The sequence below is a fragment of the Neurospora tetrasperma genome (genome assembly GCF_000213175.1).
Source record: "Neurospora tetrasperma FGSC 2508 unplaced genomic scaffold NEUTE1scaffold_3, whole genome shotgun sequence".
Lineage (NCBI taxonomy): Eukaryota > Fungi > Ascomycota > Sordariomycetes > Sordariales > Sordariaceae > Neurospora > Neurospora tetrasperma.
In genome coordinates, this window is record NW_009799101.1 from 2,422,148 (window position 1) to 2,494,236 (window position 72,089).

Here is a 72,089-nt window from a genome sequence, read left to right on the forward strand (position 1 = left end):
AATACTATTCTATTATTAGTAAGAAAACTATTAAAAAATTGAAAATTTTAATAATCCCAATTCCTAGGAGATAAATTAGGGGCGCTTCTACTAAAATAGAAGGTATAGAAATTAAAAGTATCGTCTATTTTAAAGTAGATATCCATAGCTACGAATTAATTGTTTGGACTTATATAATTTCTAAATTAGAATTCCTTATAGTATTAGGAAAACCGTAATTAATTATTATAAAAGCCTATTCGATTTTATATAAGTATAAATTCTAGTACGGGGTAGCTGGGTATTAAATCCTGCATTTAAAATATATACCTAAGGAATCTTCCCTTCGTACTATAGAGATTAGAGAAGCCGTTTATTATTTAATTACGACTTTTATAACTATATTAAATAGGATTAAGAAGAAGAACGGTAGAAAGGTTGCGGAAGTAGCGATATTTACCGTTAACCTATGAAATATTAAGAAAATTCTTAAACCTAAGGTCGATATAACCGATAAGGAACTAAAGGAGAGAATCCCTATTAATATATACAATTTACTCTACGTATAGAAGTAGTCGAAGGTAAATAAAATTAACCTATATTATTCTAGTATTAATTATAAAGTAGAAATTAAAAAGGATGAGAATAGTAGGGAGATGCTGCTCCCTTATAGTCTACTCTATAATATATTTTAAAAAGAATTTCTAATATTAAAAAAGATGCTTAGAGACCTCTTTAATAAAGGGTTTATCCGTACTAATAATTTCCTAACTATAGTACCCGTCCTCTTTATTCGGAAATTAGGCGGTAGTTTATAATTTTATTATAATTATTAGGCTCTAAATACTATTATAAGAGCCGACTATTACCCTCTACCCTTAATAAAAAAGACCTTCCGTATTATAATTAAAGTAAAGTAATTTATTAAAATAGATATAGTATAAATATTCTATAAAATTTGTATAACCGAAGGCAAGGAAGGGAAAATAGCCTTCCGTATATAATATAGCCTTTTTAAATAATTTATAATACTATTTAAGTTATTAGGAGTTTTAACGACCTTTTAATAGTATATTAATAATATTCTTAGTAATTACCTTAATAATTTTACTTTAATTTATATAAATAATATACTAATCTTTTTATTTAGGTTAAAAAAAAAACTATTTAACGAAGGTTTATAAGGTAGTAGAGCGGTTAATTATAATTAAACTCTATTTAGACCTTAAAAAATACAAATTTATTATTAAGAGCGTAAAATACTTCGGTTTTATTATTATTATAAATGTAAATATTTAAGCGGACCTCGAAAGAATTAAAGCGATTATAGATTAGAAAGCCCTAATATTATAAAAAGGGGTAAGGAATTTCCCTAATTTTACTAATTACTATTATATATTTATTAAGGATTTTTCCTCCGTAGTAGGACTATTAATTATATTTATAGGAAAGAGGGTCCTTTTCGAATAAATTACTAAATATAATTCGGCGTTCTAGTAATTGAAAACGCTTTTTATAGAAGCCCCTATCCTAATACAATAAAATTCCGACCTACCTATATTCCTAGAGGCTAATTATAGTAATTATAAGTTCGGCGGTATCCTTATATAGGAGAGGGATAATAAAAAAACTATAATTATATACTATTCCTAAAGATTTACCCCCGTAGAATGTAATTACCATATATATAATAAGGAGATACTAGCAATCGTACAATATTTAGAAGAATAATTAATAGAATTTAAAAATTATAAGAAGTTCGTTATTATTACTAATTACCGGAACCTTAAATACTTTATAGAGAGGTAGAAGCTCTTTAAGTACTAAATATATTAGGCTAAACTTTTCTTAAAATTTAATCTTAAAATCCAATACTGCCCGGGTAAATTTACTATAATATTTAATACCCTATTCTAACGGGATTAAAATAAGCCTAACGAAGAAAATATAGAAGTAAAAGAAATATAATTAATTCTTTAAGAAGCTCTTAAGAATTATATTTATATAGTAACCTCCTTAATAACTATAAGGGAGGGTATAAAAGTATTTAAAAAATCCGGATTTATAGTAGCTCTATAAAAAAATAATTTAATAGGATATAATTTACTAGAACATCCTTTAAACAATTACCAATAGTAATTAAAGCCTTCCTACTATAACCTAAGGCCTAAAAATATAATTAGAAGAATATTTAACCAATAATTTAAAAAGGTTATATTATTAAGGCCGTATTTAAATCCCTAGAGCCCCAACTATTATAGAAGGAGCCGCACTCTATATATCTTTAAAGGATTTAAAAAAGAATACTCTACGTACGCGCATTATTTTAAGGATATACAATTTAATTACCCTCGACTACCCTAGGAAAAAAGGAATAATATATTTTATTAATAGAAATTTTTATTGGCTACTAATAAATATTTACATTCGCCGGTTTATAGGAAACTACGATACTTATAGGAGGGTTAAATATTAGAAAGAATAAAAGAGAGGACTATTCAAGCTACTACTAATCCCGGATTAATTCTTTAGAAATATTTAAATAAATTTTATTATTAACCTCCTACCCTTAGAGGGTTGCGTAAACCTCCTAATTATTAAAGACCGGCTTAGTAAAATAGTAATTTTAGAGCCTATACCTACTATAAAAGTAAGAGCGGTTGCTAAAATTTTCCTATAATATTTTATATACTATTATAATTAGCCCCGGTCTATTGTTAGTAATGGAAGTCCTAATTAGACTAATAGCTTCTAGAAATACCTCTATAACCTCCTTAGAGTGGAATAGCAATTAAATACAGCCTTCTATCTCTAAACCGATGGTAAGTTAAAGTATATAAATTAAAAAGTATAAACATTCTTAAAAATCTTTATAAATTACGTATAGAATAATTGGGACCGCTAGTACCCCGCTATATAATTAGTAATTAATAATAAACCTAGTACTATAATTAGGATAGTTCTATTTTTTACTACTTACAGTTACTATAAGGGATCTACGCGGTATACACACAAGTAGGCTTTAAAAAGAGTTTGAAATAATTAATAAAGAGGAAGAGGGAAGTCTATACTAGTAAGGCACAGAGCTTTCAACTAAATATATAAAATATAATAGGTGTTGAAGGTACTAGAAATGCCAAGGCTAGAAATGTAGCCCGTGCGGCTCCCGAGGGATGTACCTAATAGAACGTAGTACATCCGGCGCTAAGACGGCTACCTATAGCCGATTAGCTAATATACTTAATTGAAAGGTATACCTAGTTTATACGAGTGCTAGCCAAGTAAATACCCTTAGGCGCCAGCCCTATAATATTACTTCCTACCTCTCCCTTTAAAGAATAGCTAAAAATATTATATATAAGAAAGAATTTAGTAAGCTAGAATGTGACGAACGGCAGTCTAATCTGCCTAAGTAAGATAGTTGAAGGTATAAAGACTATTAGTACTATTCGGTAAAGCTAAAAGGTTTATAATAAGTAGGCGTACGTAATACTAGTCTCGGTAATAATGATTTATTAATTACTATCGAACTATCTAATAATTTGAATTCTCTAATCGTCTCTTTATACTATTATACCGGTCCTAGCTTTCTTTATTATTAAATATTTATAGTAGTAATAGTTTACTAATAGTATTAGCTTACTATAAGCCCTACTTACTATAAGCCCTACTTATTATAAACTTCTATATTAGTAAATACTTATTTATTATAAGTCTATACTCTAGTAAGTACCCAGTATACGCCCTTCTAATTCCTAAAGGTTATACTAATTATTTTGGGCAGGGCTATCGGGTCCCAACGGTTTAAGCAACCCTAGTATCGCTTAAATTTATAATATAATACTTCCCTTCCTTAATTATTATTTTTAACGGTTTACTAATTTTCCTAATATTCCTACTTTATCCTTATTTCTTCTACTATCCTTATTCTAAATATAGTAAATTCTTCTTCCTTTATTATCTATTATTATATTTAATTGTATTTCTAAGTATTTTACTTCATTATTTATCTAGCGAAATACTTTACTAATTTATTTCGAAACTTTTAATTCTATAATTATACTTTACTAATAATATTCTAAATATTATTTATAAGAAGCTATTTAATTACCCTAAATATAGTAAGTACGTTTGTAATACCCGTCCTTACGAAGAGATTAATTATAATTTAGCGTATTGGTTACTTTTGCGTTCGTCTTGCCTAGGCTTCTTACTAATTTATTGCTTAGTAATTGAAATATCCGCGGAGAATAAGAAATTGAAATAAGAATATATAATATTCCTAAAAGAAGTATAGAAGTATATTTTTCCCTTCTTATAAATAATATAAGTACGGATTCTTTATTTAATTATAATTTAGTATCGTTAAAAAAATTAATTACAAAAATTTATAAAGTAGTTCGAATTATAGCGGCCGAATTAGAGATTTAGGAATAGGAAGAGGGGGTTATTAGGAGGGAATTTAAACCTTTATTAGTAAGGCCCTCGGCGGAAATTTCTACTTCTATTACTTCTATACCTACGGATTGGGTATCCTTCGACGTTTCGTCCCTCCTTATTTCTTAGTTAAATAATCCTATACTCCTAATTAATTCGGGTTTCTCTAATAAAATTCCTCTAATTTTTTAAAATAATTTAAATTCTTAACGGATTCTTAAATATTATCTTCGGGACTAAACCCTTTTTATTTAATAAGGTATTCTAATTCTCCTTTTTCTATTCTTAAACTTAAAATTTATTTTATATCTTATTCTTCTTCCTTATTTTTAATATTAATTCGTATATTAATTCGTACGTTTTTAAATATTAATTTTAGTAATACAATATAGAATAAATATAATCTTAGTTTTATAATATTAGGAATATCCAATTAGTATATTATATTAGAAATCTTCTTTCTAATTTTAAAGAGTCCTACTCGTCGGTCGTTAAATTTTTTATTAGGTCGTTTAATTCTAAAATTCTTTATTAATAAAAAGACTTTATCCCCTTCCTTAAAATAAGGTCCCTCGAGCCTTTTTAGATTAAAAACCAACTTATTTTTTATTAAACGAATTCTAATTTTTCCTTAAGCTTCTTATATAATATATATAATTTCCCAACTTTAATTAAAGCCCTAGGGACGTTCGTATTTAGTTCTTCTAAGAATTTTAATTTATACCTATAATTTATAAAGAAAAGTAAAACTTTTATAGTTTCTATAAGGGAGGTATTATATATTAATTATATTATTAATAGTAATTTTACTTAATTACTTTATTCGAAATTAATATAATTCCTCAAATATTATTCTACAATTTAATTAATCCTTTCCATTTATTTATTTATTTACAAGTAATATATTATTAATATTTTACTCTTAGTACCGAGTTTAGTTATTAATAGTTACTAAAATTTAAATATAAATTTAATATCTTTATCCGTAATTTATTCCTTCGGCTAACCATATACTAAAGTAACGTTCTAATAAATTATATTTATAAATTGCTCTATTAATTACATTTCTTTATATAGTAAAAAGTAATTCTATTTAATTAATTTATTTACTACTACTAGGATATTATTATAAGTAATTCTTATTATAATATTTATAGATAGTAGTAATTTAGTAATAAAATTTATAATTACTAAATTCTATAACCTTTCTATAACTTCTAAAGATTCGAGGAATTTATATAGCTTATATCTTATAACCTTAGTTTTATTATAATATTTATAGGCTTATAATATTCGAACTATTTTAGTTATTATTCCTAAAAAAATCGTAGTACTACTATATCCGTACTATAGTTTTAGCGATACTTATATACCCTCCTATTTTGGACGTATATATCCCTATAATAAGCGCTTCGCGCTATTCGGGCTAAATATAAGCCTTATTATAATACTATAGTTTATTATATTAGAAGACGATTCCTTCTTTTATACTATCCTCCTATTTCTATTACTCTTCTAAGGTTATAATAATAGTTTAATAATTAGAGTCCTACAATTTAACCCTATAAATAATATAATATTTTACCTATTCCTATAAAGGGTAGGTAAATATTCTATTTAATTATTCCTAAAATAATAGTATAAAGGCTTCTACTATATCTTTTATATAATTTGCCCAACGGTTTAAAGCGTTTATTTGGGCGTTCTCTAAATCCTTTTTATAATTAATTTTAAAATTAAATTTTAATAAGAAATCGGCCTAACGTATTTAATAATTATTAAATACCTTTATAATTGTAAAGTATTAGAGATTATTATAATTAGTATAGATTTATACTTTATACATAGTTCTACTAAAATATAGCTTCTATTCTTGAAATGTTTTAATAATAATTAAGAATTCTTTATTATAAATAGGATAATTATAACGGGGTCCTTCTAACTTCTTAGAAAAGAAAATTATAGGGTATAATTTCCTATATTTATTATATTATTTTAATTATCCTCCGATAGCATAGTCCAATATATCAATTTTAATTTTAAAAGGTTTACTTAGGTTAAAAAGTTTTAATATAAGATTTATAATATTTATATTATAAATAGCCCTAAAAGTTTTTTCTTCCTCCTTTCCTTATATAAAAATAGCCTCCTTCCTAGTAAGTTCGTATAATAGTCTAGCAATCTTCCTATAGTCCCGTATAAATATATAATAAAAATTAATAAACCCTAGGAATCCGTAGACTTTAATTATATTCCTAAATATAGGCCAATTCCGTACGGCTTCTATTTTACTTAGTTCTATTTTAACTTCGTTCTTTGAAATTAGGTATTTAAGAAATATAATTTCCCTTATATAGAATTCGCTTTTCTCTATATTAATAGAGAGTTTATATTCATATAGTACGTCCAATACTTTTCTTATATATTCCTTATACTTTATAAAAGTTTAGAAGTAAATAAAAATATTATTTAGATAGTAAATAATAAATTTATTAAAGTAGGGTTAAATTATATAATCGATAACGGATTAGAATATTATAAGTATATTAATTAACCCGAAGGGTATAATAAAATATTCGTAATGTCCGTAGGGTATACGAAATATTATTTTCTATTCATTTCCTTCCTTAATTCGGATATAGGTATAAATAATAGGTAGATTAAAGCGTATAAAATATTATATTCCTCCTAATTAACTTCGGATATATAAAATTAAGAGTAAGGAATAATTATTTTTTATAATCTCTTAATTTAATTATTTATAATTAATATAAAAGCGTAATTTTCTATTCTTTTTTAGTACGAAGAGGATAGGGTACCCTATTAGTAATATAAATTCCCGAATATATCCTCGTTTTAAATTTTCGTCTAAGCATTTCCTTAATTCCGTATTCTATTTTTCGTTAGTATAATATATTTTAAAGAATTTAAATTTAGCTCCTTCTTTAAATTTAATTTTATAGTCCTATAGTCCTCGTAGTAGTAGTCCTTTAAGGTACTTACTAACGAAAGCCGGGTATTTTTAATATTCTATTAAAATTACTATTTTTAGTTTTTCCGTTTATTAATTCTAATAATAGTTAAATTTATATTAAATATTAATTACTAATACCTCTACTAACGTTATTAACCCTTCTTCTATAATTTTATTACTTTTATTAATAATATAAATTATAATTTTCTATACTATTTATGGTAGGACTGTAAGATTATTACCTTCTTAGCTTACTTCCTCCCGTACTCTAATTTTCCTATTAGTAATTAAGTACGTCCTAGGACGTAAACGGCTACCTTCTTTCTAACTAATATTTAGGTTATATACAATATACTATAAATACCCTAGGATTATATCCTTAAATAGCCCTATTTTAATAATATTAAAATTAATTTTAATTATTTTACTTTTTATTATAATAAGGAATAGTAATATTTTCCGTCTTACGATTTATATTTCGAAAAGTCCTTTTACTATAAAGGGAACTTTTTTCCTTTTTTAAGGAAATTTTAATTAAGTAACGAACTTTAATAAAATAAAATTTAATTAAGTTTTAAAATTTATTAATATAAGAGTTTAATAATTTTTCTAATAGGCTACAACTTTAAATCGCTAATCCTTTTTCCCTTCTTTTATAGCGGCGATTTCTATAAATACCATAGGATTTCGGATTTTATCTTTCCGACGGTTATATTATTGGATAATTCGTTTAACAAATTATATTCCTATAATTATACTATATATACAGCTTCTTCTTTATCCTTACGTTCGATTATTCTAACTTTCTAAATATAATTATTAAATTCCTTCTCAATATTTTATACTTTCTATCTTATATAAGTAAAATAATTAAATATCAAATACTATTACTAATAATAATCGACTACTCCCTATCCTATATAAATATAGATATTGTAGGGGTAAATAATAAATTTTTTAAATAATAGCCAATTGTCGACCCTTACGAAAAGTTGCAAATTAAATACGAATTATTCGTCGATAATAAGGGTAATTTATAAATCGCCTTGGTTAAAAGTGCGTATAACCGGTCTAGATTATCCTTACCGGTCGAATCTTCGAATAGGCTAGAAATAATTGTCCCGCTTTTTCCTATAGTATTTATAGTAATTGTCGGTAATATATTAGAATTACAATATTTAGTAGTAGGCGTAGTAAAGGGGATATATTCAGGCTATATCCCCTTTAATTAGCTAATATACTCTCGAAGTTTCTAGGAGTCCTTCCTAGGTAGCTTAGAGCTCCCCTTCGATAATAACTACGCGCTTCTTCTAAAAGTCGTCCTACAATTCATCCTTCCCGCTCTTATCTAAATAGTATTATAGTAGATCTATTGAAGATAGGTTAGGCGTTCCTAAGCCTTACGAGTTTTATCCTTTTCTCCAAAAATTTAAGAGAGGGCCTGGGTAAATTCCTTATAGGAATTTAAGATTTTTTTAGTAAAATCCAAGGCCTAATCTCTATTCTTATAGTAATTTCTAAGGATAGGCTCGTACTAAGTAAGGGCTTTATCTATAAATCGAGTGCCCGCATAGGCTACCTTCTCAAATTCAGAAGTAAACTAATCTCTATAGAAATAAAGGTAAGTATATATCTAAATTAAAAATCCTATAAGGGCGGCTTATTAGCTATTGAACTCCTTAAGTACGGATAATTTAATCCATAGTTTATTAATAGGGGTAATTCCCTCCCCTACCTTCGCTTCGGGGGTACCGGGTTCAACCTTAAATTAAGCTTTAAATTAGAGAATATATTCTTATATAGTTTTAAACTACTATTAGAGGGTAATGAAATTTAAAGGCTTACTCGAAATATTATTATTATTATTTCCGGCGATAGATATAGTAAAGCGAAAAAATACTTTCAATTACTATCCGGGATAGGCTAAAGGAAGTAATTAATATATAACGAACGGTAATTTAATTTACTTAAATAAAATAATTAAAAGTATAAAGACTATTAATACTATTCTATAAAGCTAAAAGGTTTATAATAAGTAAGCGTATATAATATTAACTTTAGTAATAATAGTTTATTAATTATTATCGAATTATTTAATAATCTAAATTCTCTAATCGTCCCTTGATATTATTATACTAATCCTAACTTTCCCTATTATTAAGTATTTATAGTAGTAATAGCTTACTAATAGTATTAGCTTACTATAAGCCCTACTTACTATAAGCCCTACTTACTATAAGCCTCTACATTAGTAAGCACTTGCTCACCGTAGGTCTATACTCTGGTGAGCACCCGGTATACGCCCTTCTAGTTCCTAAAGGTTATACTAATTATTTTAGGCGGGGCTATCGGGTCCCGACGGTTTGGGCGACCCTGGTATCGCTTAAGTTCGTAACATAGAGGCGCTCTAGTAACCCTAGTGCTCTCAAATACTCCTAACTCCTTACTACCCGGGTTTTTATAAGAAAAAACAATTAAATAAACAATTAACAGTCTAAATTACTCGAGTATATCTTCCCAAGAAAGTTCTATTAATTACTTTAATACCTATTATTTATATATACGCTAATACTAGTTATACACCCAAATTATATAGTAATTACCGTACCGGGCCGGGTATCTCTAAACCCTAACCCTATAGCGTCTAATTCTATCCAACTATAAAAATTATTACCCTACTTTAACCTATATATTATAATTTCCGTAGCTACTCTATAGTAATATTTAATATATATATTTTTAGTAAGATTTACTACTACCTAACGTATAAGTAAGGTATATACGGCCTTCCCAGGCCGGGAATTTCTAAAGCCTAATAGTAATTTTTATTAGGAGCCCCAACGCTCTTTAGGTCTTACTAGGCCAATATCTATATCTTAGTATTTATTACTATTATTATTAATTTTATTATTTTCCTCTAAGCCCCTTTCCAATTCTAAAATAATCCGGATATACCGGATTTAAACTTTCTTATAATCCTTAGCCTAATAGGAGGGTAAACTGTAGGCTAGGTAGGTACCCTTCTTCTTCTACCTTTTCTGTTATATTTCTATTAGATTATTATTATAATTATTAGAATTTCTTATTAAGGTAGGCCGAATTCGGGTAATAGTAATATTTATTAGTTCCCTTCTATCGATATAGATAGTAGTAGTAGAATTTAAATTCCTAGAGTACCCTATATTATTCCCCTTAAGAAAGTTATTACCGTTTAATTGCTGAAGGAAATTATAGAGCTCCGGGTAATTAAGGACTATACGAAAGAAAATAGGGTCCGACGAATAGCTAGTAAAAGGCTAGAGTAAAGGTAATAGAATTAGGTTTCTAAATTACCGATTATACGGCTATTGATATAAAGTTTAGCTTCGGCCGTATAAATCTACAAATTTAATTCCTTTTTATTATTAGTATACTTATTAAGGTATAGTAGAACGGATTTCGGCTGGCCGGAGCCTTCGGCGGTATTAGAGCTCTCAGTAGAAGATTTTAGTATAGTTAGCTCGTTTATAAGTATTTGGATAGCGGCGGCAAATTATTATTAGTGCTTACTAGCATTCTAAGCCTAAGGAATCGAAGCTATAGCAATATAGTAAGGTAAAAAAAAGGTTAGCGGTTAGAGAATTCTTTGGGCAATTGAAGGTTCAGTAACCGAAACGGTAGCGAGTATGTTGGAGACCGCTTGAGGGAGTTGGAAGGTAATTAAAAAGAGGGTCGATTATAATATAAGGGATCTACGAAGTATATATATAAGTAGGCCTTAAAAAGAGTTTAAAATAATTAATAAAGAGGAAGAGGGAAGTTTATACTAATAAAGTATAGAGCTTCTAATTAAATATACGAAATATAGTAGGTATTGAAGGTGCTAGAAATACTAAGGCTAGAAATATAGTCCGTGCGGCTCCCGAGGGATGTACCTAATAGAACGTAATACATCCGGCGCCAAGACGGCTGCCTACAACTAATTAGCCAGTGCACTCAACTAAAAGGCATACCTAACTTATACGAATGCCAGCCAGGCAAACACCCCTAGGCGCCAGCCCCATAACAGTTACTACCCGTAGTCCCCTATAACTATTATAATTTAATTAACAGAAATTAAATTTTCCGAGTTATAAAAGAGAATTAAAGGCTTCGTTATATAACTATAGTAAATTATAAATCTTTACTAAATAATAATAACCGTCTTAGTATAGGATTAAGAATACTTTACAAATTATAAGAGGCAATTAGCCAAAGTTTTTAAAGAGAGGAATAAAATATAACCAAACTTTAAAAAGTTTAGAACCGAGCGTTCTAAAAAGAAGTTAGATTAGGTTTATATTAAATATATAATCTTAAGAATTTTTAACCTATACGTTATAGAATTTACTGATCTTACTATTAGGGTCTTTAATAAATTCTATATAGACCTCTTATAATATATTTAAAACGATCCCCTACTAGGGTAAATTGTTACTAACCTCCAACCCCTAATTATTATAGTCAACAGCGAGAAAAAATACTTCGTAAAGGAAATCCTATACTACTAAATAAAAAAAAAGTATAGAGAAGCGTTAGTAAAGTAAGTAGGATAGGCAAGATAAATATAGGAACCTTTATAAATAATAGCCAATATTATAGTATTAAACTGCTTTAAAACTAAATATAACCTAACTATTACTAACGACGGTCCGGCTAAATATTTTATTATTGAATATAAGAAATAATAGTATCGGTTGCAAAAAGGAAGGAAGGGAGCGATATTAATTCTAAGTTTTTCTACTTCTTCTAAATCTTTCTTTTATAATTATCTCCTACTTCTACCGTATTTATCCTTACTTCTAAAACCGCTATCCAATCCTAAATTACTTTTAATTCGTAGGGAGGAAGCGCTGCCGACGGAGGGGAGGGGGGGAAGGGGGACGCCGCTTCAGTATAATATAAATATTCGTAGTTAGTAAAATAAAAAAAAAGAGAAATTAATACCGAAGTTCTAAAGTAGGTAGAAAGATAGAAAGAAAGGGGTAGGAGTAATATACTAATTAATAAATCCCTTCTTATATAATTCAATAACATTCTTTTAAATATTTATATATTAGTTAAAATTCTCCTTTATTACTACTTTAACTATAGTGCTAATTGCTACCTTCTAAATAGTAGTCGTACGTAGGGTTATAAGCAATACCCGGTTATACTACTTACTATTATTATAATAGTTGATATATATAATACGACTAAGTACTATAAAATAAGCCTGTTTTATATTTAAATAAATAATGTAAAGTATAGTAGATTCTTCGTACTTCGACTATAGTAAAAAGGTTAGTAATAAAATAACGTCGGAGGAGTATTATAGGGCGAGAGGGCACCGTTGGGGGTAAGGTAGGATATACGTTATTATACGAGGGAGGAGAAGGGAAAGTGTGCGTGGAGGACTAGCTATATAGGCGAGAGCCTAGACTAGGCTAGTCCGTGCGCGTGCACACACGTGGGACTGCACGTAACTAGAGCCGTTAATAGCTCTATAATGAAGGCGTATAGTATAATTATATTATAGGCTAGCCTTATGATACTATTCCCCCTCAAAAGAAGCTTATAGAATTAAAAAATTTATATATATATATAATAATAGATCCCCGATTAAAAATAATTATAATTTACTAATTACGTTAGGAGTAGCTTCCCGGACTATATATTTATTAACTATTATATAAATTTATTAAATGTTAAATATAATTTATCTTCTATATTTTTATTTACTATTGTATCGATTAGCTCCGTTATTACTGTGTTTGGGAGTGGCCTCGTATTGGTTATAGAGGTTGTTTCTCATTAGAGGTGCGCGGAATAGTAATGCGGAGGTTCCGGTATAGGAGTAGCTAAGGATTCTAAAGAATTGGGGGCGGTTGGGGAACTAGAAGTAAAGCGTTAGAGGAGTCTCTAGACCCCCGGTGGTATTAGTTTATTTAGGTTTTTGTAATAGAATTATTAAAAATAGTATTTGTAATTAATAATATTAATAATAAATTCTTAAGTAGGATCCCTAATCTTTTATTTAATATAATAGTACTAATATATATTATTACTTAATTGGGCGTAATTAATAAATTTTTTGAAAGTCTACTCCTTATATTCCTTTTAGTTATTTATTCGTATTATTATACGCCCCTTATTCGCCCTTATATTTATTATAGTATTTTACTAAAATAATCTTTTACCCAATTAAGGTTGTACTATTCAAATGTAAAAGATTAGTATATACTTTATATTAGTAGGTAGGGAGAAATAGATTGTATACGAATTAGTATAGACGATTTGGAAGGGGCCTTCCTAGCGGGGGGAGAATTTCGTATACGGCCGGCTGTTAGTAAGATTTGTTATATTTAATAAAATTATATTATTAATATGGTATTTAGGGGAGTCGATACGTTTCTTATTAGTATTATCCTTATAGCGCTCCTAAGTACAGCGGGTTTACTAAATAACAAAGTCCTATATCCTCTAGAAATAGTCTACTAATTTATTAATTTTATAGTATTCTTTGAATTAGGTTAGCGAGAAATTCAATAGTAGTGGAGTATGGGGTTCTATATTTATACGAAGGTAATAATTATAATTAGCAAAGAATAGTAATATTCCTATTAAAGAGGATATAACGTTATTGCTAGCGAATTCGGCGAATAGTAACTATTTAGTTTAGTCCGTCTATATCTAATTAATATATATCCTTAAAAATTACTCTATTTCTGTATTAATATATTTAATTTAAGCGTTAATTTAAGTATAAAAGGTAGAAATTAGCTTTCTAATAATAAATAATCTTTTATAAAGGGTAGATTAGAAATATAATATAGATTGGGTACTTCTATTGGATAGAATACTATTTAGTAGACTATAGATAGAGTAAATACAGTCGATAAACCGATTAGTTAATTCTTCGGCCTCTAGGGTTTGCATTGGGATATAATATTGTATCTTTATAAAGCGGTCAATAATAATTACAATGTACTTAAAGGTTTGACTGAAATAGGTACTTTCTAGTAATAGAGTAATGTAATTAACTGAGATTGTAATTTAGGGTACTAGGGAGACAATTATAGGTTTAAGATAGCCGGTAGAGCTACGTTTAAGTAATTTAATTTTAGTATAAGGGAGGTAGCTTCTATAAAAAAGTCTTATATTATTATATATCCCTTCCTAATAAAAATTGCGTTGTAAGAGTTCGAACGTAGCGTTATAATTAAGGTAGCTAGCGCCGGGGGTATTATATTAACAACTAATTAATTAGAATTAGAAGCCCTTATTATAAGGGTTAATAATAACCCTATCCCTCCACTTTATAATACTATTAATAATATAGTATTCCAAAAAGGCCCTATAAAATACCTTCCTAATAGTCAATAGCTATTACCATTATAATATATTTATTAAATAAAATATTAACTCTTAAGGAAGACTGAAGTTTTGTAGCTCGTACGGATTAAATTATTAGTAAATTTAGTATCGAGGTCTTTGAAGCCTAGTAGGTATAAAAAGAAATTAGTAGCGGGGTCCTCGAAATAATTGTCTTTAAACTATAAGGGATTGAATAGAAGTCTTTTGCGGGCGATGAAACAACCGTTTTCCTCACTATTAGGACGGTCGCTAGCTTTGCGGCTTAGGGTATTAGGGTGTAAATTCTTAGAGCCTGGGGTATATTTTATTAAAAAGTTAAACCGGGATAAGAATTAAGATTAATATATATACTTCTAAGTAAATTGCTTATTAATTGTAAAGGTCTATAGATTTTTATAATCGGTTAAAATATCGAATGGCTATTAAATTCCTTTAAACTCTAGCCTCTACTTCTCTAGAGTTTTAATAATAGCGAGCAACTCTTTGTTATAAATATTATAATTATATTCCTATAAAGTGTATTTGGTTAAGAAGTAAACTATAGGGTAAAGAATACTATTATTACCGGACTATAAAAGAGTGTTGCTAATTGCCTAATTGGAAGTATCCGTTTTAATAATAGTCTTCCTAGTCTAATTGTAGATCTTTAGGACGGGGCCTTTAGTAAAAGCCTTCTTAAGGGATTCGAATATTTTCTAATAAGTATTATTCTAAATCTAAACTGTATCCTTTTTCGTAAATTTATAAAGTAGGGTTACTATAATTAAAAAATCTTTAATAAATCGCCGGTAGAAATTTATAAAACCTAGAAAAGATTATAAGGACTTCTTTAATTCTAAGGCTTACTATTTTATAATCGCTTTAACCTTCTCTAAATCTATTTTAATACTACCTAGGGTAATAATTAATCTTAAGTACTTTGTACGTATTGTATAGAATTCGTATTTATTTATATTAATACTAAGTCCTACCTTGGCTAGCCGATCGAAGACGTTATTAATATACTACTTATAGTTTTTTATATTATCCAAATAAATTAGAATGTTATTAAAATATATAATTATATAAATATTAAGGATATTTTATAGGATATTATTAATATAATTCTAGAAAGCGCCGGGGGCTCCCTATAGACCGAAGGGGACGATAAGGGATTTAAAGAGGCCGAAATGTATTATAAACGCAATTAATTATTTATAGCCCTATTTTATTCGGATTCTATTAAATGCTATAATTATATTGAATTTTATAAAAACTTTTATGTAGTAAATTGCGTTTAAAGTCTTCTTAATAAACGGGAGTAAGTAGTGAGATTTAAAGGTAATGTTATTAATTCCTCTATAATTAATATAAATACGTACACTGCTTCCTAGTTTCTTTACGAATAATATTAGGGCTAAGGCTTCTAATTAGGAAGGCCGGATGAACTTTTTCTTAAAATCATTATTAATTTATTTCTTAATTATATTAAATTCGTCCGGGTTGAAGGCGCGGCCCTAAATAGCGGGTAGCGAAGCTTTTAAGCGGAATTCGAATTTAAAATTGTAAGAATAGTTAGGGGGAAGGACTTCCGCGCCCTCTTACTTAAAAGTATTAGTATAATGCTAGTACTATCTAGGGAGTTTAGTTTAGATTTCGGCGTTAGTCTTTAAAGGTTTATCCGCTTTTTTATAGAATTTAGTAACGTCCTTAAATATAATTTTATTAATATTAATACTATTAGCGGTAAAGTATTTATTAATAGTTTCTTTATAATATAGAAAATTATTATTAGTACTATTAATTTAGATAGAGTTAACAATTTATACTATGTATAAAGTAATTGTATTTCCCTTTCCTACTAAGGTATCGATTTATTGATGAAAATTTCTACCGAATAGCCTCTTATACTTTTAATTATAGCCTATTAAGACTTTTTTAATTATTTCCTTAATTAAGTTATTATTTACGCTCCTAGGATTTAGGACGCTTCCTTCTTCCTACGCTTAATCCTCCCTTATTTTCCTAATATCCTCCTCTATTTCTACTTTAATAGTCCGGATAATTTAGAATTTTAATATTTCTATTAGTTAATTGAAATTCGCTACGGAAAGCTCTTTAATATCGTTAGGGTTGATAGGACCGTTAGGAATACTATAGAGGCGGACGGGAACCCGGTAATTTATAAACTTTTAACGATTCGGTAGGGGACCGGGCGGAGGGTTCGGGGCTCCGTTAGGAGGGTTGCTAATATAAGGGTTTGGCCGGGATTAGCCGGGGTTTTACCGAGCGGGGTAGTACCTAATTAATTCGTTATTCAGTTTTTAAACCGGTTAAACCTTTAATAGGTAGTTCGTCTTATAATTATAGAAATAAATAGGCGGCGAGTAGTTTCTATCTATAGTAGTTCTAATTTCTTTTTATTAAGTATTTCCTTATAAAAAGGTTTCCTATATACTGGGCGTATACTAGGTGTATTGGGACGGGGAGCGGAAAGATAGTATATTATTAGAGGAGTATAACGGCTACTAGCTCTATAAGGGAGGTAGCTGCGTAGCTTATAGGCGGGGTTAAAACGAAGGGAATTGTTAGGCTAATTAATATTTAGGGCGTAGTAAACTAACTAAGGGTAGCCGAGGATAATAGAATTATTTTTAGCGAGGTTATAAATAAGTAGGTCAATAACTTCGTAATAAACGCCTACTTATATTATTAATTTAAAGAAGTAAGTAATATTACCTTTTATTTAACTATTAATAAAGTATAATAGTTTAAGGATTAATAGTTTGAAGAAGGGTAATTAGTACTAAAAAATAAAGCGCTAATTAATAAAATTAAGAGCGGTATAACTACTATCGATAAGGGTAGAATAGTATAATTTATATAATTTATAAGATAGGTGGATAGAGAAATTTAATAAATTAGAGTATTTGTAATAGCTATCTACTAAAAATCTATGTATTTTAATAATATTTAATTGTATAGGGATAATCCCCTACGGTCCTCTTTCCTATCCTACGGACGGGTACTTCTAAGTACGATTTAAATTAGAAGTTATATATTTCCCTATCCTTAAACCGAACCGGCCTTATTATTTATAAAGGGATCGACGAAACCGGGCTAGTAAGTAGGAATTAAGTAATAGTAACCGCTGGGGCTGGGGGTACTGGGAGCTAGGGCGGCCGCCGGGAAGCCTGTAGGGTAATTAATACCTATAGTATTAATTTAGTAACTATTACTATAATTAGGGCGCTACTAACTATAATTATATTAATTATAGGTTGGCTATTACTATTATTAACTACTATTACCAGTAGCGTTATTATTACTATTATTACTGCTATTATTCTTATTCTTATTACGGTTTCTATTTCTATCTTTACAGGGCTTAACTTCCTTCTTAAAATTAATATAGAAGTAGTACTCCGCCGAATAGTAGCCCTTTCTATTATAGTAGGTATATATATTATTCTTTATATTGTATTTAAAAACCTTATTATTAATTATACGCGAGATTTAAATATTGGAGGTAGATATTGTATTAAAATTTATAGTAGAGCTACCTTAATTAATAGTAGCTTCTCTGGTAACTATAGAAGCGCTAGGGGTATTGGCGGTAGTAGTATTAGAATTAGTCTTATAGTAAAGATTAAAGCTCTTATTGCGCTAATCTTTATCCTCTAAATTCTTTACGAAATTACGGGCGAGAATTAACTATTTGTTATACTTATTATTAGCAGGCTAGGGATTCTAGTAAATAATAATAATATAAATGCAATTTGAGATTTTCTAGCGTAAGTAGTAGATTTTTATACTATTATCGAAATTATAATAATTAATTAGGCGAGTAAAATTATCTTCGAATTCCTACTACTTTATACCTTTAATTATCTTTAATTCTTTTAATTCGTAGTAAGAGTAAATAATAATATTAATGTTATTGTACTTTATAATTAATTCCGCTAGGAGGGCTTCTACTATAAACTATTTAGTAGGGAGTTCGACTAGGATTTTAATAAATTCGAATTCAATAATTTTGAAAGGGGCGCCTTCGATAGAACAAGTAATAAGCGAAAACTTCTTACGCTTAGTATTAAAAAGTTAAGGGTCGTCCGACTAAATAAATTGAATATAGAGATGCCAGGCGCGAAATTTAGTAGAGCGCTTAATAATAGTACTTTTATTATTAAACGTAAGTAATACGGTAATACGTAATACCAATTTATAGCTACTACTATCGTTCGTAGTAGCTATAATATTAGGCTCTTCATTATTAGGGTCGTTGTTTGGAAGGGTAATATTAGAGGTTCGAATAGTAATAAAGCGTTAATATAAATTATTAATTATTTTCTAATATTTTTCCTTCTACTTTTAGTAAGTAGCTTTAGAATTAGTTTTTAAGGTAGAAAATTCTAATTTTAAGGTAATAATATTTATTCGAAGTAAACCGACCTCGGTAGAATAAATATTATAGATAATCTTAATTATAGCCTTATAACTCTTAGTAGCCTCTTATACTTAGAGGAGGGCTTTTACTTAGACTATAGTAATATTATTATTAAATTATTTAATTTCTTACTAGGCCGAAGTTAATTAGGACTTAGAAATTTCGAATAACTCCTCTACCTCGCATACCTCTATTCTAGCTCCAATAATATTTTTATAAATTAATTAATTAAGAATTATAAATATAGTACGGAAAATAGGGAGGACGGTAAAGCCAAAAGTATCGTTAACTAGGATATTATTAGTAATAACTACTTAATTATTAAAAGTCTCGAACGCTTATAAAATATTTAAATAGTAATTACAATTAATTAAGTTGGCCGCTGCAAGGGCACCGATCGCTATAATTATTAAAAAATTATTAATTATTAGGGGGGTAGATATTAATTGCTAAATTAATACGCTAATAGATATAAGGGAAAGAGAGAAAAAGAGAAAGAGCGAACTATTTAATTACAATACTCAATTTAGTAGTTACTTAATTCGAAGTTTAGGATCGCAACGGAGGTTTTAATCATACGGATACGAGTCTTATTTGACTAATTAATATAATTATAATTAATCTTCCTCTTTATTGAATAATAAGCGTATATAGCGTAATAATTTAATATAATAAACTATTACGGAGCGAAAGGGCACCGTTAAGGGTAAGGTAGGATATGCGTTATTGTACGAGGGAGGAGAAGGGAAAGTATATATAGAGGATTAGCTATATAGGCGAGAGTTTAAACTAGGCTAGTCTGTACGCGTACACATACATAGAACTATATATAACTAGAGCCGTTAATAGCTCTGGAATGAAGGCGTGTAGTGTAACTACATTATAGGCTAGCCCTATAATAAGGGGAGACTTTAAGAGAGCAGAATATAAAAAAAAAAAAAAAAAAAAATTTACTTCGACTTAGTATTTTTTTATTAGGTATAAACTTAAGGGAGTTGTAGTAGTAATAACTACTAAGTAGCGGGGGTTAAGGGTAGTAGCCGGAGGAGAGGGGTACGCTAAGGTTTATAGAGGGGGAGTTAGGGGGGCCGGTACTAGTAGAGAAGAATTTTAAAGGGGAGGGCCGGGGGGTAAAATACTAGGGCGGGCGGAGGCGGGGGTTAGTAAGTTACTTTTAATAGTATAAAAGGTTTAGGGGTTGGAGCCCGGGGGCGAAGCCGAATTAGCGGGGGGGAATAGTATATAGTAGGGTATTTAAAAATATTAGAGGAATTGGAGGAAATAAGCTAGTATTAAGTAAAGAAGGGAATAATATTATTTACTTTAGGGGATTAAACCGCTACTGGAAAAAAGAAGAGAAGAGGGAGAAATTTAAGAGGCGAGGGGGAGGGGATTATATATACAAATTTAGAGAGTACGAGCGTTGACTATTACCTACTACCTATTATTATTTACTGCTAACTGCTATTTAGTATTATAATTACTATACTAAATAAAAAGTACGAGTACGTTAATTAATAGTATAGGAAATAAATTTACAATTGAAATAGAAATTGCAAATACGTTAGGGACTAATTATAAGGGTAGGTAAGAGAGGGGTAAAGAAGGGGGGGGAGGAGGGGGGTAATATTATAGAGCTAGCGCCCGGGTTATAAATTCTAGTCTCTAAAATTAGAATTATTATTAATTATAGTAGCGTAGAGCGTACAGCCCTAATAAAAACCTCTTAGCGCTGGTAGATCCGTATTTTAAATAGACTTTTCCTCCTTTATAGAACATTAATTAAATTATACGACCAGCACTTGTATTAACCGTGCTGTTCCTATTATAAAAGGAAGTGTATTGAGTAAGGGGGTAAGAGGAAGAGGGTAATATAATTCCTTCTACACTGCTCGTAAAAAATAATAATATAGTAACTGCTATAGTTATTTAATATTAAAACTCTCCTCTCCTTTTTATTAATAGGACGAGAATGCTCCTATTACGCGAAGATGTGCTTTATAAGTGATGATAATAGAGAATAATAGAGTGAGCAATTGGTTATTGGATAGAGTAATAGTATATAACGATTGACAATAGTTTTATTAAAGGAAGTTGAAGATAAGAGTTGTTGCGAGCCTTAATTTGGGATTTTATATATGATTTTATTGAGTATGAGTAAGATAGATATTAAGTTAGTATAATATTAATTAATAATCCGTTAATTTTAATAGAGGTTCATAGGACGAGTATTCTTATATAATAAATTATATACTCTAGTGAGTAGTTATTATAATAAAATAGAGTATTTAGGTATTTATTAAGAATGCCCTATAATATTTCCCCCTTAATAAAAGGAGAAGAGTACTCGCTATTTACGTAATATTATTAAATTTAACTATATATATAAAAGATCCTATTATTTATTAGAACTTTTATCTAGTAATTTATATCCAAATTAACTGTTAAATATATAAAGCGTACGACCCTCTAAATAGAGTACCTAGTTCGATAATTTAGTCATAATCCTTTAATAACTATAATTATAATACGCTGAACGTTTGTTAAACTCCTCGTTATCTATTTTCTTATTCTTATTTATATAATATATATTTTAATAAGAATACTTACGTCCTAGTAGAGAATCCTCCTACTCTTAAGTATTAGGGAGGTAACCGCGGTGAGGGGAGTGGGTAATAGGTAAAGAATTGAAGTAAGAGTTTGAATAGGCTGTTATAGAGTAGAATTTATTAAATAAACTAGTTAAGCCGGGTATATACGGTAGCGAAAGATTGCTAGAACGAACGCTACGAGGATGTAAGGGGATAGTAGAGTAATACGCGGGTGCTGGCTACTATATATATATTAAGGTTCTATAAAGAAAGAAAGAAGAAAACGCTACCCTTTAGGTGGGTTGAGTGCTAGAGCTTAAATAGCCGTGCGCTTAGTGCCTTATAGCCTAAGGTAGTAAGAGAATACTCTAGAAGCCCGGGGCGCTGTAGTGCCGTAGTCCGAATCGATTAGGGTAGTTTTAATACGGACTACCGTCTTAGTACTCGAATCTAGCCAGTTAGAACTAAATACCTTATTAGGCGCCAGTCCTATAATATTAGCCTCCCCCTTTTCCTTCTAGCTATAGTCGCGTACTATAATTATTATTTATATTACCCCTATTTTACCCCTCTATAACTCTTACTCTTTCTCTTACTCCTTCAATAAATAATTGTAATTATATTATATATATACCTTTAATTCTGCCTTAGAATACCATTAAATAACTATTATTAACCTCTATTCTTAGTACTAATTTTAAATAAAATCCTTTCAAGCTCCGGCCTACTATTTTAATTCATTATTGCCCGGCTATAGCGCCCGTAGTTGCACCTATAATTACTTTTATATTTACGCCCGTACTTATACTTATTACTATTATTATTCTAATAGCTACTTTAGTCCCTATTTCTATACTTATTCTTATTCCTACTTCTACCGCGCCGAACTCTCTAGCGCTTAGGACCCTAGGCGGTAACGGCGGCAGTAGAAACTATAAATTTATTAAAATACCTATTAAAAGTATTATATCTATTTAATACTCCCGATATATAATACTAGGGGATTATAGCGCTTATATACTTAATAAGGGTAAAGACTACTATATATTTTATGTACGTTTAAAGAATTCGGGTATTTATTAATAGTAGCTTTCTACTATTTAAAAGTAGTACTCTACTTAATTAGCAGAGGGCTACCTAGGTAATAAAGCTCCGTTTTATTAATCTTTTCGTTTAATAGTAATTTCAGCTCGTAATTTCGAATAATTAATAATTAAAGACTATATAGCTCCGTAAATATCCTTTAAATACTTGTATTCTATTTAACTACTAATTTAAATTTAAGGATACTACCTACTTCGTACTTAATTACCCCGTTAATAAAGCGCCGCTAGCCCCCCTTTCTACTACTATAATATTTCTAACTATAATTCCGGATATTCCTATATTTTTAGCCCTAACTTCGGTCGTAGTACCTAAAAGATTAGCGGTTCTAAAAAAGGAACTTTAAACCCTTCGTACGAATTAAGGTAATTTAGTAGCTTTATAATTATTATTATTTGCCGAATTGTTTCGGATTAGCCGGAATTTAATTACCTTAGTAAATACTACTATAGAGTCTACCCGGGTTATTAAATATATTACTACTATTATTATTATTTACTTAAATACTTTCGTAGCTGGATTCGATACCCGGATAATTAAAATAGTTTAAACCTTTTAGAATAAAGTAGTAATTATAGCGGCGGAGACTCTTTTTAGAGAGGTAGTTATAAAGCTAGAGATTTATATTAGGAAGTTGGAGGAATAGCGGGAGGTAATAGAGGGGAATAGAGTATTATTAAATAAGAAGGATTTATAGGCTTGTTTTAAATTACTATTAAGTAAGGAGGATTTATTAGTACTAGTAGAAGAGGGGGTAATAGAGGACGGGTTAGAGGGTACTAAGGTACTAAAAGAGGAGGAGGAGGAGGTAATAAAAGTAATAGAAATAATATAGTAGGAAGGGGATATATTAGAGGAGAAGATAAAGTTAAAGAAGATAATTCGGTTTTTAAATTTAATAGAGGAAATTACTTTTCCTCTAAAAAAGAAGAGAAAGGTATAGATTTTCCGCGATAGTACTACTATAGTATTATCGTCCTTAAATATTATAATCGGATTGGGTACTAGGGCGGTATTAAATATTAGAAATTCTAAATAGGATGAGCTAATAGAAGAAGCGCTTTAGTTTTAAGTAGGCGGCCGCGTTTTTTACCTCCGGGTATTAATTTTACTTACCTTTTTTATTCTATTAATATATTCCCTTTCGTAAATTAATTTATAAATCTATCGTTAATTCGAATATCCCCGTATTATCTTTCAAAGAGTTCGAACGCTTCAATATTTTTAAAGTCTTTAAATTAATACTATAAGGGTTTATAATTACCCTTCCACTTTACGAAAACTATTTAATTAATCGGGTTACCTCTAATATATAAAATCTTTTTTATATAATATTCCTTCTCCCCTTCTACTATTACTAATAATAATTATTTATCAGCTAGAACTTAACCCAATAGGGGGTTTCTAATAGCCCGCTAGAGGAGGTCAATATAAAAAATATTATAAATATTATTTAAGAGGCCCGAAAGTTCTATAATTAGCAGTAAGAATACTTTTAAGACAGTATACTTAGTATATAACTAATCTAGCTTTTTCTTAAGTCTTAATAAAATATAATTTTTAAAGTTAAATTATACTTTATTACCTATTTAAAACCTCTCTATAAACTAGCAGAAGCGGTTAATATACTTCTCTTACTCCTAAACTACTATAATTATTATAATTTAATATAAATCTATAATTTATAATAACTTTTTAATAAATTATTAGGCTTAAATATTAGTAGAAATATAGGAGTCTCTAACGGCCTCGGGGACTACTGGGACTACCGACTCCGGGTCGAATCTATAAATAATAAAAAAGGGAAATATATTAATTAAAGTATTAATATAACTATTAATAATTAATTATATTAAAGAATACTATTTGTACTAATCATTTTATACTTAATTAATATACGCCCTTAAAAAGGCTTATACTTCCTAATTTATCCGTTCTAGGCCCCTATCGGTCTAAGGGTAGTAAATAGTACTAAGAAACTACTTAATCCTAAATAATTTGTAAAGTCTACTTTAGAACCGCCTAATCTAATTAGAGCCCCAGTTACTAATTATAGACTATAATTAACCGTAGTACTATATAAAGCAGCTTATAAATCTTTTAGTATAAACTTTAGTATTTATCGACAGTATAAACTCTAATATAATATTCTTACTAAAGCGGTCCTTAATAATAAATAGATATATATTCCCTCTAATTAACGGAAAGTCTGTAATAAAGTCTATTTATACCTCCCGGAAAAATTAGTCCAATACTAGTATTAATTAGAGCAACCCTTTTCTCTAAATTTTCTAATACTTAACAAAACTATATATATAGTAAATATATAAGAATTACTTTATATAAATCCTTAATAACGGTTAATAAAAATATTAGACTAAAACTATAATAGTATTCTTACTACCGGAGTACCCGAATACTTAGGAATTGTATATAATTTAAATAAATAAATATAAAATATATTAAACTCCTAATTAAAATCAAATAGTTTTATAGCTTCTACTTTAATAATTACTAGGTACCCGGGGATCTATAACCTCCCTTAGTATTTTAAACGCCTAAGGTCGTTAATAAAATAGTCGGTAATTTAAACTTTAAATTTAAAAGAAGGGGGTAAATCTCTTATATTATCTTTTACTACCTTAATAACTTATTAGTATATAGCGTCCTTCCTTATAATAGAATTTTAGAACTATTATAAATCCGGATCTTCGAAGACCTTTATACTCTTCCCCTAAACTATTCGAAAGTCCCGAAGATTTATTATTTAAATACGAATGTAATTATATAAAATAAATTCGGGAATAAACTAAAAGTCCCAAACTTCTCTATTATCTTCTATAGACTAATTTTAATTTTACCGAAATAATATATCTAGTACTCCTACTTCTTTATTTAATTAGTATTAGAGTTTAAAGGTAAACTAGGAAAGAAATTTAACCTAGCGAACCTATTACTTAAATAAATACTACTATATTATAAAGTATTTTAAATTATAATAGTCCGTTAGAATTGTAAAGTTATTATAGCTATATAGTTCGGCCTACTACTCCTACAAATAATCGATAATCGCCAACATTTTTTTATTATAAATAGAATAATTATATTCGGCTAATTTTAATTTCCTTAAATAGAACGCTATAATACGTCTCTATCTACCTACCTCCTAAATTAGATAACCCCCTAATATAAAACCGTTATAGTCGGTTTTAAGGAAGGTTGGGCGCTCGGAGTTCTATTTAATTAATATAAGTATTCGAATAAATAATATTTTCAAAAATTAGAAGGCCTCTTTATAAACTATAAATTATTTAAACGAAACTCTTTTACCAGTAAATACTATAAATAGTACTACTACTATAGTAAATTCTAATATAAATATCCAATAATAATTTATAAACCCTAGGAAGCTCTAGACTCCCTTCTAAGATATCGGTACTACCTACTCTAAAATAGCCTTAATTTTCTTAGGATTAGTTTAAATACTAATACTAGCGTAGATAATAAAACCAAAATATTTAACCTTTTTAATAGCAAATTTGTACTTATTAGAATCTAAGTAGAATCTAGCGTTCTAAAAGTATTTGAATACTATATAGACTTTCTATATATAATCTTCCTAAAACCTATCTATAAAAATTAGAACGTTATTTATATACGTTGAGAAAAAGTCGTTGAGGAATTTCTATAATACTTAATTAATATACTGCTAAAAGGCAATTAGAATTCTATACAATCCGAAGGGGACTATAAACTATTTAAAAAAACCGTAGTAAGTCCGGAACACTATCTTATACTCCTCTCCTTCCGCTATTTATATTTTATAGAACGCTTATACTATATATACTTTTAAGAATTATTTTATACCCTTAAATATTTGGAATATTTCCTAAATAAATAGAAAGGGGTACCGGTCCGCTCAAATAATAATATTAAATATTCGGTAATTATAATAGAAATAGAAACCTTTATCTAACTTCTATATAAATAGGACGGGAGCTTTAGTAGCGGAATTACTAGCCCGAATAAATCCCTTATCTATTAAATTCCAAAGTATCTTCTTAAATACTAGGAATTCTTCTTAAAATATATTATATAGTAGGCCGAAAAGGAAAAGTAAACTTTTATTATCTAATCCCCTTTTTAATTTAATTTTTAAATCGATTTTTAATTTATAATTATTAAAGTAGTCTACTTCTTACTTTTTAAATAAGGGAATAAGGTCCTAAAAATCCTTAGAGATAATTTATTAGAATTCTTCATTAGTCTGGACTCTTTTAGGGGTTAGAGCTTTCTTAATATCTTCGAACCGTATAATAAATATAAAGGCTTTTATAACAGTCTGGCCTTTGAACTTCGTAATCTAACGTACGTAATTAATAAAGGTAGTAGCAAAAATATATATAATTCTCTTAAATTCTTTAAGGAATAGGGTCTTAGCCTTAGATTTATTAATATAATTTATTTAGGATTATGTAATATTATACTAGAGTCTTTTCTTATAAGGGATCGAATATACTTAGTTGGTTGTTAATTATAGCTTCCCGAGGATAATAAGGTATTCGAACTCCAATATTATATATATATAAATTAATAAAATATAACCTTAGAATTCCATAAAGAAATAGGTAATACTTTAAATAGAAGCGCCCTCTATAATTATTATAGTACCCCGGATTTATCGGGCCGGAATCGGAATAATAGGGATTTGGAAATTCCGAATAATATTTTTATTAATAATAGTATAGTACTAATAACCTTTATTAATAAGGGTATAGAATAGACTAGTAGAATTAATAATAATTAATATTAGGGTTAATTGTATTTTTATTTAGATTTTGAACTCTTCTACTTTACTTAGTACTTTAGGGGTAGGCTCTAGTACCTAATTTCGTATTAGAACTATTCTTTTCCCTAATCCGATTTAGAACTAGAGATTTTAATTATTTAAAACTCTTCGTCGAATAGTAAGGCTACCTAAATAGCCTAAATATATACTCCTTTACTTTAAGAGTTTATAATAGGAAAGTAAAAATATTTAATAATAATATAATTAGTAGTACTATAATAGATATACCGCCCTTTGGTACAATATTTATCCCTCTCTTTTTATAATACCTATTTAACTTATCCCTTTTATTAGGAAGAAGAACCTCGGCCGCAAATATTACGAATATTAATTATATTTATAAAGATTTTACTATTAGTATTATATCAAATCTTAGGGGATAGGGTAGAGGGGGAATTATAAATTTAATACTAAGAATTAGAACGGCCTACGCCGGGAGTAATAAAAAGGTATATTCTAAACTATTAATTATTCCGGTTACCGTTCCGGAGGTAATTTTAGTAGAAGGTTTAGAGTTCTACGGTCTTTTTATATTTATAAATAATATTCTAGAACTATTCTACGTAAATAAAATAATTATTAGAGAATTTAATACTAAAGAAATAATTACTAAACTTCTTATTAATAGTATAATGAAGGAATTCTAGTTTAGTATAGTTATTTTAATTATAATTGCTAATTTTTAGGAGTTTATTATCGAAGTTAATAAAGAATTCAGAGAATAGTTCGCTATCCTTCTACTTTATTTTAGTAAGGTTATCGAGGGTATAGTTTTAAATATAATAGGTACCGAAGATTTAGTGAATCTATTTGAGTAATTCGGTCGGATTTTTATTATCAGAGAGGGTATAAGCAATTTAGTAACCCTCTAGCCGCTACTATTTATCGATCGGTAGGGTATTAAGGATTTCGATTTAAGTAGTATTAAAATCGGTTTGTAGACCGGCTTTAAAGTCTATATTATACGTTTTAATTAATTTATAATAATAGAAGAGAAAGGTAATAGGTTTATTGTCCTACTAAGGGAATTTAAGCAGCTTCTATTAGTATAATTTATTAGAATTACTATTGGACTCCGTATTATTATTATTAGACTTAGTGTTACGAATTTAAGCAACTACGCGGGCCAACCAGGCTGTTGGGACGTAATAGCCCCGCTTACAATAAGATAGTATAACCTCAGACCAGGGCAGAAAATAAGGGAGTACCAAAAGGGCGCTCACTAGGACAAGTGCTTACGGTAAGTAGTACTTACAATAAATAATATTTACAATGAGCATTACTTACAACGAATAACGCTCATAGTAAGTAGCGCTTACGATAAGTAGAATACTATTGTAAGTATACGCCCAGGATTAAGGCCTTAGGACGAAGTATAGAATATAAAAGAACGATTAGAGAATTTAGATTATTAGGTAGTTCGATAATAGTTAATTGATCATCATCACCGAAATTAGTATTATAATATATACTTATTATAAACTTTCTAACTTTATTGAATAATATTAATAATCTTTATTTTTAATTATCCTATGTAAGTAAATTAAATTACCGTTCGTTATATATTAATTACTCCCTTTAACTTATTTCGAATAATAATTAAAAATACCCCCTTTACTTCGCTATATCTTCTTATACCGAACCGACCGGTATAGAGGGCAATACTGCAAATATCGACCCGACTGTACGCCTCTTCTAAGAATTATAGGACTGGATTTTATAATTTGAAGAATAATTTAAAGCGTAAACCGGGCCTAACGGTAGAAGCCCCAAGGACGGTACTCCGGCGGACCTTCTAGTTACAAAACCTATACTCCCGAAGAAGAATATTAAAATCAAAACTCCTAATAAATTTGGAGGATAGTAAAACTACTTATAAGGATTCCTCTTATAAATTTATACTTACTTTAATTACTATTTAGAGAGCTTCCCTATAAAAACTAATAAAATTATTTTTACCAGGACTTATCTTAAAGATTAAATATTCACTTAGTATAAACCTATTCTCTAGGATTAATATAGCCGTAGAAACTAAGTTAAAAATAGTATTAAGCTTCTTATAATAAACCTATAAAATTTTATAAATACTTTAACCGGAATTTTTAGCGAGTATAACGAAGATTTAAGGGTTTAGGAAAAACTTCTCTACCTTCGCTAAATTATATCCGCCTCAATTTATACTACTTTTTTTAAATAGTATACTATTAAAAGTAAATTCAATAACGAAAGCCTTATATAAATATTTTATTAGGGATTAAAGAACTTTATTAAGAATAAATTGTATAAGGAAGATAAACCCGCTAACTTCGACGACTTTATAGTATATACTATCCGTATTAATAACCGTCTTTAATAATATAGCTAAGAGTAATGGAACCTACCGCTATAATATTAGTAAGCCCCGCGCTAGGCCTATACTAAATTAAAATATAATTAGGGACGAAGCAACTCTTAAGAAGATAAGGGAGACCCTATAAATATTAGTACCGTTTAACCTAATAAAGGACGCTATAATATATTACAAATTAAATATTTTAATTATAGTAAAAAGGGGTATATAAAGTGCAATTATTATATAATTAAATAATTAAAGTAAAAAAAAGCGGAAATAATAATAGTAGAAGGAATTAGAGTAATCGAGATCGCCAATGCTAAATACGGATAAAATAATTTAGAGGACGCTATAAATAAAATTATAAATTATAATCCCGAGGAATACTAGTATTAAATTAATAGGCCGGATAATGAGGACTGTTAGTAGGAAGTAATACCCTAGGAATAATTAACTTAAGAATTAGCTCCTCGGCCGCCAACCTAGGAGGAATTTAGTTATATCGCTACTATCGATTATATACTCCTTACCGTTGCATACATTATAAGTACCTCCCTACTACTAATATTACTTTCTACGTCCGAAATCCCTATCGGTAATATACAAAACTTTATTAATCCTTACTTATATAAACCCCCTAATAATTCTGCTACCGGACATTAGACGGACCCCTTAGAATATTACCGCTAAAAGAATTAAAAAAAAGAAAAATAGGACGATTTTTAGAAGAAGCGGGCAATTATTATCGAAGGTAGGCTTAAAGTATTATAGGGCAATACCCTAAATTTAGTAAGAGTTTATAGACCTATTAAAATGAATATTACTTAAATATACCCCCTTTACTACACCTACTACTAAATACCGTAATTCCAATATATTATAAATAATTATTATAAGTACTATAAAAAGAAATAGGACAACCATTTCTAACCGACCGAGGACGGATATATAAGAATAGCCTAAGCTAATTACCTGTACCTTTAATAGAAGGGATTCTTAAACTACCCTTATTATAGACGAATAATTCGTATTTAAATTATACCCCCTTACGAGACCTAGCGAATAGCTAGCGCTACGGAAACCTCTAATATATTTATATAATATTTATACTTATATAAAATAGGGAACTATTAACTTCTATTAGTAATAATACCCAACGTTGGACTATCCTATTTATATAAGGCAAAAAGCTTAAATTTATAAAATAGAAATTAAATACTATATACAATAAGTTTGTAAAGCCGAAGCTACTAAGGAAAAAGAAGCTATATATTTAGTATAATTATAGGAATAGGGTTTATTAAACGAATTTATACCTAAAGAAGAGGATATTCTTAATAACTACTATTAGGAATTAGGAAACGGCTTAGGGCCTTTAAGGAGGCCTAACGAAAATTAAATCCTTAGACGAAGAGGATTATCCGACGATATAACCGCCGGAAAAGCAAAATCTTAAACCCTATAATATTTATAAAAATCGTAATTACCGAAGAAGGGAAAGCGGATTAACGATTTAAAATTATAACCTATTAAAAAAATTATTAAGCTTTTACGCTAATAGACTCCGGAACTTAATTAAACCTTATTTCGCTAAAGTTTATTACTTAATTAAAAATTCCCTAAAAGAAAAAAAAAGCCCCCTTTATAATAAAAGGACCCTTCGAAATATAAATTATAAAGAGGGAAATATTACTACTACCTATTATAATAAAAGGAAAAACAATCAAAATCAGCTTCGATATCGTCGATATAGGACTATTTAAGGATATAATCCTAAAATACTTATAGTATATTATATATAACTTAAATATTAATTGGAAGGAAAGTAACTACTTATATTTAAAAACGTACCCAACTATTAATAAGAAACTAGGAATATAGAAGGAAATCGGCTATAACAATATAATTCCTACGGCCTTACTATAAATAATATAAGAAATTATAATTTATACTATTAATAAAAGTAATAAGGTTATAGAAGAAGGATTAGTAATATTAATAGAAATATCGGTAATTAATATTCAATATAAATTTAATTATTACTAAAACTAATAAATAAAAAAGCCGAAGGTAGTAATTTTAATTAAATATTAGGGATACCCGGCTTTTATTAGTAAGTACTTTAAAGGACTATTACTATAAGGACTATAGGACTATAAAATTAAATTTAGGGAAAGAGCTAAACTTAAATTCTTTAAAGTATACTATACTAATAAAAAGTAGAATATAGAATTAAAGAAGTATTTAAATAAAAATTTAAAACGAGGATATATTCGGGAATCTATATCGCTAGTAGAGTACCCTATCCTTTTCGTACCAAAAAAGGATAAAAAACTACACCTTTATATTAATTACAAACAACTAAATTAAGAGACCGTAAAAAATAATTATCCCCTACCCCTAATTTTACGCATCCGAAATTAATTAGGAAGAGTATAATATTTTATACGTTTTAATTTACTTATTATTTATACTTACATCCGAATTAAAGAAAAAAACGAATAGAAAATAATATTTTGTATACTCTACGGATATTATAAATATTTTATTATACCCTTCGGATTAATTAATATATTTATAATATTCTAATCTGTTATTAATTATATAATTCGACCCTACTTTAATAAATTCACTATTTACTACCTAAATAACATTCTTATTTATTCTAAGACTCTCGTAGAGTATAAAGAATATATAAAGAAAATATTAAATATATTATACGAGTATAAACTCTCCGTTAATATAGAAAAGAGTAAATTCTATATAAAGGAAACTATATTTTTTAAATATCTAATCTTAGAAAATAAGGTTAAAATAGAACTAAGCAAAGTAGAAGCCGTATAGAACTAACTTATATTTAGGAATGCGATTAAAGTCTATAAATTCCTAAAGTTTATTAATTTCTACCGGATATTTATATAGGACTATAGGAAGATTGCTAGGCCGTTGTACGAATTTACTAGGAAAGAAGTTACTTTTATATAAAGAAGGGAAGAAAAAAAAGCTTTTAAAGCTATTTACAATACTATTACTATAGACCCTATATTAAAATTTCCTAATTTATACAAACCCTTTAAAATAGAAATTAATATATTAAATTATACTATTAGAAATTAATTAGGGTAGCGCAATGACTAAAGGAAATTATATTTTATAACTTTCTTCTTAAAGAAGCTAGAAGGACCCTATTGCAATTACTCTATCTATAATAAAGAACTCCTAACTATTATTAAAGCTTTTCAAGAATAGAGACCATACTTCAATAAAACTATATATAAAATACAAATCTATACCGACTATAATAATCTTCGGTACTCTACAATTACAAAGGTACTTAATAACTACTAAATACAATAAGCCGAATTCTTATTAGAATTCAATTTCAAAATCAATTATAAAAAAGGTTTAAAAAATGCCCGAACTAACGCTTTAAACCGTCGGGTAAATTATATAAAAAACGCAATAGAAGCCTCTATACCCTTATTCTAGGAATAACTAAATAAATTATTCGTATACCCCCTATAGGAATAAGTAAAATATTATACCGTCTATTAGATTAAATTGTAAAACCCTAATTATTAAACTACTATTACTATTCAAAAAGAATAGTAAAAGTAGGAAAATAATTTGGAAGAAAGAATTATTCTCTAGAACAATAAATTATAGTACTATAATAAAGCCTATATATAGTTAAAACAATATAAAATTCTTATTATAGGAATATATATATTTAAAATAGGAGGATATATAGGTATTACAAAAACTATCGTACGAATATAGTAATACTACAACTTCCCCGGACTAAAATCCGAAGTAGCTTAAACATTATAAATTTATAAATACTATAATAGGATTAAAATTACAAAATATAAACTATACAAATTCTTTGAACCCTTAAAAATCGTAGAAAGGCTATAGAGTTCGGTAATTATAAACTTTATTACTAAATTACTACTATTTATAAATATTATTATAGAAATTATATATAATAGTATATTAGTAATAGTAAATAAATTAATTAAATAAAATTACTTCCTACTATATAAAGAAATATAATTAGTAGAATAATTTATAAATATAATCTATTAGAACATTACTTTAATATATAATTAACCGAAGGAATAAATTACAAATAAAAATACCAAATTCGTATCCAAATTCTAATAAGTATTAATAACTAAATTCGGTACTAAAAATAAAATATTAATAATATATTACCTGTAAATGGACGGACAAACGGAAAAGATTAACTAAATTATAGAATAATATTTAAAGAATTATATTAACTTCGAATAAAGTAATTAAATAGAATTATTACTTACAATACAATTAATATACAATACCTCCCCTATAGAAACTATAAAGGTTTTACTTTTCTTTGCAAATTATAAGTATAAATTAAAACTCTTAGAAAGATTAAATACGAACGTTTCTAAAGCCTCGGTCAAAGCTAAAAAACTATATATATTATATAAAAAACTCAAGGAAAAACTAAAATATATTTAATACAAAATAAGCTAATATTTTAATTTTAAAAGGTTCGAAGGGCCTCGCTTTAAAGAGGGGGATAAAATCCTTTTATTAATTAAGAACCTTAGGATAAAAAGACTTAGTAAAAAATTTAATAACCGACGGGTAGGACTATTTAAAATCAAAAAAAAAATCTCCAATATAGTATATTAATTAAATATTCCTAATACTATAAAATTAAAATTATATTCATTCTACATTATACTACTAAAACTAATACTTAAAAACGTACAAATCAATATATATACTAGTATTAAGAATAAGGAAGAAAAATAAAATATAAAATAAATTTTAAATTCAAGAGTAGAAAAAGGAGAATTATAATACTTTATTAAATAGGAAGGATTTAATCCCGAAGATAATATATAGGAACCTATTAAGAATTTAAATTACCTTAAAAAGTTGGAGGAATTCTATTAGAGGAACCCAGATTAGCCCGGGACAGAAAACTACCTAACTAAGAGGCAAAGTAAGCCGTAAAATCCAAGGACGCCCAATTTATAAGCATAAGGGTCGAAAAAGTAGTAATTACAATAAACCGCTCTTTATCAAATAAAGGCTTAAATTCCCACTTAATAGCCCTATCCTCCTTATCCTATACTTCTAATTCTATTAACGCTAATAACAATATTTCCCTACCCTCTTTAACTAACCGATCCTTCCTCTATTTTAAATAAATTAATTAAAGCTTCTTCTCTTTAAATTCGAAAAACTTCTTCTAAAGTTCGAAAGATTTTTTATTAACCTTTCGAATCGAAGCTTCAATATTTTAAAATACGTATTAGTATTCAATAAGGATACGTACGACTATCGAATTAGTAATTAAGCGTACTAAAACGCTAAAGGAATTTATATTCCGTATTATAGTCCACCTCTATATAAGGACGCGCGACCCGAACGTACTCCCTATATTTCGTTTTACTAAGAAGCTTCTTATAAATAAACTTTTAGTCGGAATAATATTAATAAAGTATTACTATAAACCCAAAACGTTCGATAGAAATTAATAATATACACTAACGAATTATTAAATTAAATATAGGTTTAGAAATATAGTTAAATATTTTAGTAAAGGATAAAGAAGGGAAAAGGTTTATTATATTTAGATTAAGAGCAAAAGAATTATAGAGAATAAAAATAGATAAATATTTCTAGGAAATTAATAAAGCCGTCGAAAACGTCGGTTAGGGAAGGGAGGTATTATATTACGAATTTAAGTAATTACGTAGGCTAACTAAGCTATTAGGATGTAATAGCCCTATTTACAATAAAATAATATAACCTCAAACTAGGGTAAAAAATAGGGGAGTATTAGAAAGGCGCTTACTAGAATAGGCGCTTACAATAAATAATACTTATAATAAGCAATACTTATAATAAATAATATTTACAACGAATAATATTTATAGTAAGTAGCGCTTACAATAAGTAAAATACTATCGTAAGCATACGCCTAGGATTAAGGCCTCAGGACGAAGCATAGAGTATAAAAGGACGATTAGAAAACTCAGATTGTTAGGTAGTTCGATAGTAGTCAATTAATCATTATTACCGAGACCAATATTACAATATATACTTATCGTAAACTTTCTAACTTCACCGAACAGCACTAATAGTCTTTACCTTCAACTATCCCACGTAGGCAGATCAGACTGCCGTTCGTCACACTTAGACTTTCCTTTATTTTTATTACTATTAGGGGAATCCTATTTAGTAGGGTATATAAATTTAAACTTCAAAGTAGGTTAGGAGTAAATAGAAAAGGGAATTATAGATTTAACTTTCCCCTTCAACTCTAGGCTAGCCTATAGAGTTCGGAGTAAATTATTAAATAGGCCAGTAGTATCGGGGGGTATTTTAACGCTCCCTATCATTAGAGAATCATAGGAAGTTTCTATATTAGTATTAGTATCATTATTATTATTTAATATAGAAAAGGAAACTATTCTAATACTAATATATATTGTACTATAGCTATAGGCAGTCCTTCCTTCTAATAATTAATTAATAAATAGGTAAAACCTAATATAAGGAGATAGTAGAGCGATACGCGGGTGTTGGCTACTATATATATATTAAAGTTCTATAAAGAAAGAAAGAAGAAAATACTACCCTTTGGGTAGGTTGAGTACTAGAGCTTAAATGGCTGTACGCTTAGTGCCTTGTAGCCTGAGGTAGTAAGAGAATTCTCTAGAAGCCCGGGGCGCCGTAGTGCCGCGGTCCGAGTCGACTGGGGTAGTTTTAATACGAGCTGCCGTCTTAGCACTCGAGTCTGGCCAGTCAGAGCTAGATGCCTTATCGGGCGCTAGTCCTATAATAGAGGAGTAGTAATACTAGGGATAGTATTGAGTATACGGTTCCTACTAATAGACGAGGTCGGGGGGAAACGTTTAATATAAAGCTCCTACGTTTTTCTAAATTTAGTACGGAGAGTTATTAATTCTATTTATATCTTTTGTATGACCTAATTCTAATATTTATTTGACGTCTATAGTACTATAAATTGTATATTAGAGGTACGCTTTAGTATATTTTTAATTATTTTGTGAAGTGCTGAATTGTTTATTATTATACTATTATTATTAGTTTTAATTAATAGGTTGGAAGTATTGAAATTAATATTAAAGCGGATTAATTACGAATTATTAGTAGGATAAGTATTTTGGTAAAAAGTTAAATACGTTAAAGAGGCGGAGATTTTTAAAATAGTAGGAGGAAGGTAATTACTGTTATTTAATATTATTAGAGGTATTCTTTATTAATAGATTTAATATTCCTACTATTCGGCTTCTTTTTTATTAACCGGAACTTAATTTGTTAAGCCTTTGGGATTTATTTATATAATTTAACCGAATACTTGATAATCAATAGTTAGAAGCAGTATATAATTACAAAAATAAGCAGAAAGTTAATTAATATTATTAAATAGGGGTTATCGGTTAGCGCGGTTAATCCAAAGATTTTTTATTTAACTAATTAAACTAGCGGTATTATGAGGGTCTTTAGCGCTAATTATAACTATCTCGCTAGTAGGACTAATAAGACTACTAGAGTGCTAATTATAATTAATTATAGGATTTTTGTAAGGTTGAAAAGTAATACGTTTTATAGCGGTAGGGGCTGGGAGATTGAAACCGGGCTTTATATTATTTTGAGTTAAGCGTATAGCGTTTTATATAGGTTGCGCGAAATAAAGTAGAGGATTTGGGGATTTACTTCCGGGCTTCGTATTATATTAAATAAAACGTATAGTATTTTGGTTCTAATTAATAAAATAGGCCGGGAAATTATTAGCGAGGATAGTTCCCGGATATTACTTTACCTACTCCTATTACTATTTCTACGTAAAATATAGGAGAGTTTTAATTTATATAAATTTTTTGAAATATTTAATAATAGGATTAGTAACTAATTATTAGGCAATGCTTATAGTAATTTCAATAATTAAATTTACTTGCAAAACTATTAACTTAGTAGGTAAAAAGGGTCGTTAAATTGGATTTAATTAAGTATACTATTTAATAAGAATAGGCGGTAAGGAAGGTAATATAGGAATTTATACTGGGTTAATATAATTTAATACGTTAATTATCTTAATTATATTTAAGAAGTTGGCTAGTAAAGAGTGAACGCTAGTAATTACTAAAGCGGCGGTACTACCGGTACTAGGGGGAATTAATATTTAAGTAGTAGTATTGACGATTATATTATTCTCCTTAATTCAGGCTATAAATTATTTTTAATTCTTTTTCTAGAGTTATAATAATACGCCTTCTTTAGTAAAAAACGGCTAAGTTTAACGTATTAAAAGTAGGTAATTAGTAACTAATTAGCAATATTTACGTAAGACCTATTGAATTTTATAATCTACTGTATTTAAATTAATAATCTATCCCTTATTATAAATATCATTATTAGTATTAGCGACCTAATTAGGTTCGATTTTAATAAAACCTATTTCTTTATTTAAGCGCAATTAGGCGGCTTTAATAAGCAATTTGGTAGCTAATTACGAGAATCTTTACTTATAGTAAAACTACGGTTCGAATATAGTAAATTTAATAATTTAATATATTTTGCGTATTAGATTTTCGTTTTAGAGTTAGAAAACTATCCGGGGATTTACCTAATTAATCTTTAATATTATTTAGTTTAGCTTTTAGATTTAATTAAATAATAATAAAGTAGTAAAAAAGGGGGACTTTAAGGAATAAATATATAAATATTTGGTTTAAAAGGGTAAAAGTTGAATAATGGTTAATAAGTTTAATAAATCGTTGTTAGACCTAATATATCTCCCCCCTTGACGAAAGGAAGAGACGATAGAAATAATAAGGTCGGTTTGAAATTGAATTATAGGTACTACTTGTTATACGAAAATATGCTTTATAAGTAATAATAATAGAGAATAATAGAATAAGTAATTCGTTGCTAGATAGAGTAATAGTACGTAATGATTGACGATAGTTTTGTTAAAGGAAGTTAAAAATAAGAGTTGTTGTAAGCTTTAACTTGGGACTTTATATACGACTTTACTGAGTGTAAGTAAAATAAACGTTAGGTTAGTATAATATTGATTAATAATCTATTAACCTTGATAGAGGTTAACGGAACGAATACTCTTATATAATGAACTATACGCTCTAGTAAGCAGCTATTATAATAAGATAGAGCATCTAAGTATCTACCAAGAATGCCCTATAATAGCTCCTTCTAGTATTTAAACTAGTCTAATATATATTGGTTATCTATATAACCTCGTAGAGAGGCGGTAATAATTGTCCTATCTTTAAGGGAATTATTAATATATTTGTATATAATATTAATGCTAGGGAGTAAGACGAAGGGGGGTATAGTCCGACCAAATGTAGAAACGGCCTCAAGGATAGTAATAAGAACTCTCTAATTAGGATTAATTAATTAGACTTTAATTATTTCATTGTAAGTCTATATATAATAGGCTTTATCTAATATACTAACTCTAAAACTAAACTTATTACTATTCTAAATATTGTCTAGCTTAACGTTGTGCTTCGTAATAGTATTATTAAATAGATAAAAGACTTCTTCAACGTTTGCTCTAGTTTGTAATGCCTTTCGAACCTATACTATAGATTTAGTACGTATACTATAGAATACACCTCTTTACAAGTAACGCCGTACCTATACGGTTGAGGCACGTGGTATAAAGGTATTACTACCGTCGTTACAATTTAATCTTATTAAAGCAATTATAACTAAAATTAACTACTAGGGATTTATTTCGATCCCTATAAAGCATAGTTAGCTTAATTCACAATAGTAGAATTAACTATTAACTGACGGATATTTATATATTAATCTAAATATATATAGCAAGATCCTCCTCCCTAATTAATAGCGTATAATTACCCCCATTCTCTAACTTTAGCTATACACCCTTGTAGCGGCTTACGATTTATCTATATAGAACTCGAAATACCTTCGCTATATCTACTATAGTCTTAAATCTATTATTCTAAAATAACTTTACGGCCGCTTAAACTCTACCCTCTACAAGTGGCATCTCCTACACATTACCAACGATATCCCAAGTATTAGTAGTTAAGTCAATAAACGTCGGGTTAGACTATAGGGAGCCGTTAGTAGATTTATAGGGTTAATGAAGCATAGCGTAATAAATAGGGAATATAGTAGTAAAAGGGCAGTCTAATAGCAAAATAGCGAGAGGTAATATAATAAGGAAATAGAGGGGTTGAATAAAGGGGGTTGAATATAATTAAGACTGATTGTACATAAATATAAGTATAATAATCGATATTATCGATTCAAATAAGCATTTTAGAATATAAGCAGTTTGAGTACAAAGGAGTGCAAATAAGTAGTGCACATCCAGAGTATTGGGCAGTACGGGGAAATAGGTTACATATAATTAAAAAAAATATGCTATTGACTAAATCTACTTTCATTTACTAGTAAAATGGCGGTGTGGGGAGGTACCCCCAGTTTCAGGTACGAATCAATGTCCATGTACGAATCAATGTCCCTGACTAGTGGCTCGCCCGCTAGTCTGACGGTCGATTTTGTAGACCTGACGAGTAGTGTAAAGCCGGACAATTCGAGATCCATGCGGCGCGAAGACAGCTCCACTGATCCCCAGCCCTCCAGTCTCTTTCCCAATCCCCGTTCTGTGAGTGCAGCTGTTACACTACTGGTCCATAGCAGATATGGGTGTTCATCCTACCTAGTCTAAAAGTCCAGATGAGCAAGCGATCGAGATCAAAGCAAGATATTGTGAGACTTACTTGCTACTAATATGTAACCATGTCAGCCGAGCATGGTGGGTCTCTGTTCTTCAATCTGAGGTCGGGTCGGGTGCCAGGGTGTCACTAAGGTAATTTTTAGTGCTGGTGTGTGACCGGTGGAGCATAGTTGCAACTCTCTGTCTTGGCTGCCCGCTGCGAAACAGCCGACGGATCCTTGGGCTGTTGGATGGACGACAACGGTGACGGGCAGTGGGAAATGGCGCCTTATCGTACGACGACACCAACCCCAACCCTAACCCGTCTGTGGTATGTACACTATCTTCCCTGGACCCCTCCGTCTCCTCCAACGATGAAACCCACGACGGGGTTCCTTCGGGGTCCTTCTTCCTGGGACAACATCGTGGGGCTGCCTGACCATGACATAACCAGGCAGCTCAACGACTACCCTGGACATCTGCATGGATTGGCAGCAGGGGAAAGGCCTGGAAGATGCCCGAGTTCTTGTTGCTATCTTGTTCATATGTCGGTGCTGGCGTTGCATGAGACTTGAGGAAGCCATTCGAACCCCCGAATCACGCCCGCAACCCGAAGCTAATCCACCCCGGCGGGCCACAAAGGTTCTCTTGTCCTGTCGTTCTCTTCCGAGATACGCGATAGCGCGACAAGGACGGCAATCACCTCATGCACCACGCATGCTGAAGCCGGTTGGCGGGAAGCATGATGTGCAAACGGAGGACTGAGGGACGGGAGGGGAGTTACACACTTAATGCCTTCCAGTCACACACCCTTCCCAGCTTCCCGTCCTTGCTTTACATATATGTACCGCGGCATGGCTTACTCCCGCCTGCACGCTTGACGTCCTCCCCGATAAGATTTTTTTTTTTTTTCAGATGTTTTTTTATTGATCTGTATTTTGACCTCTTCTCTCGATTCTCGGTATATCGTCACTTGATGCCGCTGTCGCACCCTCAAACGCCCTTATGAACTTCCCGTGATACCTTCGGAAAGCCCTTTCTGGCACGGTACCGACTCTCAGTCACACTTACTTTACACGGGCATCGATTACACCGACCCCAAAAGCAGCCATCTGACAGCCCTTTTTGTTTTCCCTGACAGCTGCGCCTCGTGTCGAGTATCGAGTCCTGTTGGTGTTCGGGTCGGCTGTCGGCTTCAAGCTACGCCAACAAATATCCTGGGAGGAGTCATACCTCACCTATCAGGGTGCGCACGTGGGACTAGACACTGCCGTCATACCGGTCAGCCCTCCCTTTTTATGCGCTCCTTTGCCGTTAGGTAGCCTCTTGCCCAACACAACCTCGACATCCAAGACACCAAACTCTTACGACAGTGACTTGCCGGCTTCCAGGCCGAGGGCGTCATTGCGACCAACGGAGAACGCGGCGGTGATCAGTGTTTGTCTGGTTCAGGCTTTGTAACCATACCTTAGCAACGTGTCACTCACCCTTACAAGATTTGTCTTTGGAGTTTGGACTGTGTTGCTTCCTGTTTTGCGCTTTCTCGGTGGCCGGCGCTGTTTCTTGGTTCAGCTCAACCGCGACATCACCCATTTCATCTGACGCCGACCTCTGGGAAAGTTTCGCCATCCCCCACGCAACGTCACCACATTCCTGACTACAGTTTCCACCCTGGACTTGTCCTGCATTGTTTCTCGTCACTCCAAGACAGCAAGTCTCTAATGGCGGGGAGGAAACACGCGCCTCGGATGCGCGAGCTTCGCGATGGCCAAAACGATAGCAACCAGAACAGCCAGAACGACTCGGATGGTCTACTCTCGGCAGAACCTTCGCAACAGTCATATCTCTCGGTTCCAAGCTCACCCTCAAGCTATCGCCGCACACGAGCCAACGTAAACCAAGCTGGCGGTGCCCCTGATGAGCGCACTTCTCTACTGGGAACAACCCGTGCTTCGCGCATCCGCATAGCCAGCGCTCATGGCACGCCCAGGGCTCCCAACCTTTCTAGAAATCAGAGTTATGGCGGTAAGTTATCCCCGTCCTTTCGGGATGTTGATACATTTTTTTGACATTGGGGCTTTAGCAGGAGAAGGGACAGACACGGTACGAAGCAACCCACCGACTCGACACCATAGCCGCGCAAACTCCTGGGGCCAGCGCCTGATACGCGCCCTTGCCGACCGCCAGGAGGAACCCGTCTCCGAACCCAAAGGGTCCGTCTTCCCTGATGACCGCGTCTGGTATGACCAATTCACCTCGACCGACTGGGTTCACGATAGCATCGCCGACGCTCACCGTGTCAAGGCTCTCCGCAGCCGGAAGGACTTCTGGGGCCGTGTTTATATTCTGTTCGACGGTGCTCAGGGGTGGATACTCAGCGCTCTGGTCGGCTTTATTATTGCTGTTCTTGCCTACATCGTCGATGTCACAGAATCGACATTCTTCGACTTCAAGGATGGTTATTGTGCAAGGGGCTGGCTGATCAGTGAGAAGAGATGCTGTCCACATGGCCCTTGCACCGACTGGCGGGACTGGGGTGAGGTCATGCATGGATGGCCGTTCGGAGAGCGCTGGACCGAGTTTGTCATCTACCTCGGCTTGGTGATTACTCTGGCCAGCGTATCTTGCTTGCTCACCCTGACTACCAAGACCGTCGTCCCCTCGGCATACCGGTTGTCGACACTGGATGAGAACCTGGCTGCTGCTCCAGTGTCTCCTGGAGGCAATGGGGATGATGGGGGCGACAGCCCCAATGGCAACGGTACTCCCAGCCGACGGGCATCCGTCGCTCCGCCCGCTGCTGCCCCTTCCATGATCTACTACTCGGCTGCTGGAAGCGGTGTTGCCGAGGTTCGCGTAATCCTTAGTGGCTTCGTCCTCCACGGATTCCTGGGTCTCAAAACCCTCATTATCAAGACTGTTGGCCTTGTTCTGAGCGTTGCGTCTGGTCTGAGTTTGGGCAAGGAAGGCCCATATGTCCACATTGCGACCTGCGTCGGCAACATTGCCTGCCGTCTCTTCAGCAAGTATGATCGCAACGATGCCAAGCGCCGTGAGGTTCTCTCTGCCGCTGCCGCCGCTGGTGTGGCTGTTGCTTTTGGCGCCCCCTTGGGTGGTGTGCTCTTTGGACTGGAAGAGGTAGCCTACTTCTTCCCTGCCAAAACACTCTTCAGGACCTTCTTCTGCTGCATCACGGCGGCCTTGACGCTCAAATTCCTCAATCCATATGGAACCCACAAGATCGTCATGTTTCAGGTGCGCTATCTGATCGACTGGGAGTACTTTGAGCTGGTTAGTTTTATCCTTGTCGGAGTTCTCGGTGGCGCGGCCGGTGCCCTCTTCATCAAGGCCTCTCGCAAGTGGGCGGTGACGTTCCGCAGAATTCCTATCATCAAGAAGCATCCTCTTCTGGAAGTTGTCCTGGTCGCCCTTGTCACCGGCCTGATCGGCTACTGGAACGGTCTTACCAAGTTGCCTGTTGCCAAGCTACTATATAACCTCGCGGCTCCATGCGATGACCGGGACAACAACCTGGAAGATCTCGGCCTCTGTCCCGATTCCAAGGCCGATATACCACCCATCCTGTGGCACTTGCTCTGGGCTTTCCTCATCAAGGGTCTCCTAACCATCATCACCTTCGGCATCAAAGTTCCCGCGGGCATCTATGTCCCGTCCATGGTAGTCGGCGGTCTCATGGGCCGGCTCATTGGGCACATGGTGCAATGGCTCGTCCTCGCCTTCCCAGATACGGCCATGTTCAGCAGCTGCAACAAAGTCTCTTCCGTCTCGTGCATCCAACCCGGCGTCTACGGCCTGATTGCCGCCGGCTCCACCATGTGCGGCGTGACCCGCCTGTCCGTCACGCTGGCCGTCATTCTGTTCGAGCTAACCGGCAGTTTGGATTATGTGCTCCCTTTTAGTTTGGCCATCCTGGTGGCCAAGTGGACGGCCGACGCGATCGAGCCGCTCAGCATTTATGACTTACTAACGGAAATGAACTCGTACCCGTTCCTCAACAACAAGCACAAACCCGTGTTCACCTCCGAATTGATCGACATCGTTCCCCGTGTGCGACGCGAGCGCATCATCGACATCTCCAACTCGCCGCTTGTGCCGGCCACGTCGCTGCGCTCCAAGCTCGAATCGCTGCACAGGGCCGGCGAGCTGGACGGTGGTTTGCCGATTATCAGGAACGATATTCTGGTGGGCCTGATCCCAGCCCCGGATCTGGAGTATGCGTTGGATAACTTGCCGGATGAGAGCACGGCACTTTGTTTGATGGCGAATGTGCCAAGTATCGATGATAGTGATGACGAGGAGGGTGGGGGCAGGAGGGATCCGACGGATTTCACACCTTACATTGATCCGGTTAGTATTTCCTTTTCCTGCATGTTGGAAGAATATATTGGCAGATTATTACTGACGCATGGACCCAAACACAGGCACCAGTAGCTTTGGATATCCGATCCCCTATGGACTTGGTCTACGAGCTTTTCGTGAAGTTGGGGCTAAGATACATCTGTATTTTAAGAGATGGCAAGTACGCTGGCATGGTAAGTTGATTTCCTCCCTCCCCTTCCTTTTCATTCCCCAGCAGTTGCTTCCGGATCTTCTAACATCTTCCCACGAACAGACACATAAGAAGACCTTTGTCAAGTATATGCGCGAGTTGGAGGAGCAAGAGGGCAAAGAATGAATTCTCTTTTAGGTTTTCGGACCAGATTTTGCTTGTCCAGACGACATCACGCATCTGTCTTTTTCATTTTGAAGCGGGGAAGCATTTATGGAGGAGAGTATGGAGGAGAGAGTGTGTGTGCAGAAGAAGAGATCTGGTAGCATTTATCTGTACATGGATTTTTCATTTGTCTATATTATTTGGCATGGCGCCCATACCGGCGTCTCACGGTGTTTTCTGGGGCGTCGAGGAGTTGACATTCGCATATTATATTTCTTTTTGGCATCTTATCATGGTCTAGAGATCACCCACTTTCGTTCTTAGATCTATAGAAGTTTTTAGCGTGGATCCATCTACCATTCTTGGTCGCTTACAGGGTAACTTCATACGAACAGGAGCGGTCGATCGAACGTTAATCAGGAACAGATGACGCTCATGCCATCTCTTCCTAAGTGGTAATTGGTTACACACGTTCACCCCGTTTCCGGCTATATAATTTCAACAATCCGGGACTTTATTTACAATTTACACAATGACCATGGTCCAGTCTCTTTCCCAACGCTCGTTTTTGCGGTATGCCAAACCCTTTGCCCTCTAGGTGATACACCTCGCCACATCCAAACGCCCATCCATACATGGGATCAAAACATCCAACCAACCTCCAGGGCTAATAGATAGCAGTCAAATCCAGCAAACCAATCTTCTACCTCCAAAACCAACATCCCCCCGGGCCAAGCAGGCTTAATCAATAAAGATCTTAGCTTCCAACCCCCCATACATCTCCAAGAACCCCTTGAACAGCCCAATAGCATGCTCCACATCCCAGCTCCCTCCCGTTTCCCTAATCGAATGCATCGACAACTGCGGATTTCCCAAATCCAGCGTCCTGACACCCAGCTTAGCGCTAAGCATAGGCCCAATTGTGCTTCCACACGGACTATCATTCCTGACAACAAACACCTGCAACGGCACCTTGGCGCGCTTGGCCACCTCCTGCAGCAGCACGATGCCCGGTGAATTAGTCGCGTACCGCTGGTTGGCGTTGACCTTAATCACCGTGCCCTTGTTCATCTCCGGTCTATGATTGGTCTCGTACTTGCCCGCGTAGTTGGGGTGTACCGAGTGGGCCATGTCGGCGGAGACCAGGAAGGAGGTGGCGAGGGTTTGCTCGAAGGCGGTTTCGGAAACGGGAGTGGTTTCGGTGGAGTCGGCGTTCAGGGAAGGGATGACGGAGAGGCGGCGGAGAATGGCGGGGAGGAGGTTGGAGTCGGCGCCGTGGGCGCTGAGAGAGCCGATCTCTTCGTGGTCGAAGCAGGAGACTAGGCGGATGGAGGGGTCGTTTTCCAACGAGGAGTTGGAGGAGACGGAGTTGATCAGGCCCATGACGGAGCAGTACGTCATGTTGAGATTGTCGAGGCGGGCCGAGAAGATGAACTCGTCATTCAGACCGCCGAGGCAAGAGGGCTGTGTGTCGTACAAGATCAGCTCAAAATCGACAATATCCGAGGCGGACGAGATGCCGGCGGCGGAGGCGACGACGGAGAGGAACTGCGAATGGTGGCGGTCCGTCATGGCCTTAAGAGGCTGGAAGTCGGCATCGGCCTCGGCGTTCTCCTCGGGAGCAGCAGCAGCTTCGGCGGCGGGCTTGTTGAGCTCTTTCTCCACCAGACCGAGAATGGGAAGCAGCTCATCCTCCTTGTTAGGGTCAAAATTGGATTGGCGATGCAAGTGGATCGCCAGAGTGGGAACACGCAGAATAGGCTTGTCGACCTTGACCAGCTTCTGGATAAAGATGCCGTCGCCATCCTTGACGAGCACGCGGCCGGCGACGCTGAGGTCGCGGTCGAACCAGGTGTGCCAGATACCGCCGCCGTAGAGCTCAACGCCAACCTGGAGGAAACCATGGGCGTTCCTCTTGCTGGCGGGTTTGACGCGTAGGCAGGGCGAGTCGGTATGAGCGCCGATCATGCCGATGGGGTTGCCGGGCTTCCACTTGCCGCCGACGGCGAAGGCGACAATAGAGGAGCCGTTGCGCGTCAGATAGTACTTGCTGCCCGGCTGGACGACCGAGGCCCAGTTATCGCGCTCGCGAATGAGCTTGAAGCCGGCCTTCTCAAACAGGGCGGCAGAAGTGGCTACGGCATGGTAGGCTGCAGAGAGTGTGGGGAGTTCACGCCGGTCAGCTCACGAGCTCGTGATGTCGAACTTTTAATCAACGACAACTGTACTGGAAACGAATTGGAACATACGAGTGGGAGAGGCATTGACAAAGTCGAGAAAGCCGTAGGCGGACTTGGGAGGGGCCATCCTTGCAGCAGTAGATGAGAAGTGGCAGCGCACCACGTGGAAAGGAACGGAGGAAGCTGTGTTACTGTTGGGTCTAAGACTGAAGCTATGGATGGCAGCCGAAAAGAGACGCGGTGATGGTGATACTCGAGGGGTGGCGAGCATTGAGGAGCTTGTCGCTGTGTGAGAAAATAGGATATCGAGATCTCGTATGTCGTGACGGACCTACGCCAATGAGGGGGTAGGTAGGTACTTTTTGGTTTTTGGTTTTTGATTGACGACGGGACGTCGGATCCTAGGATAGGATAGGCGGGGTAGCTGTCATTCACCTAAGTAGGAAGGTACTAACATTCTCCAAGTTCTTTTGTAGCTTAAATGTTAGTCAGGCAAAGCGGCGGGAAGGTCCCGTCGGTTGCGGGGAGCCCGGGGTTAAAGGCGGCCATGGTTCATGGATGATGGATGATGGATGGGTTCATCTCCGCAACGACATCGTGAAGCTTGACAGCAACCTACGAACGGGACGTCCGTATCGCTTCTCGCATTGCGCATTGTCTGTTCGTAGGTATTAGTGACGAGAGTCAATATATATCTCGTCACCAGGATAACCTCAAAACTCTCGTCTCTTACCAGTATCCGGTAGATTGAATATGGTGTCACTTGAGATACCCATGTCGAGGTTTAACCCTGATCTGCCTGTTACCCAATCCGATGCGATGCATCACTTTGGCACCTTCAACCCTCCAGATGCCTCCTATTACTTGAGGGGTTACCCGGCCGCATAGATGCTCAGACGATGCAGACATCATGCCTCAATCACAACCTGGTGCCGGCAGGCAAGACAACTTGTCCTTTCTAGCGGGATTCGCCGGTGTTGCACCACAGCTGTCGTAACCTCCCCAGAGATGTGTAGTGTACATCTCTGCAGGCATTTGCTTTGTTAGCGTGGTGGGATTGCAAGTGGCGATGACTTTGTTGATCCTACAGAATATGATTGGTATGCCCGCCGCCAACCAGTCAAATTCTGTGGGGTGGTGGTACCGCACTATCAGAGTAAACGCCGGCAGAGGTGTACCTCCTCTTTTCCTCTTCAGTCCATGTTAGTGGTTCACGGCTATTGGTCTATCTTGTGTGCGAAGCAGCAGAGGTGGAATGGCGAGACCATTCACATTTCACCATGATTTCAGTTCGCTTTGTTTGAAACGCTCTTTGCTGGATCCATTCGGCAGTGGCCCCCTAATCTGGGGTGGACAAAACAATCAGACAATGCTCGACCTCATCAACCAGGGGCAATTGGGAAATCGCTTTCGCCCCCCATTTGAGATGAGACATGGCTGTTTTCCTTAGGGTGTTGACTTGCATTACCTACCTCAAAAACGGGCCTTTTCTTTTGCTTTTGTCTCGTCTTGCCTTGCCCAACTTTTACCTTGCTGAATGATGCTCATCTCTCAGTGGCTCATGCACCTGCTCGGGCACAATCATTCGAGCGGCCTGGGACAGGGCAGCCTTAAGCACTAGAGCCAGAAAGACGAAAGACGAAAGATGAAATATGAACCCTAATTGCTGTCCAAAAAGATCGACCGTGGGTGAAAAGAGCTAGATTGTGTTGCCTTGGACCTGACAGACCTGCCCAATGAGCGAGGTTGGGGGCCAAGAGGCGAGGGGCCCTGCCTCCCTGGGCCAACAGGTGAAGCGTCCAGGACTCCCAGCTCCCTTTTGGGGCTAATTTAAAAGAGACGTCGTCCGAGAAAAAGAAAAGTAAGCACAGAGGAGGGGAACCAGAACAGGACGGTGATTCAGATGGGGAACTACTGGAAGATCAAAATCGGAAAACCTAGCTGGGGTGCAAAAGGGCAGTCATCCTCAAGCGACAGAGGGCTCGCGATTCACAGTCTGCGAAAGGGCGACGACCTGGTGAGGATGACACGGATGACTCCCGTCGCTATAAACCCCGAACGGGCCGTTTGTCGTTTATCAGAACCAACCCCACGACAGCCGGTCGAATACTGTACTAGCTATTGAATATATCAATTAGTCCTGAATCATTTTGTTATCAACCGGTCTGTCGTACACCGCTCTCTACTGATAACCTCTATAGCTTGAACACTCAATGACATCGCAGCCCTGGGAGATGATATTTGTTGTTCTGTCGAATATGAATTGTCGACGGGTTGCGACGGGCATACAGGTACGTACCGCTGCCACGACGATCGGTTGGCATAGCACGGAGACCAATCAAATCCCAGCAAGGTTGCAAGAGGCCCCAACACTACACGTTAAATACTAGGTAGTAAGTACAGTGCTGGTACTACACCCCGCGGCCGTCAAACCCACTGCATCAGAACCTGAATTCCTACCTATGGCGCACTGTGTACGTTTCTCCGCCCCTTTTCGCTTCGTTCGTTCCCAGTCCCCCCATGCACTCATCACACATCCCATCCATCCTTCACCCCCCAACAAGGTCGGACTAGAAGACTTCGTCAAGCTCATTTCGAGCAACATAATACAGCAGCCAGCTGCTATGAAACAGCTTTTACTCTCGCGTTCTGTCTGGTCTGATCCCAGCTGACATCACTTCCACGCTACGACGTTTGGCAACCCGACAAGCAAGATTTGAAGGCAGTATGCTCATTGTCTACTCGGGCACGTTTGTCGGTGAATCAAGGCCGTAACCACTTCACCGAGTCTCGAGGCTATCAATGCCAAAGCCAGCCAGCCACCATGTTACCGTCAGAAGACATCCAAAAGGAAGCTTGGATGGTACAAGGTGGGTTACACCAAGTTCATGTTCTAAGTCTTGGGCACATTATATTGGTTTGGCAAGGACATGATGAGGACACCACACGAGAGACGAGGGCCCCGTGGCAGGAAACTCTGGAATGGCAAACCTACACGTGGATTTCCCGTTGCTGTACAGAGCTCACGGAGACACGCATCGACACACAAATCAAATATCAAAAGGCCCTTCCTGTTATGCTGATCCGAGGTCGCCAATCTCATTTCCACAGTCGATCAGTATTCCCTGCCAGGGACCAGGTCAATGACCATCAAATCCGGCAGCAACCTTCCTATCGACGGAAAGTCCCAGTGTCAGCCTGCCCAGGGTTTTTCAGGGCGAATGATCACAGACTCCGGACAGTGAAATCAGGGTTTGGGTGTTACGTGCATAGGAGATCCTTGCGTGCACCTTTACCACTGTCGACACCATAAGGCACACAGTACAATGACCAGAAAGAGAAATGCTAATGACGGCTGAATTCAAAGCATTTTCAACCACAGCCGTGTTTCGTCCAACTATGCTGATCAATATGGCAAACCATTCAGCGCAAGTGGTTTTCCAGTCTCGATACTCATCACCCGGAAGCTTGTGATGACCCTGGACCAACGGTACAAAGGCTTCCCGGTACTTGTGCCTCCGTTCGAGGTTGAAGGTCCCGGATTTCGCAGATGGTGGCACCCTTAGGGACCCAATCGCCAGCATCCCTCTGCCGCACTTTTAGATCTCTTCTTCCTGGTTCCTTGACCGCTGCAGAGTATTTCTGAAAAAAGAAGAAAGGCCGAGTGAAATCGGTCCTGCCTGCTAACGTGCAATTCAAGAGACAATGGGGAACGGAGGACATCTTGATTGTGACCCAAGACGTAGCCGCGAACCGTAACACCGACAGCACCTAAGTTGCAGGGTCCTGAGTCGGCAGGCCATGGCCCCAAGTTCTTAACAGGGTTAACTTGACCCGCTCTTGCCATTCTTGGGAAGCCTTATAGTGGTTGCTATCAGGCTTTACGCGGGAGAGAGACCTCGAGGTACCATGAACTGCAAAGCCCATCATTATCAGAACATCAAATGCAATCATCCCCGCAACGCCGCAATTTTCGACCTACAGAGGGCATTCTCTTGTCATTAGGCATTCATTCTGCGCTCGCCTAAAAAGGTCTAGCAGCGGCACCTAAAGTAGCGTGCTTGTACCTCAAACCCCGACTCTCAAGTCTTCGATTCCCGGTAAGTATTTGTCAGTCCAGTGTTATGCAAAGCTGATGCCGGTGCGATGGATACAGTTAGCCCAAAGCGGGAGTGCGAAAAAGATGAAAGTAGGACAGAGTTCACTGATAGGTAGGCGAAAGATATTTGTAAACTAACTCTCAACGTTTCAATGTACGAAGAAGAAGATGAAGAATTCGGTTGGTGACAATGGTCAAGGTACACCTGTACACTACGGTCTACGACACAGGTATTTGACTAGGTTCTAGGCTGTTAGTCCCAGAAGCTAGTCATGGCCTTGAGTGATTCGCTGAAAACAAGCCATCCAAAACGGTACGAACGGCCCCAGGTCCTCCCAAGAAATCTGTTCCAAAAACAAAAAAAAAAAAACAATTCTGAAAACAAAGGCTCCGAGATCCCTACGGAAGGAAACGTCGGCGATCATACATCTCATGATCTCCTGCACACCCAAGCGGGATGAACACTTCGGCCCAAGCCCCAGCGCCCAGGGGCATCAACCGAACCAAACCTTTGGCATCGCTGTTGCATTCCACGCATCCAGCTGCGATCTACCCATGACCTAGGTCTACACTGCAGTGGATTAAACGTCACCTTGGAGTTGCGATGAAAAGTACCATTTTCGAAGAGCCTACATGAGATGTTGGGGAGGAAGCTTGCACCCCCGGATACATATGTCACGCAGATCATGTTACCTCGACATATTGGGAAATTGAGGTTCGCTTTGACTAGTGTGATCTGTGATCGCTCGGGAATCAAACGGGTGGGTGGGCGAGATATGTAAGCGAGTCAACAAAAGTGTAAAAGGGTCAGCCTGAGGGTGCCATGAACGACGACATGGCTGTAGGCCATAGCTTGATAACGGGCAGAAATATGAATCAATTGAAGATCTTGACGATGAGTTAGAGTTAGGATCTCGGGCCAACCTCTACTTACAAACAAGAGATTAACGACAACTTGAAGAAAAAAATAAAAAAATAAAAAAATAAAAAAATAAAGCTGTTTCACTGTGTCCTCACAAAATCTGGAATACAGAGATCGCCTCCACAGCCGCGTGGTACTAGTACATAGGCAAGCGAAAGAAGCGAAGAGGTCGTTTGATCGTTAGCCGCTGAACGGTTGGCGCGCGAGCAGGCTTCGTTATTGTTTCTTTGTTGCTACCTACCTAGAGGAGATCTCAGGCATTTTTTTTTTCTCGCTGGTGTTCTGTTGGGCGCCATACAACAACCGTTCGGGCATAATTTTCCTGAGTTGGTACTTTGGTACCTAGTTGGAAAATCAGCTAGCGAGTGATGAAAGGACAGCCTATGTACCTAGCATGTAGCGATGTGAGAGCCTCGCGGGTTCGGGTTGACCATGGTTTTCTGGGCCCACAGGGGCAGCCCAGCAATTAACGCTTGGACCCCAGACGGACGGGATCGGCCCTGTTTTTTGTTGCGACAACGCTGACCGTAGTTCCTTTCCGTCTCCCGCCGTCCAGGGTAGAGGTATGAAGAGATGAACCGTAGCCGGAAAATAAAAAATTTGTCCATTTTTCAGCCGGCCTGGTGAAGTCCACTCGCAGTTCCACGAAGGTGAGCTTCACCATTCGATGCTATTATATGCGGTATAGTGAGCATGATACCACGGCACGATGACAGCGAGTTCTTCGAGACCCACTTTGATGTGTGGCTGTCGGTGGACATGGACCTAAGAGCCCGCCGTGGGTCGCACCTCTCTTTCCATATGACTGTGAAATGTGTGAATGCGCCGTGCTCGTTCCGTCTCCTTGCAGATGGTCAGTCATTTGCCCGATCACACCTCTCGCCGTGTTTTTACGTTCTAGATGAAAGCGAAGACGGCATCGATGTTGATGACATGACACGAGAGAAGCGCAAGCGATCATCTTCAAGAGCAATGCGAGATCCAGATGCATCTTGCTGCCCCTCCACCCCACCGCCGACCTGCGAAACCTAGGTTGTTGGCGCTGATCATCCAAAAGGCCTGGCGTTGGGGCCTGGGGGCTGCCAGGGCAGAGCCAAAATATGCTGGATGCACACCTCAGCTCAAATTCCGCAAACGATGACGGTATCTGCTGCTTTTCTCGGGGTTTTCTTTTGCATCTCTAAGGTGGCGGGTTTTACTATAGTACCGCGTAACAAAGTGGAAAATATCTCCTACCTTGTAGGTACCGGGCACACAACGAAATAACTTTACTGACGATACTCAATTCACGAGAACCATACTATCTTTATCCAGTCAGGGCAGCTCCCGGTTGTGCCGAGTTACGATTCATCTTGAGTGGAAGGTGCAGGTGCCTAGGTAGCTATGCTTGTAATCCGTGACACAGGCTGACAAAACGTTATGGTGACCGAAGGCACTCCAGCTACCTACCTACGCAGTAGAGTAAATATGACTTTACGGTGTCACTCCATACCTCTACCTAGGTACCTACCTCTACTGTACTTGCCCATGTTTTAGTCGAGGTGCGCAAATAGCCCAACTGGCTTACGTGGACAAGTATTGTCACTCACTTGTACCCGCCTTATCGCCCATTGCCGTGGTGACGTGCCCATCGTGCATGTTTCCATCATCACATCCACAACGCCCGTCTTCTTTCTCAAAAAGAAAGAATGGAGAAAGCTGGATCGTTGACTCCGAACCACAATCAAAAACTCCCATGAGCTGTAATATGAGAAGTTGTCGATGGTCCTCCTGGGAGATATGAGACTCAGCGGCACACAGGGAGGTGCCGTACATCCAGCAGATCCGGCCGGGGTGAGGATGCGACGTCGATCTTGGGGGATCTTCCTAGTACAATGAAGGACAGACCGTTTGATGACCGTGATTATGTCCAGAACGCCATCGCTGGCCTAGGGGGAAAGTGAGTTGCCGCGAATGATGTCTATGTAGATACATAGACGGACACTGACAATAGTCACATATCGTTCGTCTTCAGCCCACCTCTTGCTGGGAACGGGTAAACTACCCAACGATACTGGGGCGTCCTCGAGAGCGGATTACTGATACACTGGGGAGCGTACCTATGAGGTTTATCACCATAACTAGCGGATCTGGTCGATCTTCGAAGTGTTCTCGAGGCCTGGCGTAATAGGTAAGTGGGTAAACTGAAGGTATACATATACACTCGTTAATAAGGCGCAGAGCAAAACTCACCATCGCTTTGACAACGAGGTAGGCACTTGGCCTGACGTTGCCTTTGTCGGTACAACTTCCTACAGGCAACAAAAAAGAACGATGGTTCGGCCAAGGTGCCTGAATTCTGAAATCTCCAAGCACGGTCCACAGTGTCAACATTGGTGCTTTTTGATTGGATAGTAGTGCAGAGATGGTGGGTTCTTGGCGGGCAGCTAGCCCGATTCTGAATGGTTCGTAGTCGGTTGCAGCAGAATGCCTCTAAGGGAAGAGTGGGTTGGGTCCAGGCTACAACTAGGTACTTGGTGTTCTGCGTACCTAGAGGTAGGTACTAGGTAGAGGTATGGAAGCCCAGGCAGTTGGGGGCTTCGAGGTCGTTACCTCACGTCTGTAGGTCCCTCCAGGTAGGTTCAAGCCCAGGGCAGCGCAGCGCGGCAGTCTGCCCGACCTAGAGGAGGTAGTGCGGGTGGAACTTACCTCTAGAGTCACCTGCTTGTAGCTAAAGGTAGGTACCTATCTTAGTACCTAGAGGTACCGATGGAGTGTACTTGTGAGCTACCTTACCTGGCGGCCCTGCCCTGCCCGACCTCCATGGGCTCCTGGGGCTCCTGGAAAGGGACCTGTCCGCTGCCCTGGGACTCGACTCCTAGTCCCCTCGTCACAACAGCCCGGCATGCCCGCCCGCCCGCCCGCCGTCCGCCTTTCACGCTCCATCCATCTTCCATCCTCTTTTCCCCCTTGCCCCGGGCAGGGCAGGGCCACTCCCCGTTCCACTTCACTTTCCCTCCGCAAGCAAACCTGGAGCACATCCACCGACATCATCCTGGTTTTTCCTTTTCGACGCTCCCACCTCTCAACCCGGACCTACCTTCCCTGGGCCTTGTCGCTTTTGCCCGTGACAATTGTGTATGGAACGAAGCTTCACTTTCCGCTTCCGCTTCTGCTTCTACTAACCCGGTCACACCTGTTTTTTTCCACTTCACTTCCACCAACTTCCAGTCTTCCACCTCACCCAACCAGCCCAACCAACCAAGACTGACTGACTGTTTGGTCAAGTCAACCACGGGGCGCTCTTCCCATCAAGCACGACGCCGATCCTCTACTCGGCTGACTACTGCCTACATTTTCGGGGTGCACTACGCTCAAGTTAGCACTCGTGTTACTTTCACTTTCGTCTCGCTAGGTTGGAGCCCGATCCTGTCCTGACATTCGTGGACGGCCTCTTCTGTTTCGCTCGCCCGTCACAGCTTCAAATCATCTAGGCCGCGACTCTGGGATCTCCTACCCCGGACGACTTGTTTCTTTTGTCTCCAGTGGAGGACGGATTCAATCTACCAAGCATTCTTGTCGGCCCATTCTGCCGCGTCGCTCCGTCTTCTACCCGGCCTGGAAACCCTGCAGTGGAAATCCGAGGCCGATTGCTTGCTGGAGCCCCATTTTTGCCGCCATTCACGACCCTCCGCCCCGATTTGTCCTGCCCTGCGCACACCGAGCCCAGATTTCGATTTGAGTCGAGAGCCGATGCTTCAAATCCACGGCGGGCATTCCCACGACCCAACTTCGCCGACCGCCTGACTATACGCCGCCATCACTTTCTGCCTGCAGAGAGAGTCCGTTAGACGACTTCGAGTTCCCTTGGCCTGACATCATCCAGAGGCCGCCGCCCTCTTCACCAGCGACCTCCATCTCCGCCTCCCTCCTCCGAGCTCCTGCTTCCTCCGCGTCGGATGCCGAAACCACACAATACGATTACCTAGGTCACCCGTATCTCCCACGATTCACAACCGCTTGCTGTCGCTCTACCTGACCGTTCAGTCGCTCGCATCGCCGGACCCGTGGTCGAAAACCACCGACAGACAGTTTTGTTCCCACCGCCTAGGGAACTTTGTCTCGTCACTCTTTGCAGCGCATCACCATCAGTCGATAGGGGACTGACCGCCATCGGCTTTCTGCGGCCATGGCCGCGAACATGCCGCCGAGGGCCCAGGTCGGGCAAATGATACCGCCTAAACACAGCCAAGTCACTCAGGCCGTTTTAGCTAGGTTGACGTCTCAGCCTCCGCCAGCGACCGGCTGGCAGGCTACACACATTCAGCTGCCGGAACGCGTCCAGAAGACGTCATCCCTGTATGAAGCTCGGCCATTATCTACAAAAAGTCTAGAGGCTGACATTCACTCCAGGGCTACCAATCTCAAATTAGCTGGACAAGTCGACACCTGGCCAGAGGCGGTGAATCTCGCGCTTGAGATCGAACGGCGGGCCTTTGTGCAGTCCCCGGATAAGGTGAGAAACGCCCCTCTGCATCACCAAACCATCTTGGCTAACTTGGCTGACCAACCTCAGCCGACGTACGAGAACCTACTGGGTCAGCGATTCGCACAACTTGTAGAACAGCGACAGGCTCGCGCTCCTCTCATCCAACAACAAATGCAAGCCAATGCGATGAGACAAGCTCAGATAGCCCAGCAACAGCACCAGCTTCAACAGCACCAGCTCCAGCAACGCCAACACCAGCAGCATCAGCAGCATCAGCAGCAGCAGCAGCAGCAGCAGCAGCAACAACAGCAACATCAGCAACAGCAACAGCAGCAACAACAACAGCAACATCAGCAACAGCAGCAGCAGCAAATGATGATCAACCAGATGGCCATGCAAAGGGGAATGGCGCAGCCAGGCTTTCATCCCCATCAGCATCCAGCTCAAGTTACCACAATGCCACATCAATCCCAACCGTTGCCCGTCGGTGTCCCCAATCCAGCAGTCATGCAGAGTCGTTTAGGTCAACTTGCTATGCAGATCACACAAAGCCTTCCTACCGCGCTGATGGAGTACCATGAGATTCAACGCCTCACCGAGCGGGACAGGCCGCTCATCAAGAATTTCGCCTTGAAAAAAATTGTCGCCATTCCTGAGCCCCTTAGAGACCCACTCCGGGAAAAGGTACTATCGCAACTGGCTCCCCAACATGTCCAACAGATTCGAGCATTGGCAGTGGACCCGTTGATGATCTACTTCGAACATCAAAGTTTGAATCAAGCGCGTCGGAATATGATGGCGCAGTCACGTCAAGGCATGGCAGCGCATCCTCAACAAGTTCCTCAACCTCACAACCAAGTCAATCCTACTTTAATGAATCCGCCGGGGCAGTCTCATGGTGTTACCGATGGGCAGCTCCTCCCGCCCAATCTTGAGGCAATCCGAAATGAGCAGCAAATGGGCCTGCGTGCCCAGGAAGCCGGTCAGGTTGTTGTGCCACAAAGTCAAGGTCCCGGGGCCCCCGGACGCAATGCCACCCCTGGCCCTATGATAAACCACATGCACACGGCGGCTGCTCAGCAAGGGCCAAACCAAACGCCGCGGCCTCCGCCGAATTCAGCGCCGCCCGGATTCCACCACCCACCGGTCCCGATGGAAACGTTGAACCCCGCACAGACACAGGCACAAATACCGATAAGGGGACAAGTACCGAACCGGCACCCGCAAGGGCAACCTGGAGGGGTTGGAGCACTGCCTACAACATCGCAGAGTCCCGCAATCAACAATATGGCGGCACCGATGCAACAGTCCCCCACTCCCATGGCCCAGGGGATGAGGACAACGCTGAACCCGTCATTCAACCACCACGCGAACGCAAGGCCGCCGTCAATGCAGGGTAATATTAACGCCAGCAATCCTGCGATGGCTGCGATGCTGGGTAATTTGAATCCGAACAATGGTGGTGTGCCGGGAAACTTGCCTGAAAACCAGCTCAAGGATATTATGGCCAAGTGGGAGCAGAATAGGAACACCACAGGCAACGCTCAACAGTTACCCAAGCATCCTCAAGTGTCTGGGATGCCAGCTCAACACCAGCTGATCGGCGCTGTCAACACCCTCAACCAACCGCTGAACATGGGAAGCTCTCAGCAGCCGGGTGGTGTGATGCCGCCTGGCATGCAGCCAGGCCCTGGTCAACCACAGCTGAACGGTCCGCAAAATGCACAAACTGCGGCGATGGTAGCCCTTGCCACCAACCCTCGGGCGATACAAATGGTCGACAATTGGGATATCCCCGCACATACGCTAAACGTATTACGTGGATCCGTACAACCCGCGATCCTGCCTCCAAATTTGAAGAAATGGGCTCATCTGAAGGCATGGTATCAGACAGCAGGCCTACCTCCTCATGTTCAGGACAAGGTCGCCCAGCTGCTTACTACTTTCCAACAAAACCAGATTCAGCACGTAATATTGCAAAAGCAGCAACGAGCACAGGCTGCCTCCATGGGCGGAGCTCCGCAGAATCCAAATGGGCCCGGTCCTTCACAGCAACCTAACGGGATGCCACTGATACCCCCAAAGACGAACGTTCCTCCTCATGTGCTTCAGATCGCCCCGCATGAACTAGAAATGGCCCGTAAGAAGTTTCCCGGCCACTCAGATCAGGCGCTTCAAGTTATAATACGGAAGACCAAGTATGAGAATTTTGCCAGGAAGCTGCAGGCAATGAACAATGGCGCCGGTATGGTAAACCAGAAGCCCATGGTGCAAATGCCCCCCGCAGGGTCTAACCAACCAAATACGGCCTCTTCCGGACCAGCAGCGCAAACACACGCCCAATATGCCGCACAAACCGGTATGCAGGTCCCAGGTCCATCACAGCAGCCTCCATCATTGCAGCAGCCGCAGCAGCCACAGCAAATACAAGGGCAATTGCAGGCACAATCGCAACCACCAGCGCCACCACCTGCGCACCATCATCAACAGCAACAGCAACAAGAACTACAGCAGCAACAACAACAACAACAACAACAACAACAACAACAACAACAACAACAACAACAACAACAACAACAACAACAACAACAACAACAACAACAACAACAACAGCGGCAGCAGCAACAGCAACAGCAACAACAAGATCAACAACGGCAGCAGCAGCAAGTGCAACCACCGGTCAACAACCGACAACCTGTTCCTCAGAAGCCGACGGACGGCAGTGATTCAACTTCTGCGACTCCCGCGCTGTCTGTCTCAAGGATTAGCCAGCAACCTCGAACTGGCCCGCCAAATCCATCACCGGTCGTGGCCCAAAAGAGCCTTAAACGATCACATCCGGGTGATGTGACCGATGTATCGCGCCCGAACGGCGTTCCCATGCAGCAAAGTTTGTCGCAGGCGAAGCAACGTAGCGCCGTCCGTCCAACGGTCAGTGACCGTTTCAAGAATATATGGGCAGACGAGGCAAGACAGGTGCAAAAAGAATTTGAGCAGAACCCGTTGCAGCCGGTTCACATGCCGATGGATGTGTACCAATCGGCGGTGCTCAAAATACGCGAAGTCACCCAAAAGATGAATGAGTTAACCACTATTCCGGGGGCTTTTGATCGAATGACAAACGATGAAATCTTGGTCAGAAAGCTTGCCCGTTGTGTATGTTGTCTTCTCCCCGCGAACTTCGCCAGATATTGTAAGGAATACGCTGACAAGTATACAATTTCAGAATCTGAAAATCAAAATTCAATCAGAAAAAGCGACCGGCCAGACTCGTAACCCCTTAACTATTACGGCCCAAGAGATTGATGAGATCAAGCTATTCTTCGACGGTCTTGTCAATCAATTGAAATCAGGGGCTTCACAGGCCGCAGCTCAGTCTACGGAGCAAGCAGCAGGCCAGCCTCAACTTCATCAACGCACAGGTCCATCTCCGCTATCTAATGCTGCGCCTTCGGACAAGCAAACACAGGTGCCCAAACAAGCACCGAATCGGGCCTCTAACAAGATCACGCAACCTCCGGCTGCACCGACGACAACACAACCACCGTTCGCGCTCGGGCATGGTCCTGGGATGTCTCCCGCTGGTAATCCTGTCTATCTCAATAAACCTCCCATTGGACCGACAGATTTGCAGTGGCCTCCTCGGAAGAAGGCCAAAACCGGTGGGCCTCAAACAACGTCCCCAGCGGCTCAGTCGACCGCCAGTGCCTCGCCTCAGATTCAGGCACCTTCGCCGGAAACAAAGCGGCAACAGGCCCCAGAGCCGGCGAAGCCGCAGCCGGATCCTTACCTCTGCCCTGAGATTGGCTGTGAAGGAAGTGTGGTTGGCTTCGCCTCAGCGGAATTGCGTGATATTCATTACCATGAAGAGCACGTGAAACCAAATGAGGATCCTCTCAAGTTCTTGCAGGAGAACATGGCTCTGGGTCTAGGCTTGGACGCACACGGTAACACCAAAGCGATTTCGACTGTTGCGGAGGGTGCTCCTTCAGGCGCGTCCGGTAGAGCTTTGAACAGTCCTAAGCAAGCTCAGACGCCCATGAGTAAGCAGGAATTGGCAGCGACTCCCATGGCTCGCGACGTGTCGATGAGGAGGCAAGGCAGCAGACTAGGCGCTAGAGGGCCTGACGCTGCAGGCACGCCAGGCAGTGGCAACGGGGCTCCTGCCCAGACGACAATGGCCGATGATGCGTGGGCAGCGACCGGAGTCAATCCCCAGTATCTTTCCAACTTGTTTGCGACTCTTGACCCAGCCCAAACGTCTGACTTCAGCATGTCGTTGTCAGAGACACCGAATGACACGCCAGAATCAAGTAAGACTTCGGAGCCAAGCAGCGATATATCGGACGGTGTGGGTCTTGACATCAATATGGACTGGGCCACCATGGACCCGGAAATCATGGACAACTTGAACAACGTCAGCCTTGACGGCTACGAACCACCGGCGTTTGATAGAGAGATGATGGTCAACGACGCGTATGCTAACGTGACGTTTGATGACTCGGTCATGGATTTTTCTAAGCCTTTTAAGCTTGACACGTCGCTCTATATGCTGAATACAAACTGATTGGCGCTCTGCGGAGGAGAAAAGAAGGCATCTGGGGTATTGGCGGAGAATGACAGGAGGAGAGTTGATAGATGATTGAACGCAACGTCAAGGCGCATGGTTCATGTGAAGGGTATTCTGGGGCGGCGTTTTGGGGGTTTGCGATGCGGAATGATGATATTTTGATTCTCTACTTACAATCTTGGCATTTATCGTTGGTTCGTCGCACTTTCTTCTTTGCCATTACATATTTGCGGCGCCTAATCATGGGATTTGGAACGCTTTTCCTGATATGTCTTCATACCACTGATATCACGTGCTATTTGGTGTTGGTGAAGCAAAAAAACGGATGAGGGTGAAACAGGCAGGCGGAATCACCAACGGAATCGGGGATGTCCCGTACGGCACAGCGGAGCTGCTTCTGGGAACTAGAAAGAGGCCGAGAAGGCCGATCTCTTTTTTTTTTTTTTTTTTTTTTTTTTTTTCTTTTTAATCTTCTTTCCACCTCAAAGGAATTGATACCCGTTGAAGTTTGGCATAGTCACGAACAACCTCATAGCTCCCAAACGCCGGACGTGGACCTCAGCTGGATACTGAGAGCGACGGACGAGCACTCTGTCTGGGGCTATTGAAAATAATATACACTTACTGCTGAATCCAGCTAGCCGTTTTCGAAGCGTATCAAAAAGCGCGTCTCGGTGGGGCCGAGGTTGCATCCCGTTCTCGCTTGTTCGTATGTGCCGTACATCTCTGTATCTACCTATCCATCCGAGTATCTTGTCTCGAGCTCGTTTGGTCCCCCAAGTCCCTGGCGCTTGAGTGTAGTGTACATGGATGTAGTCTAGCGGCACGATACGTTTCAGCTTGCAACCCAGGGCATCCAAGAGCACATCCTCCGAGTACACTAAACGGAATTTGCGGGGTTCCATTAATCATTTATTTGTTCGTTCCTGGAGGACTGGGAGACAGCATAAGGTAAGCGTCGACCTAGGTTGCCCTGAAGAGAGCGGCACATACAATACAGGTAGGTGGTGATCCAAGATGTTAGTGTACTTCCACTTTCCCTTACAGCAGCAGGGCACTGCATGTAGACCAGGCCCTGATCGGTGCCACCACCCGGTACACTGCGTTAACTGTACATCTCGTGCATGCATCCATCACCTGGGATTTTCCCACAAATATTTTCTAATCTTCTCTGTTCTTACTAGTAGTCAATCTCATTTCATTTTTACACATAGTATAGCTTTGGCAACATAGTTACCTGTCTGAGAAAGTCGCCTTTGATGGACATTCGCACGGCTGGGATAGGTACTGTACCGTCCAAACTGATCATTGTAATTGCCACTGCACTGTTAGTGCACACCGACTCAGGTATCACAATTGGAGCCAGTAGTACACTTGCGCTGAACTTGACAATTTTGTACTCTGGTTTGATTTGGAAACCAAAACCACGGCATCGCGTCTTGCTCTACATAACCTTCGACGCGCCTCCCCTTCCATGCCCGGGTTTTGCAGGCAACACTTCACATCAGCACCTGAAAGTGGCTGATCAGACACAAGCAGGAGGGAGCATCAATAATACTTTTTCACTAGCGGGTAGTTATGACCACCATCTCGCCGACCAAACGGCGTATCCTCGGGTCATTGAATCCCAACGCGTCACCCTGCCAGAGCTCCAAGTCTGAGTTCGAAGGGCGCATGGAAGAAGTGCAAGCAACTGAATCAACTGTTCTTCCTGCAGGGTGTGAGAACAATCGTCGTGAAGAGGAGCCGGCTAGGAAGAAGGTGTGCCTCGATCTTCGGGGAGCACAACAGCACCAGCACCAGCAGATAGGAGCTGGTAGTCATGGCAGGAGAAATCGGTCGAAATCAGCCTCTCCTCCTACCGAGGCTACTGTCTTGTTGGGCAGGTCGACTACTACCGACCTTTCACAGTCCACCGACATGAGACACGAGAGAGTTTCGTCTCTATCGGTGCTACCAGCTCTGCATCCAACCCGCGTGGCAGCCGAAGGAACGGCCCGGGCGGTTGCGGAGGTCCTGTCCGTTCCCATGGCGACCCAAATCGCTTACCCAGCCGGTCTTGTGGGCAACTTTAACAATCACAGGCAACCAAAAAGGACAAATAACCCCCGTCTTCGTTTCGTGAATCAGGCGGCCAGACAGGTACGCCCGATCTCACTCCCCATAGACATGTGGATGCGCTGACTGACACTTGATGATTGTCCAAAACGTAAAACAGAAAGCGGAAATCCTCCGTCTCCGCCTTAGCCTGGCCGCTTACAAGATTCAGACGGGCCAGACTGACGTCCCGCTTGAGCAACTGGAGATGCGTTCACTGCTACCGCTGGGGGGATACCACCACAGCCAGGGACGGCTGGCGGATGGTGGTGCCTCACCAGAAGCAGCAGTAGACAGACATCATGATGGCAGCAACAGCAACCCAGCGAACTGGAGCTTCATCAGCAATAGTAGTACCAACAGCAACAGCAATAGCCAAGGCCACGGTTACTTCCAGCGCGTGAACCACCTCCGACACGCCGCCGGAGCAGCTATCGAAGCTGTCCAAGCGAAACAGGAGCGTCGAACGGCTTGGCGGGAGAGGGAACAGTACAGGGAATGGTATGAACAGTATGGTCATCATTATCAAATTTCCACTTGGGAGAATGCCGCCGCTGAGCAGGATCATGATGGATTTTCTAGGGATCAAAGCCGACAGCGACAGCGGCGTCAGCAGCAGCAGCGCAATCTTGGAAGCGGGAGTAAATCACTGCCATCCGATCTGGGGGATCGAGTAAGTGGGCCTGGTACTACGTTTATGGGTTCAGGCACTAGTGTTATCACGACCGCGGCCATGACGACGACTACGACGACGTCCCCTCATTTTAACCGCCTGGACCTTGCGGAGCGCGCGTTGCAGGCTCATCAACGGCTTCAGTCGAGGGCGGTCACAGAAGAGCTATTGATGGACCATGAGCATGAGCATGAGCATGAGCATGATGAGATTGACTCGGAGCCAAACTCTCAACAACTTACACACCACCACCAACCCCAACAGCAGCAGCGCCATCGACATCACCTGGATAACGCCCACGAAGGGTGGGTAGTACGCCCTGCTCCAGAGAACGGTCCAGAGGTTGCCAATGATATTGCTTCAGGACCAGGGAGGAGAGACCGGAATGATGACGAAGAGGAGGAGAGCATACAATCCAGATCCAGGAGTTACCAGGTGGTGGGCCCCGGCCCGAGTTACTTCACTGAACCTGAGCTTGAACCTGAGCTACCCAGCCTGACGCCGTGCCAGTTGGATGCCGGTGAAAAGGAAGAGCAAGATGGAGAACGGAACGGGGATGGAGATGAGGCTGCCAGTGGGTTGTTGAGCTTGTCGAGGGGCTAAGGGCCGTCTAGCATCACGTAATATGGATCTGAACGGTGGCCATGGAACAGAAGGCATTATAGATCTTTGACTCTGCTGGCATAGATGTGGCAAGAAAAAGAAGAAAAAAATGTCGATTACAGGGTATGATCATGGTCGGAATTTTAAAAAGCATGTCGTAAAGGCATTCCGTTAAGGCTATATATTTTTTTGGTGTATGCAGGCGTGAGAGTCAGCATCAATGGTCTTGCACGAGATGAAATAGCATACCTACATCTGTGTATTACTGGTCTAGTCTAGGCAACCGGACCTAGCGAATTTACACTTGCTCACTCGAAATTCTCTGCCTTGCTTAATCAGGCAGGATTGGATGGACTTTACCGAGACCATGGGTCGCACCGACAAGCTGATCCATCCCCTCTCCCACGTGGCAGCCACACCTTATTTTGTACCATTTGTAATCCGTAATTGGTTCAGCATTTACTCGCTGCGTGCAAACAGCAAGGTCATGGCTACATACGTACAGCACAAGCCCGAGACATCATTGTTTGGTTCGTACATTCCTATCCGCTTGGGATCCAATTCAAGCAAAGAGAAGAAGGTTGATCGTGGAACTGATTCCAAAGACAAGTAAGATACATGCAACTAGGGACAAAAGAAGAGTGCAACTAACAAGAGAGCTCCTGGAGCTGGGAGTGATAAAGCTGTTTGCAAGATGTTCTAGAGGGAAAAGTTAAAAGGGAACAAGAACAGGACACGAACTACTACTACTGGAAAGGCGTAACGCAGAATAGGGTGAATAGACAAATAAAAATAAAAAAGAAAGAAAGAAAGCCAGAAAAAGGAAGTCCAAAAAAGAAAAGAAAAAAAGTAAGGTCATTTTAGCTGCAACTCGTTTCGATCGAGTGACCTCCGGGTTATGAGCCCGGCGCGCTTCCGCTGCGCCATGCAGCTTTTCCAACTGTTGAGATTTTTTGAGCCGTGAGAAACCTATATTACCATGTAACTGCACAGCCGTCAACAAACATATCAATGCCAGTGTCGTGATTGAAAGTTGCTATTGTCTCAAAAGCGAATGCTTTGGACGGATGCAGCGGTCCAGTCAAACCTTGGTTGCGACATAACTCACTGGCTTAGGTACTCAAGGGTATATAGGGCAAATGGAGACGCTTCCTTGTTTGAAAAAATCTGCGATGAGAATACTACTACTCTACTTGTCAAGCGGTCGTCGACCAAGCGACTTTGATTGCATGGTAGCTTCATGGCAAACTCCAGATACTTTGTTCAAGCTGAGAGCTCCCGGATCTCCCTTCATTTGTTTTCCTTATTAAGTTATCCATAAAAAGCGTCCTCTCTCGCCCATAATTGTATTGTTCTGTGGTAACAGCTCCCTTTGATGCGCAAGCCGCTTCGCTAAGGGCTGACTGACAAAACAGGTTTCCAGAATATCCAAACAACGCCGATGCTAATGAACAGGGTGGTATAATGGTATCAAAAGTGTGTGTGCGAAAAGGGGTTGAAAGAAGAAGAAAAAAGAGGCAACTTCCAGCAATGCATCATTGTGGGGCGTATGGATGTACTCGACAAGAGCCATCAGTCACATCGACACTCCTCCAACATGCCCCGCGCGCAATCAGCGAGGAGCTTGAGATAGCTCCGTGCAGAAGAATAAGCAGAAAGGAGGCATGCGAAGGTATGATCACTAGGCGGGGAGAGCTTCATCGCCAGATCCAGGCGGAAGTCACTCATAAGACAGTTACAGCTGGTGGTTGTTGCGGAGGTTCGACAGGCTCAACTTGTATGGCCCCGTCAGTCCCGCGAGAGGCACCCGGTGTAGGTGGTGCAGGGGCAATCTCGGGATCCGGTATTTGAATATCCAGCTACCGTCCTCAAGTTAGCATACGGTCACCGCAGGTAAAGAATACGGTTTAGGAAAAGACGTACTGTCATGTAACCGGTCCTCTTCAGTGGCACGATCTTGGGGGGGATCGTGCCATCTTCACTACCCACCGTCTTCTCCATCTCTTTGTTCCACTGTTCAATCCAATTTTCGAGCCTTTGCAACCGTGCCTTTACACCGGTAAACCCAAAGTCTTCCCATAGCCAGCCTGTTGCAAGACCCAGAATGCCGTCCAAAATGTTGCGCCAGTTGTATGGACTAAATATCGGCACAAGCTCGGAGTTCAGCTTTTGGATCACACGCCGGAACTCTTGCTCTGATAACCCTGCCGGCTCGAGGATTTCGGGGTACAGGTTTGAGAACGTAGGAGCCAGATCACCCTCCAGTAGCCAATCCCGACGGACTCGGATAATTCGCGTATTGATGTATTCAGGAGAATCCAGGGGGACGTGCGGGTTGAGGTGCGGGTAGCAAGCATGCTGAGGTCCCCATTCGTCGCCAGCGTCTGGTTGCTGGTCAGGATCCCCCAAAATATCAGAGTCATCTGATGAAATGGCAGAACCAATGCCGGATATCCGTGATCCTATTGACTGCCGGGCGTCCATCATATCCGGTCCTCGTTCCAAGTCGGGAGAAAATCCGGCCCCATCTCTCTCCTCCTGCTTGGTTTCCGTTGGAGCCATGTCTTCTTTCTCTTTCCCTTTGTCCAAACCTTTCTTCCCGTGATCGAAGCTCAGCCCAACCGGCACCCGACTCTTGGTGCTTGATATACTTTGACCCCGAGTCCCTCGTCCAGACGCGCTCGATTCCGGGATTTCTTCAATAGCGCGGATGCGAGAGGGTCCTGCGTCTGTCTCCTCCACTCGTTCAATGGGCGAAGGTGGTATGCTAGCTCGTTTCCCTTCGAGGGAATGTCGAAGTGTGCGCGGCAGAGGGGAACGCTGCCCACTGCCTGTACTACGCTCAAGTTGCAGACTGGCTCGAGCACTGATGACTGAATGCCGTGGCTGTTGTTGGTTCTCGGGTACGGTTAACAATGGCTGATCGCCGGCGGCGGTAGCTGTTGGATATGACGGATCGAAATCGAGGTGGGGCGAGGGCAGCGAGAGAGGGATCGCCGGCGGCGGAGGCGATGACTGGCGTCTCCTCCGAGTTGCTGCAGCAGGAGCAGGTGGAAGCCTCGGGGTGGAATTGGTCGGATTCCAAAGACGAGCAGGGGATTGGCGATGAGGAGAATGGAACTGGGCGTACTGGCGGTGGAGGGGAGAGCTGGATGTCGCAACTGCGCCGCGGGTTCGAAAGGGTGATTGCAAGAGCAACACTGGAGTATTATCGGGTGCCCTGCGCGGCGAGCGGCCAAAGCCGGGCGCGAGCGCGGGAGAAAGCGCTGCGGGGGGTGGAGGGGAAGGAGTCGAGGTGTGTGCGCCCGGATAGTTGGGTTGTAGCGACGGAGACGGCAGTTGAGGATTATTGGCGGTTAAGGGGTCTGGAGCATGCGGCGATGAATGGTATGTTGTAGATGGCGGTTCGATGGCGGTCGAATCTACGGCGGCTGCTTCAGGCAACGAGTAGAGGTGGGCTGGTGGTGCCGTTGGTGAAGCCGTTGGAGCGAGCAATCAGTGGCGGCCGCAGAAACGGCCCCCTCGACAACGTGGAAATTCCGTCTTGCGCTTGGTGGCCGGGTCCGTGTTGGTCGTCTGCAGCTCTTCGCACTCAGGGGATCCCGACTTGTGATTTGTTGCTTCCTTGTCAAGCCGCCCGAGTCCTGAAGTGTAAAAGCTCCGGCACCGACCCAGGTCGAAACCTCAAGCTTGACCACGATCAACCCTGTACGCAGACAGCTGGACTGCTCAAGCCCCGTCGTCGTCGACAGGTCAGCCGTCTTCGTTGAGGTCCACCGGTTCCTCCTGGCTCGCGATCGAGTTGTTGGCTTGCTCCCCTTATCTCGATTAATCTGACGCCAACAACGGCGGCAGCAGTCGCGGCAGAATTGACACTGGACGATCGGCGTGGAAGGCAACCTGTATAGCCACAAACTTGACACTTTCTCTCTTTCCCGTAGCCCCGAGGACAGCGCAGGGCGGCAAGGACAATGTCGGACAATTGCCAGTTTGTCGGTTGACAATAATTGCGAGTTTCCAGCGATATGCAGGGCGCGGCGCTTGGGGTGCTCTGACTGGCTCCTTTCTCTCGACTGCACGAGTGGGTGTGGAGGCGGTTGATTCCACCTTGACCCAGGGCCGCTCATCAAGCAAGCAGCCCAGCCGACCCAGGTCTTGTCAGCTGGCGGCAACCGACAATCAAATACCACCACCGTCTTGCTTGGGTCTTCGACGAACCTGCCCTGGATGTACCTAGCAAAGCGACTTGAATCACTCGGCGGATGTGGTTGAAAATCGAAACGGGGTTTGAGGCGATTATCGACAATTCTGATTCTTCATTTGCAATCTGTACAACATCAACGCATGCCGTAGCGAACGCCAAATAGAAAGCTGCTTGATCGAGGTATGGTTGGGTGGTCAGATTGGTCCTTCGTGGGCGCTGAGGAGAAAGCTGATGTTCCAAGTATTTGAAGTTTTTATTCTGCCACCCCTTTTCAATGGTAACCATCAAGCAAAGCTTGGCCCTTACTCCTTCGGCCGTAGGCGGTAGATGATCTCTCAGCATTTCCAGAATCTCCGCGTTCCTGGCAAGCTCACTGGTCAGGGGTATCAACCACCTTCATACCGAGAATGTTACCCAACATGACCGTTGAAAAGCCTCAGCCAGCTCTTGTGCGACGCCCATGACCAGCTGGTGGAATTTGTCTGAATGTCATTTTCCCACTACTTCGGTATGCCCGAACATAGCATGTCTACACATTGTAATGCGCCATGCCGTGCGACGTCCTGATGGCATTACAATGCGATAATAGTTTGCTTGTTAGTTTGGTTCTTCGACCATGGGTTGAACAGGGGAGTTTTGGGGCTTCCATTACCCTTTCAAAAGAGGAACCGTCCTCCTTTCGTAACGATATGGGACAACAACATCAACAAGGGTCCAGAACGCTACAGAAGCCTCTTACGGATGTCCTCTTAGCCTCTCTCCATATCCTTGAAGGCCTTTGTAGTGTAAAGACTGGATGATATCAGCCTCACGGCCTTCACCCAATCGAAGTGGATCCAGTAAAGCTTTGGCTCGTTGGTACCAGACTCTCTATCAAATCAGGGCTGGATTGTACGGATTCGATCTCCGATGGCCGTTACAGATGCATGACACTGAATACCGGATGAACTCATAATCGATCCCGATTCGGTGTGGTGCTCGGACGCTGCAAGTCCAAGCATGAACACCTAAGGGTTATGCGTTTGACCAACACATGGGAAAGGCTATAGCGCAAAGAAGGTACACAATTCAAGCAAGCGTTCACGCAATTTTATCTGCAGGTACATATACCGGCGGTGTGTTGTAGTGTACCAAAGCGTACTATGCTTGAGCAACCTTTGACCTGGCTAGCAGGGTTAATTACAACCTCTTGTTGCCGTGGGCTCGTTCTTCACATGGATGTTTCCCCAAGAGAGGCATCGATTCTCCATATCTACACCTATTCCTTACAGCCTTTCATGTTCTCCTGTCGGCAAGCAAGCAAGCGGAGCTTCCACATGGGCGCGCATGTCCGTCCTGCATTAGGGCCAAAAGCCCACGTGCAAAAAGTCCATTGCAAGAGGGACATCGACTGGATTGTGCTTTATTTGGTTTTCACTTCAACCCCAAATGCTCAACGGCTGTGTGCCTCTCACCACAAATACTCCACAGGAGAGGAGCATCTCTTCAATGTCGACTAATTCATTTTACCATGGTGGATGAAAGGAGTTCCGATGCGGCCTTTTCCGTCCGAGACCTTTGAATGTGCCATTTGCGTCCAGAGGATTTTTTTTTTTTAAAAAAAAAAAAAAAAAAAAAAAAAAGACAAAATTCCCAGCCGACGCTGATGCAGGGCCTCATTTTACCTAGCCAATGAAACCAATCATTATGGCTATTTGCAGCAAATATTCCGAGCTCTTCCGCAAGCGAGGCCGGGAACCTACTACCTTATCTGGAGACCCAAGCGGGGTTGAGAATCAGATGTCAGAAAGTTGCTCGTCGTCGCTAACAGCCATGTGTAGGTGAGTCGATGAGCATGACTGTTAGCACATCGAGGTTTCATTCTTGATACCCAATGCCACCACCTCTGAAGGTGCCACTGCCAATGGCACAATGCAGTGAAACACCAACGTGGAGGGGAGCTGCACGCAATCCAAAGCTCGAACGAGCCAAGCCCAGGGCGGCTAGGGCCATGACTTATAAACCTACCACTTCCTCTTCTTCTCCACTTGGTAGCAAGTCTCTGTCTCTCGGCTTCCCAAACCCTCCGGAGATCTCTTCCAGGCCGTGCGTTTCTTTCAGTTAAGTACGCGTTGCAGCAACTTAACATCAAGTCCGTCGCCACCATTCACGCTACTGTGCGGATTGCGGGATCGATTGCCTGGATGGCAGCTCGCTGTGGGCTCCAAAAGAAGCTGAATGAATGACGGACGTGCAGTCATCTGGCATCCGACAGCGACGGGACGAACCCATCTTCCCCGCAACTCCAATTGGTTTAGTTGCAGACTACGTCACAGTGTCCCGCCTTGCACCTACTTACTCACCCGTCCTTGCTTTGCAACATCGCTTCCCTTCGTTGTGAGGGCCGCACCATCCATACAACTTAACAACACCCGGCACCCTTCTCTTGCCCTAGGATAGTCACTCACCATCTGTCAAACACGTCTCCTGTTATTGTCAAAATCTGCGGGCAATCCCTGGGCTCTGGTCGCGGCGAAAATCAAAACACCACTCAGCTGCACATATACGGTGCATTGCGCTCTCGCTCAAAGGTGCTAAAGTACAGCCACGACGCATTCGCTTCGCTGTTTCTGCCCGAGGAGTCAATGACAGACGCAACAACGCCTGGACTCCATGACAGAAGCGCCACCAAAACCACATCCGATTCACCTCAAGGCCAAAGCTCCAAACATGGCCACAGTAACTTCTATAGAGACCGAGGACACTCCCGCCATGTCGCCGTCCACTCTCGATAGTCGTCCGG

The 72,089-nt window shown here is 39.0% G+C and overlaps 10 protein-coding genes across 10 annotated transcripts in view; 6 read left to right on the forward strand and 4 right to left on the reverse strand.

Annotated features, from left to right (window-relative positions):
• Positions 1–15,966: 15,966 nt before the first annotated feature.
• NEUTE1DRAFT_42835 (uncharacterized protein) lies at positions 15,967–26,966 on the reverse strand (the record flags this gene model as incomplete). The annotated part of the gene is made up of 2 exons (XM_009852027.1): positions 15,967–16,169; positions 26,903–26,966. Coding segments are annotated over 2 exons (267 nt in total), but the record flags the coding sequence as incomplete, so codon positions are not given.
• A 13,631-nt stretch (positions 26,967–40,597) lies between these two features.
• Positions 40,598–40,939, forward strand: NEUTE1DRAFT_137606 (uncharacterized protein; the record flags this gene model as incomplete). Its single annotated transcript, XM_009852604.1, has 2 exons — positions 40,598–40,765; positions 40,907–40,939. 2 exons carry the CDS (start codon positions 40,598–40,600, stop codon positions 40,937–40,939), a joined length of 201 nt encoding a protein of 66 aa, XP_009850906.1.
• A 1,287-nt stretch (positions 40,940–42,226) lies between these two features.
• Positions 42,227–45,836, forward strand: NEUTE1DRAFT_81749 (uncharacterized protein; the record flags this gene model as incomplete). The annotated part of the gene is made up of 4 exons (XM_009852605.1): positions 42,227–42,845; positions 42,928–45,184; positions 45,259–45,369; positions 45,450–45,836. 4 exons carry the CDS (start codon positions 42,538–42,540, stop codon positions 45,510–45,512), a joined length of 2,739 nt encoding a protein of 912 aa, XP_009850907.1.
• A 33-nt stretch (positions 45,837–45,869) lies between these two features.
• Positions 45,870–48,016, reverse strand: NEUTE1DRAFT_81751 (aspartyl aminopeptidase; the record flags this gene model as incomplete). The annotated part of the gene is made up of 2 exons (XM_009852606.1): positions 45,870–47,641; positions 47,741–48,016. The coding sequence occupies 2 exons, from the start codon at positions 47,940–47,942 to the stop codon at positions 46,233–46,235; spliced, it is 1,611 nt and encodes a 536-aa protein (XP_009850908.1).
• A 6,023-nt stretch (positions 48,017–54,039) lies between these two features.
• NEUTE1DRAFT_110006 (uncharacterized protein) lies at positions 54,040–55,725 on the reverse strand (the record flags this gene model as incomplete). The annotated part of the gene is made up of 8 exons (XM_009852607.1): positions 54,040–54,141; positions 54,203–54,250; positions 54,282–54,620; positions 54,681–54,745; positions 54,792–54,875; positions 54,925–55,221; positions 55,381–55,402; positions 55,468–55,725. 8 exons carry the CDS (start codon positions 55,723–55,725, stop codon positions 54,040–54,042), a joined length of 1,215 nt encoding a protein of 404 aa, XP_009850909.1.
• A 1,135-nt stretch (positions 55,726–56,860) lies between these two features.
• On the forward strand, positions 56,861–61,999 carry NEUTE1DRAFT_146340 (uncharacterized protein; the record flags this gene model as incomplete). Its single annotated transcript, XM_009852608.1, has 4 exons — positions 56,861–57,030; positions 57,085–57,187; positions 57,248–60,316; positions 60,387–61,999. 4 exons carry the CDS (start codon positions 56,861–56,863, stop codon positions 61,725–61,727), a joined length of 4,683 nt encoding a protein of 1,560 aa, XP_009850910.1.
• A 1,309-nt stretch (positions 62,000–63,308) lies between these two features.
• Positions 63,309–65,137, forward strand: NEUTE1DRAFT_146341 (uncharacterized protein; the record flags this gene model as incomplete). Its single annotated transcript, XM_009852609.1, has 2 exons — positions 63,309–63,872; positions 63,949–65,137. The coding sequence occupies 2 exons, from the start codon at positions 63,309–63,311 to the stop codon at positions 65,101–65,103; spliced, it is 1,719 nt and encodes a 572-aa protein (XP_009850911.1).
• Positions 65,138–66,827: 1,690 nt separating this feature from the next.
• Positions 66,828–69,728, reverse strand: NEUTE1DRAFT_146342 (uncharacterized protein; the record flags this gene model as incomplete). The annotated part of the gene is made up of 3 exons (XM_009852610.1): positions 66,828–66,962; positions 67,027–68,561; positions 69,710–69,728. The coding sequence occupies 3 exons, from the start codon at positions 69,726–69,728 to the stop codon at positions 66,828–66,830; spliced, it is 1,689 nt and encodes a 562-aa protein (XP_009850912.1).
• A 1,782-nt stretch (positions 69,729–71,510) lies between these two features.
• Positions 71,511–71,796, forward strand: NEUTE1DRAFT_116953 (uncharacterized protein; the record flags this gene model as incomplete). The annotated part of the gene is made up of 1 exon (XM_009852611.1): positions 71,511–71,796. The coding sequence occupies one exon, from the start codon at positions 71,525–71,527 to the stop codon at positions 71,744–71,746; it is 222 nt and encodes a 73-aa protein (XP_009850913.1).
• Positions 71,771–72,089, forward strand: part of NEUTE1DRAFT_122178 (uncharacterized protein) — a gene marked incomplete at both ends in the record, with an annotated part of 2,288 nt that continues 1,969 nt past the window's right edge. The window contains one exon of the mRNA XM_009852612.1: positions 71,771–72,089. This exon is cut by the window's right edge and continues 358 nt beyond it. Within this exon, the coding sequence (XP_009850914.1) occupies positions 71,960–72,089 (130 nt within the window).